General features: G+C 40.4%; 2 protein-coding genes and 1 long non-coding RNA gene across 5 annotated transcripts; 2 read left to right on the top strand and 1 right to left on the bottom strand.

Moving 5' to 3' along the window:
* Positions 1 to 24909: 24909 nt before the first annotated feature.
* Positions 24910 to 35723, top strand: LOC128022662 (nuclear receptor subfamily 1 group D member 1-like). Its single transcript, XM_052610425.1, has 8 exons — positions 24910 to 25447; positions 29661 to 29990; positions 30081 to 30169; positions 30332 to 30476; positions 32897 to 33450; positions 33528 to 33713; positions 34229 to 34439; positions 34605 to 35723. The coding sequence occupies exons 1-8, from the start codon at positions 25423 to 25425 to the stop codon at positions 34799 to 34801; spliced, it is 1737 nt and encodes a 578-aa protein (XP_052466385.1). The 5' UTR covers positions 24910 to 25422; the 3' UTR covers positions 34802 to 35723.
* A 4372-nt stretch (positions 35724 to 40095) lies between these two features.
* Positions 40096 to 59807, top strand: LOC128022674 (protein lifeguard 2). Of its 3 annotated transcripts, none has more exons than XM_052610458.1 (13): positions 40096 to 40234; positions 44754 to 44996; positions 54496 to 54559; positions 54627 to 54703; positions 54792 to 54856; positions 55244 to 55297; positions 55393 to 55443; positions 55575 to 55614; positions 56397 to 56434; positions 56540 to 56627; positions 56784 to 56879; positions 58196 to 58249; positions 58374 to 59807. In XM_052610458.1, the coding sequence occupies exons 2-13, from the start codon at positions 44982 to 44984 to the stop codon at positions 58518 to 58520; spliced, it is 789 nt and encodes a 262-aa protein (XP_052466418.1). In that variant the 5' UTR covers positions 40096 to 40234; positions 44754 to 44981; the 3' UTR covers positions 58521 to 59807. The 3 variants fall into 3 exon arrangements, with proteins under 3 accessions (XP_052466418.1, XP_052466419.1, XP_052466417.1); XM_052610457.1 differs by lacking the exons at positions 40096 to 40234; positions 44754 to 44996 and adding exons at positions 47232 to 47449; positions 52214 to 52305; XM_052610459.1 differs by lacking the exon at positions 40096 to 40234 and having other exon boundaries at positions 44745 to 44996.
* On the bottom strand, positions 41906 to 44499 carry LOC128022678 (uncharacterized). Its single transcript, XR_008185972.1, has 3 exons — positions 43534 to 44499; positions 42850 to 42966; positions 41906 to 42054 (listed from the first exon to the last, which is right to left on the bottom strand). It is a non-coding gene; the product is annotated as an uncharacterized LOC128022678 (long non-coding RNA).
* Positions 59808 to 67532: the final 7725 nt, after the last annotated feature.

Genomic DNA, 67532 nt, shown 5'->3' on the forward strand with positions numbered 1-67532 from the left:
GTCTCAAAACACACACACACAAATCCGAGTGGATTCGCAGTAAATGACGATTTGTACATTCAGACACTCATACATTTTAAACATTCAAAGGTTTTTGTGCACAGTTGTATATCTACAAATTGTTTTTTGCATTTGTGAAATGTATTTTATAAATATATAATTTTATTTTGCGCTTGTGAATTGCTTTTTGTGAATATTTTTTTTGTGTGTACGTGAATTAGGTTTCATGCATGTGAAATTGTCTACGCATGTGTGAATCTTGTTTTTTGCGTGAATTATATTTGAGACTAATCTGCTTCCATACATGTGCACACACACACAGTGTGAGTAAATATATGCATGAAATGAAGTCTTAGCCCACACATACTTTCACAGACAAAAATTACATAAAAACTCTGTGATAGTGATATCAAAGGCGATTTTTCTCCTGGTAGATGAATGAAAGAATTTAATACACATCTAGGCACAGAGTATTTTGAGTGGGGATTTTTTTTTTATATTTATATATTTATTTTATTTGTATTTTATTCATATTTTTATTTTGTTTCATTTTATTTATTTTTTTGCTCAGCAGCATCTGTAGTTATCACAGACTGTGATGAAGGACTTCCACTGTTATTAACATCACAAATATTTTGTAAAAAGCTTTATTTTATTTTATTATTATTTTGCAGAAAACTAGTTAACTGCTGTGTGAGTGTTGAAAATGCCGGAAGAAGGTGAAAGGTTTTACAGATGGAAATTATATGAATTAAAATATGGATAAAATATATACATGAACTCTGAAGGAAACAGCTTGTCTTGAGAAAAAAATGTATGCAATTTTCTTTTTATCTTACCTCAGTATACTGCCTTTTAAAACAGTGTTTATAAGTGCAACGCTGTTTACAGTGGTAACTGGGGAACTTTGGTTACCTGACTGTAACCCTGTTCCCTGAAAAACGTGAACAAGATGCTGCCTTTCAATAACGCATATGAGAATATTCTTTGTTCGACCGGTTGTGAAGCATGTGTGTCAAAGAAGGCAAGAATTGGCTTAAATATCCTCTGTGGATTTTGTGCACTTAAGGGTTTATAAATAGGTTATAAATAGACACACCTTCAGGTTATGCCTTTGCCTGAAGAGACATCCAGGCATGCTTACAGTGCTGCTCTGAGGCACAGCATCTCATTCCAGCTTTTTGAGAGAACAGGGTTACAGTCAAGTAACCACAGATGTTCCCAATCAAGAGCTACTCTTGATGCTGCTTTTCAATAACGCATATGAGAACAAAAATATACCAACCCCACCACACTGGAAGTGTGTGGACCCCACAAGGTTGTGTAGTGTATGCGCACAAACATGAAGAGGTCTCAGACATAATTTTGGGATGTTAACTCAAGGACATGTTTGCCTGGAATAGCATGGACTTCCAAACTCTGGAGTGTATCTGGTGGAATCTGGTAAATTGAATGCGGGTGGACCAGCCAGCTGCACCACACACTTGCTGCAAGGGGACTCCTCTTGCTAAAGCCATAGAGGATGCAACCCCCTGGTTGAATGGGCCCTAACTCCTATGGGCGAAAACTTGACAGTATGCCTCATTTGCTAGAGCAATAGCATCCCTCATCCAATGTGACATTGTTTGTCTAATGGCAGCTGTCCCCCGGTTGCAGACTTCTAGCGTATAAAAAGCTGCTCCCACTTACACCACTGGCTAATGCAGTGGACGTAAATCTGAAAAGCATGCACTGGACACAGTAAGTGAAGTCTTTCTTGCTCTGTGTCTGGTGGGCAACCTCAACCGCATAGCTACACAAATGACTCTTTTTTTTTTTGCAGGAACTCCAGTATAGAAACAACTTGGTAGTGAACTTTGAAAAACGCACCATCTGAGGGCATAACTTCTTCTTATGGAGGTATTTCTTTTTATTGTGGCCTAATGGTTAGAGAGTCAGACTTGTAACAAAAAGGTTTCAGGTTTGAGTCTCAGCTCCAGCATGGATTGTTGGTGGAGGGAGTAAATGACCAGTGCTCTCGTCCAAACCCCCAACTCATCCACAGCAATATGGCTGCCCACTGCTCCATGTGTGTGTTCATTGTGTGTGTGTGTGTGTGTGTGTGTGTGTGTGTTCATTACTGTGTGTATTGTGACATGCGTCCCGAGCGATTTATTTCGCTGGCGCCGATACAGGATGGCTGCCTCCGTGACGAGCTCCGCATATGTTTTTGTGTTTTTGTTAGTTTGTCCTGTCTTTAGTTATATTCCTGCCATCAGTTTCACCAGGGAAGAACTGCTGAACATTCGGCAGAACGCACCACAAGATGTTTTACCGGATTTCAATTATTCAGATGTTTTAGTGAACGTTGTTATCGGAGGAGCGGCGGCGCTGATCAAGCGCTTCAGGACGCGCAGACGAGGGAAGCGAGCGGGAGCGCTCGTCAGACTCAGGAAGCGCGGATTTCGAACGCCGTTGCCTAGCATCCATCTGGCAAATCTCCGCTCTCTACCAAACAAAACGGACGAACTCCTTCTGCTCTCTCGGACAAATAAGGATTTCACACACTCTGCTGCTCTGTGTTTCACGGAAACCTGGCTGAATGACACCATACCGGACAGCGCGCTCCATCTGCCGGGCTTTCAGCTGTTCAGAGCGGATCGTGAATCAGAATCCACTGGGAAATCGCGCGGCGGCGGGACATGCTTTTACATCAATGAACGGTGGTGTACAGATGTAACTGTGTTAAAGAAGACGTGCTGCTCAAATCTCGAAACACTCTTCATTAACTGCAAGCCGTTCTATTCGCCGCGGGAGTTTCACTCGTTCATTCTGGTCAGTGTTTACATCCATCCGCAAGCGCATGTGAGCTCAGCTTTACAGAAACTTGCTGATCAGATCACAGAGACAGAACAACAACACCCTGACTCTGTTTTAATCATTCTCGGGGACTTTAATAAAGCCAATCTGTCCCGTGAACTGCCAAAATACAGACAGCATGTTACATGTCCCACAAGAGACAGTAATATATTGGATCACTGTTACACCACAATAAAGGATGCATTTCACTCTGTTCCACGAGCAGCTTTGGGACGTTCTGATCACCTTCTGGTTCATCTTATACCGTCCTACAGGCAGAAACTAAAATCAGCTAAACCTGTTTCAAGGACTGTAAAAAGATGGACTAATGAAGCAGAGCAGGATTTACAATCTTGTTTTGACCTCACTGATTGGAGTGTTTTTGAAGCTGCTGCCACCGATCTGGATGAACTCACAGAGACCGTAACATCATATATCAGTTTCTGTGAGGATATGTGTATTCCTACAAAGACTCAACTAATTTACAATAATGACAAACCGTGGTTCACTGCAAAACTCAGACAGCTCCGTCAGGCCAAAGAAGATGCTTACGTGAAGGGGGACAATGTCTTGTATAAACAGGCTAAATACACATTGGAAAAGGAGATCAAAGTGGCAAAGAGGAATTATTCTGAAAAAATAAGGACTCAGTTCACTTCCAACGACTCCGCATCAGTGTGGAAAAGTCTAAAGAAGATCACCAATTACAAGACACCACCCCCCAGCACCGTAGAGAATCAACGACTGGCAGACGATCTAAACGAGTTTTACTGCAGGTTTGAAAGAACACCCATCACCTGCCCTGAACGCCTCCCCACACAACCATTCACACCCTTCACAACTCCTGCAACCAGCCCTGAATGCCTCTCCAAACTACCGTTCACACCATTAACAGCTCCTGCAACCCATCCTGAACACCTCTCCAATCAAGCACTCTCACCATTCTCACCTCCTGGATCCCCCCTCTCCCCCACACCTGCAATTCAGATAAGCGAGGATGTGGTGCGCCAGGTCTTCCGGAAGCAGAAAAGGAAAAAAGCACCAGGCCCAGATTGTGTTACACCAGCCTGTCTGAAATCCTGTGCTGACCAGCTGGCCCCCATCTTCACACAGATCTTCAACAGATCGCTGGAGCTGTGCGAAGTCCCTTCATGCCTCAAACGTTCCACCATCATCCCCATCCCTAAGAAACCCAAAATTACAGGACTAAATGACTACAGGCCTGTGGCTCTAACGTCTGTAGTCATGAAGTCATTTGAAAAACTGGTGCTGGCCCACCTGAAGGACATCACTGGACCCTTGCTGGATCCTCTTCAGTTTGCCTACAGAGCAAACAGGTCTGTGGACGATGCAGTAAACATTGGACTGCATTATGTTCTGCAACACCTAGACAGACCGGGGACTTATGTGAGGATCCTGTTTGTGGACTTCAGCTCGGCCTTCAACACGATCATCCCAAACCTCCTCCTGCCCAAACTAAATCAGCTCTCCGTGCCCACCTCCATCTGTCAGTGGATCAACAGCTTCCTGACAGACAGGCAGCAGCTAGTGAGGCTGGGAAAATACACATCCAGCACCCGTACAATCAGCACCGGAGCTCCCCAGGGCTGCGTTCTCTCCCCACTGCTCTTCTCCCTGTACACCAACGATTGCACATCTAAGGACCCCTCTGTCAAGCTCCTGAAGTTTGCAGATGACACCACACTCATCGGCCTCATTCAGGACGGTGACGAGTCTGCTTACAGACAGGAGGTAAAAGAGCTGGCTGTCTGGTGCAGTCTCAACAACCTGGAGCTTAACACGCTCAAAACAGTGGAGATGATCGTGGACTTCAGGAGAAACCCCCCTGCACTCCCCCCACTCACCATCATGAACAGCCCTGTGACTGCAGTGGAGTCATTCAGGTTCCTGGGAACCACCATCTCTCAGGACCTGAAGTGGGACATTCACATTGACTCCATTGTGAAAAAGGCCCAGCAGAGGTTGTACTTTCTCCGCCAGCTGAGGAAGTTTAACCTGCCACAGGAGCTGCTGAAACAGTTCTACTCCACCATCATTGAATCCATCCTCTGCACTTCAGTAACTGTCTGGTTCAGCTCAGCTTCTAAATCTGACCTCAGAAGACTACAGAGGGTAGTCCGGACTGCTGAGCGAATCATCGGTTCAACTCTCCCTTCTATTCAAGAACTGTACTTATCCAGAGTGAGAAAAAGGGCTGTCAAAATCACTCTGGACCCCTCACATCCAGCACACTCCCTCTTTGAACTGTTGCCATCTGGTCGACGCTACAGAGCACTGAGCACTAGAACGACCAGACACAGAACCAGTTTCTTCCCTCAGGCAATCCATCTTATGAACAGCTGACAATAATGGCGAACACACTACACTTTATATTTATATACACACACACTTTATTTATCTAACACACATACTTAGTATACACTTAAATTTTGCACATAATATATATGTACATACATAACTTCACTTTGTAATATACCTGCCTACAATTGTCATTTGTATATTGTCATTCACTGTCTACATATTTGTATTTTTTATTCTTTTATTATGTGTTTTATGTTCTGTCGCTGTCATTCTGTTTTACTGCGGAGCTTCTGTCACGAAAACAAATTCCTCGTATGTGTAAACATACCTGGCAATAAAGCTCATTCTGATTCTGATTCTGATTCTGATTCTGATTCTGATTCTGATTCTGAGCGCTCGTCAGCGTCGCCCTGGCAACACACCGGAATCACCGGCACGAGCTCATCACGGGCTGAGCGGCCGCACCTGCAGCTCATCAAGCAGTGCCTACTTAGGCAGAGGAGGAAGACAGAGTGGTGAGGAATGTCTCCCAACAAGGACGCTAACCCTTTCCTCCTCTGTTACAGAGAGCAGCGTGTGACCGTCAGCCCCACTAAGGAGAGCACAGCACGGGATCCACCACTCAAGACACAGCGAGCACGAGGGACTTGAAGCGCCACAGGAGAGCACCGCCTTCACCAAGAGCACTATTTTATTTAATAAATCCACCCTTCGGGGACTTTTTCTGTCCATCGGTTGTCGTGTAGTTCCTCACCCCGCCACACTGGTGGAGAATGCGGGCAAGAGTGTGAGCTGGACACCGACAACCGACCCCTGAGGAGACCGTTAAAGCCACCCGTTTTTTTTTTTTTTTTTGTTTTCCTTTTTCCCCTGTCATTTGTATCTGCTCTGTTTTCACAGGCGGCCGCTCCTCCCCCGGCATGGACGAACTGCTCAAACACCTCACCGAGGTGAGCATCCGCCAGCAACAAATAGTGGAGCACATGGCCTCACGTCAAGGAGACGCCGAACGTGAGCTCGCCGCCCACCGCACGCCGCTGCCTGACCCCCGTGTCCAAGCCGTCCAGCTGATGCCACGGATGACATCGCATGACGACGTGGAGATGTATCTTCAGATGTTTGAGGCCACCGCAGTCCGGGAGGCGTGGCCAGAGGACGAGTGGGCCCACCTCCTCGCACCGCTGCTGACCGGGGAAGCGCAGCGGGCGTTTTTCACCATGACGGCCGAGAGAAGCCGGAACTATGGAGAGGTGAAGAAGGAGATCCTGGGCCGAGTAGGCCTTTCCCCAATCTGTGCGGCGCAGCAATTCCATGACTGGGAATATCGAGCTCGACAGCCCGCTCGCGCCCAGGCGGCCGAACTATCCCGGCTGGCCCAACATTGGCTGTTGACCGGGGGTCCCTCCGCACACCAGGTAGCTGAGCGTGTAGTGATCGACCGACTCCTCCGCGCCCTTCCCCGCGCGTTGAGGCAGGCGGCTGGCATGAGGAACCCCACCGATCTCGACGGGCTCGTGGAGGCCATTGAGCTGGCGGAGGCCGCCCAACACCGGGAGATGGGGGAGCGAGCGCCGCCTTTTCCCCGAAGGGTGGTCCAGGAGCGACGCTCGCCGGAGGGCACCCAGCGACCCGTGAGCAGGCCTGCGGTTCCCGGCCCCCAGGACGAGCCAATGCCCACCGAGCCGCCGCGTTCCCCAGGACGGACATGGCTAGCAGGCTGTTCAGTCCACGGTCCAGCGCCGAAGGCACCACGGGCCAGGGTGCGCATCAACGGCCGGCCGTTCGTCGCCGTCCTCGACTCGGGCAGCGGGGTAAGCCTGATACAACCGACTGTCCTTCCACCCCGAATAGGTTCCAGGGCCCGACTGGCGATAACGTGCGTGCACGGGGATACCAGGCATGTGCCGGCCCGGAGAGTGACCATCACCGCGACACCTGGTTCCTGGCCCGTCGAAGTGGGAATCTTAAGGAACCTACCGGTACCCGTTCTCCTCGGCCGGGATTGGCCGGGGTTCGATCAGCTCCTCACCTCCAGCACACAGCCTGCTAGCCCGGCCGGGAACCGCCGACGCCGGAGTCCAGCAAGGCGCCCTCGACGAGGCCCCGCGCTGCTGACGTCGGACAGCCCTCGAGGATGTGAGTCCCCCTCCCAAAACTCTAACCTGTTCTTCGATGTCTTCCAGCAGATAGCGGGAGGGGGGACGCTCGCCAAAGAGCAGCGTGGGGACGAGCGCCTCAAGCATTGCTGGTCTCAAGTGCGGGTGGCGGAAGGAGAGGATCTACAACCAGCTCCCCACCCCACACCCCACTTCATCATCCAAAACGGCCTGCTCTATTATGTCGGCCAGCAGAGGGGGGAGGAAAAGACGCTGTTGGTGGTACCGCGGAGCAAAGTCCCGGCGGTCTTGGAACTCGCCCACGCCCACCCGATGGCTGGCCACCTCGGCGCCCAAAACACGGTGCAACGGATACGGGACCCATTCCACTGGCCGGGACTGGAGGCGGATGTCAAGCGGTACTGCCAAGCGTGCCCGACGTGCCAACGGACCTCGCCACATACTTCTCCCCCTAGCCCGCTGATCCCGCTGCCGATCATTGAGGTGCCCTTCGAGCGCATCGGGATGGACCTAGTGGGGCCGCTGCCGAAGTCCGCCCGGGGCCATGAACACATCCTGGTTATCGTGGATTATGCCACCCGCTACCCAGAGGCCATTCCCCTCCGCAAGGCCACCGCCAAAAATATCACACAGGAGCTCTTCCTACTGAGTAGTCGGGTTGGCCTGCCAGCGGAGATCCTGACCGACCAGGGCACCCCTTTCATGTCCCGGATCATGGCTGACCTCTGTAAACTCCTCAAAGTCCGACAGATCCGGACCAGCGTATACCACCCACAAACCGATGGGCTCGTGGAACGCTTTAACCAGACCCTGAAACAGATGCTGCGGCGTGTCGTGGCCGAGGACCGACGCGACTGGGACCAGATGATACCGTATGTGCTGTTCGGGATCCGGGAGGTGCCCCAGGCATCCACCGGCTTCACGCCCTTCGAGCTCCTCTTCGGCCGCCAACCCCGAGGGCTCCTAGATGTCGCCCGGGAAGCCTGGGAACAACAGCCTGCGGTATGTCGGACCACCGTCGAGGACGTCAAGGCCATGAGGGAGCGGATCGACAGGGTCATGCCATTGGTCCGGGAGCATCTGACCAAGGCCCAGCAAGACCAGCAGCGCCTCTTCAATCGGGCTGCCCAACCCCGGGAGTTCCAGCCGGGAGATCACGTCATGGTACTGGTCCCCACCTCAGCCTGTAAGTTCCTGGCCCGCTGGCAGGGCCCGTATACGGTCACCGAACGGGTGGGACCCGTCACCTACAAAGTGCGCCAACCTGGGCGTCGAAGGGAAGAGCAGCTCTATCATATAAACCTGTTGAAGCGCTGGGTGGGGACCGGGCCCCAGCTCTCGGCCCTCGCCGCCACCTCTCCCGTGGTTGTGGACATGGACCCCCACCTCTCCGCAGCCCAGAAGACGGAACTGCAGCACCTGGTCGGTCAGTTCTCGGATGTGTTCTCCCCTCTGCCAGGGCGGACGGCCGTCATCCAGCACGAAATCCGAACACCACCAGGAGTCATCGTCCGGCAGCGGCCCTATCGTGTCCCGGAGGCTCGGCGACACGCAATCAAGACAGAGGTACAGGAGATGTTGAAGCTAGGGGTAATTGAGCCCTCGCGGAGTCCATGGTCCAGCCCCATCGTCATGGTCCCGAAGCCCGACGGCACCCTAAGGTTCTGCAACGACTTCCGCCGCCTAAATGAGGTCTCTGAATTCGATGGCTATCCCATACCCCGCGTCGATGAGCTCCTGGATCGACTAGGAAGGGCCCGGTTCATATCAACTCTCGACCTCACCAAGGGGTATTGGCAAGTCCCCCTGTCCAAGGATGCCAAGCCTAAGACAGCCTTCTCGACCCCCAGTGGCCACTGGCAGTACCGGGTCCTTCCCTTCGGCCTGCACGGGGCCCCCGCCACATTCCAGAGGCTCATGGATGTCCTGCTGAGGCCCCATATGGCCTACGCCGCGGCCTACATCGACGACGTGGTCATACATTCAGAGACCTGGGGGGAACATTTAGAGCGGCTCCGGAGGGTGCTGCTGGACCTCCGCTGGGCGGGGCTCACCGCCAACCCCCGGAAATGTCACCTGGCTCTCTCCGAAGCCAAGTACCTGGGCTTCTGCGTGGGACGTGGCCTCATCCGCCCCCAGGAAAAGAAGGTGACAGCTATCCTCTCGGCACCACGGCCCTCTACCAAGACCCAGGTACGAGCCTTTTTGGGGTTGGCGGGATACTACCGATGTTTTATCCCTAACTTCTCCTCCTTAGCCTCTCCCCTGACAGATCTGACCAGGAAGGGGCAACCGGAGAAGATAGCCTGGAGTCCAGAAGCGGAAGAGGCGTTCCAGCAGGTGAAGTCAGCCCTCACCACGGAGCCAGTCCTGCGAGCCCCCGACTTCAACTGCCCCTTCCTGGTGCAAACCGACGCCTCGGACACCGGGTTGGGAGCCGTTCTCTCCCAGGTCCAGGACGGCGAGGAACACCCGGTGATCTTTATTAGCCGGAAGCTGACCCCGACCGAACAACGGTATGCCGCCGTGGAGAAGGAAGCGCTGGCCGTCAAGTGGGCAGTCCTGGAGCTCCGCTATTACCTCCTCGGACGCCGGTTCACCCTGCTGACAGATCATGCGCCACTGCAGTGGATGGCCCGCGCAAAGGACACCAACCCCAGGGTAACCCGCTGGTTCCTTGCGCTCCAGGACTTCCACTTCACCATACAACATCGGGCGGGGACGGCCAGCTCTCCAGGATAGGGGCAGCTTTTGCAGGTCTGTCAGGCTCCACTCCCCACCCTCCCCATATCTCCCCATTGTACCGCAGGCGCAGGTCGACGCTTAGGGGGGGGGAGTGTGACATGCGTCCCGAGCGCTCGTCAGCGTCGCCCTGGCAACACACCGGAATCACCGGCACGAGCTCATCACGGGCTGAGCGGCCGCACCTGCAGCTCATCAAGCAGTGCCTACTTAGGCAGAGGAGGAAGACAGAGTGGTGAGGAATGTCTCCCAACAAGGACGCTAACCCTTTCCTCCTCTGTTACAGAGAGCAGCGTGTGACCGTCAGCCCCACTAAGGAGAGCACAGCACGGGATCCACCACTCAAGACACAGCGAGCACGAGGGACTTGAAGCGCCACAGGAGAGCACCGCCTTCACCAAGAGCACTATTTTATTTAATAAATCCACCCTTCGGGGACTTTTTCTGTCCATCGGTTGTCGTGTAGTTCCTCACCCCGCCACAGTATGCACTTGGATGAGTTGAATGCAGAGCAAAAATTGCAAAAATGGGTCACCATACTTCACAACATGTCATTTCACTTCTTAGTTGGTCCCTCTTAGGGGCCATATATGGAGGTTCCAGAGCTCAGGCTGGGGATGAAATACTGTCCCCTGCACCTGAGATAGGAGATCTTTCCTAGCCGGAATAACCCATGAGCCACTATGGAGGGATATTCGATCTGAGAAGCACACCCTGGTCGGCCAACAGTAAGAGGCCAGACCCTTGTTGATGGACCATGGCCAGGACTCCCAGGAGCAGAGTGATCGGGGGAAATGTGTAAAGACACAGTCTGGGCCACAAATAGGCCATAATGTCCAGACCCAGGTGAGCTAGAGGAGTCTGAAAGAAGTAGTGGGGACATTGTGCTGTCCACCTCGGCTTCGTAAAATCTTTCCCAAATTTTACTGATTATTTCGAGGTGGAGTTTCCATTCCCTGTTTGTCACAGATTGTCTGGACAGCAAGTCTGCTCTCTCTCTCATATGCCCTGGAATTTAAATAGTCCTGAGGGACACAAGCACAGGCCGCCTTGGCGATTTATGTAAGAGACAACCACAGTGTTGTCCACTTCAAGACAATTGATGTGCCAGTTGAGAAGGTGACCTCTCCAGATCCCTTGGGCTGGATGGCCATCTAAGACCACACCCCAGCCAGTGAGTGAAGTGTCAGTCGTTAACATCTTGCGACTACAACACATGCTTGGAGTGGGACCCAAAATCAGAAACTGGGATCTGAACCATACAAAAAGTATACAAAGCCCCTGGTACGTAACCCTTATCTGTCTCTGGGGATTGGCCTTTGGATGGACAGTAACTTTCTGGCCCAGCTTGCTATTCTTTAGGGCAGTGATCAGCAACAGGGAGCAACAAAACTGTCCTGCTCCCGCAGCCAGATTATTTTGATAGCAGCTGATCTGTCTTTCATGTCATAATAGATCTGTCATGAAAGCAAGCAACAGTTGTCCACAATCAGAGTGGTGTGATTTTGACTAGAGTGAGGAGCTGATTTTTTAAAAGCCGAAGCATCATGGTTTTCAATCGCTCCAAGAGTGCTCCACCACTGCTCCATCACTAGTACAATTCATGCCAACAGTCCATGATATAACAGCATATTTAGCAAGAATTCACATGTGTAACATATTTGATAGAGAAGGATCACTCAGATCAGAAAGAATGTTAAGATATGATGATCTCAATGGACATGAGCGGGAAGTTATAGTTCTCAAGGAATTTGTTTGTTCTTTCTAGATACTGTATATTTTCAGCTGAAAGCATGATTTGAACAAGTAATACAACACTTATTCTCAAGTAATGGCTCCCTCAATAATGCATTCAAACAAATGTAATCTTACAGTGCCACTTCATCTGTATCTGATTTCGAATGAGCAGAAATCTGTAAGAAATTATACATTTTTGGGCCCGATGCTAAACTTACTTGCCAACCCCTGCTTTAGGGTGTTCAGAATGGATTTGACATGTACTGGAGACAGCTGTGCCAGCATTGTGATAGAATCTTAAACAACCCCCAAATATGTTGTCCTCTGCACAGGAGAGAGAATGCTTTTCTTGGCAATGAGTCTCAACCCCAGAGATTCGAGATGAGCTTGCATGGCAACCCAGTGTCAAAGCACAAGCTCTTAAAACTGGGCCAAAATCAGCAAGTCATCCATGTAATTTAAAATGCGGATGCTCTGGAGTCCCAGAGGAGCCAGTGCTGCAAATATTTGTAGATATATGTACAGGCGGCACCAGGTGTCTTCAATATTGAACCTTTTCACAATATTCTAATTTTCTGAGATACTGTATTTGGGATTCTCCTTAGTTGTCAGTTATCATTAGAGTTGTTTGATTCCGATACTAGTATCGGAAATATCACCGATACCACAACAAATTCTGGCATTGGCATCGGCGAGTACATGAACCCATATAACGATCCGATACCATTTTCTTAAACAAGACCTAGTTATGACCGCTAGCTTTGCCTAACTACTGCATGGTTCTTCGAAGAAGAAATTAAAACGCGTTAGCAGAATGTCCGCTGTTTAGCAGTATTTTAGACTGGACTAGGGATGCCACAAGTACTGCCACTTCACTACAAAGTCGGTGCTGAAAATTAAAAAAATTTGATGATACCAGTGTCTCTGTAGTACCGGTAGTAAATTTGAGTATATTCGGTACCCGCAGCTGCGTTCAGTCGCTTCCATGTTAGTTTAAGCGCAGGGCTCCAGACTGTAGCCGAATATATACTAGTATCTGTGAATATTAAACTGCAAAATACTATTTAAATATTACTCCTGCAAATTCTATATCTCTGTGGGTGACGGGCGCAGATGAGTGGGAGCTCGCTGTTTTGTAGTCTCTGCCATGTGTCACTATATGAGGACACGAACGCAAAAACTGTCACTTCATGAGAATTTACCGTTTCATTTGATAAAACTGTCATATCATAAACACAGACCCTCAAAGATCTTCATGGCAACCCATCAAAATAAATGTTCGGTTTAATATGAGTAAATTGACAATATATTAAGCTACTGTTGTAGCCTACAGTAGATTTAGCTATGTCTCTATGTAGTAATAATACGTCTCTATTAATAATAATAATTATGCCTAGACGGCTGCTTGCTTTTTACTTGTATTGTTGTAAAGAGATTATCTGATTAATAAATCCAGGGGCATTGCACAAGATCCCGGGCCCTATGCATAGGCAGTCCTGATATGCCAAATAAAACATTTAATATATTCCAGACTTTTCAAGGGCCCTCTCTTCCTTTGGGGCCCTGGTAATCAGTACTGGTTTTACCCCCAGTCCGTCGCCCCTATATATATAATTTTTTTTTTATATTCCTAGACTTATTTGTTGCAGTTTTTTATACAGTTATATTGTTAAACTAATATACCTTTAAAGTTCTTTTTTTGCTTAAGAAAATAAATAATATTACTGTCAAATTCATGTCAGATAATAAAAATACTGTAATAATTACAGTAGTTCACCATGTAAATAGATGTTTTATTAAGTGATAAGTCCGAAGCACACCATAAAATAATTCTAGCAATTTACAAAGGGCTAGTAGTATATACAGCTGTATACACAGATGCACACCCAGGTATCGGATCAGTACTCGGTATCGGCTGATACCCTGAGCCCAGGTATCAGAATCGGTATCGGGAAGAAAAAAAGGGTATCGGAACATCTCTAGTTATAATCATCAAAATTAAAAGAATTAAACATTTGAAATATATCAGTTTGTGTGTAATGAATGAATATTATATACAAGTTTCACTTTTTGGATGGAATTAGTGAAATAAATCAACTTTTTGATGATATTCTAATTATATGAGCAGCACCTGTATATACAAGGTCTTGACTGTGGATCTGTCTCTTAGGCTCATTTAGTTGTCCTGGTTTCCACTGACATTCAGGGCTGTAGAAGTTCTCTCTAGGTGCTGATCCACCATCTGGGCTGGGCACGTAATGCTATGCATTGTATTAGCAGAATTTAGCAGTAAGAAATTACTCATCATCAATTTTTTTTATATTGACAATGCATTCGTTTTTCAAATTGGTGTGTTTCACCGGGCCATGAAGAAATATAGAGCTGAGTATCATCAGCATAACAGTGAAAACTAACACCAGGTTTCCTGATGATATCTCCCAAGGGTAACATATAAAGCGTACGAACTGATGGCGGTCAAATAAGTATGATTTAAACCATGCTAATGCACTTCCATTAATGCCAATAAAGTTTTCAAGTCTTTGCAAAAGAATGTTGTGATCAGTTGTGTCAAACGCAGCTCTAAGATAAAATAAAACTAATAGAGAGATACACCCACGATGAGATGATAAGAGCAGATCATTTGTAGCTCTAAGGAGAGCAGTCTCAGTACCATGATAAGGTCTAAGTCCTGACTGGAAATCCTCACATATACCATTTTTCTCTAAGAAGGAATATAATTGTGAGGACACCACCTTTTCTAGTATCTTGGAGAGAAAAGGGAGATTCGAGATATAATTAACTAGTTATTTGGGGTCAAGTTGTGTTTTTTTTTTATTTTTATGAGAGGCTTAATAACAGCCAGTTTGAAGGTTTTGGGGACATATCCTAATGACAATGAAGAATTAATAATAGTCAGAAGAGGATCTATGACTTCTGGAAGCACTTCTTTTAGGAGCTTAGATGGTATAGGGTCTAACATACATGCTGTTGGTTTAGATGATTTAACAAGTTTATTCAATTCTTCCTCTCCTATAGTAGAGAATGAGTGGAACTGTTCCTCAGGGGGTCTATAGTGCACTGTCTGATGCAAACTGTAGCTGACGGCTGAATGGTTGCAATTTCATCTCTAATAGTATCGATTTTAGATGTAAAGTAGTTCATAAAGTCATTACTGCTGTGATGTTGGGAAATGTCAACACTTGTTGAGGCTTTATTTTTCGTTAATTTAGCCACTGTATTGAATAAATACCTGGGGTTATGTTTGTTTTCTTCTAAAAGAGAAGAAAAGTAATCGGATCTAGCAGTTTTTAATGCTTTTCTGTAGGATAGGTTACTTCCCCACCAAGCAATACGAAATACCTCTAGTTTTGTTTTTCTCCAGCTGCACTCCATTTTTCAGGCTGCTCTCTTTAGGGTGGGAGTATGCTCATTATACCATGGTGTCAGACTTAACCTTTCTTAAGCGTAAAGGAGCAACTGTATTTAAAGTGCTAGAAAAGAGAGAATCCATAGTTTCTGTTACATCATCAAGTTGTTCTGAGGTTTTGGATATGCTAAGGAATTGGGATACATCAGGAAGATAACTTTAAAATCGGTCTTTTGTGGTAGAAGTGATGGTTCCTCCATACTTGTAACAAGAAGTAGAATTTACAGTTTTAGCTATGTGAAGTTTGCACAAAACTAGTTAAATGATCTGAGATATCATCACCTGGCTGAATAATTTCAACACTATCAACATCAATTCCATATGACCAGTGCTTTAAGTGGGCCGGTACGCACCGGTACTCAGTACCGCCACTTCCAAATATAGCTCTTGAGCGTACCGCCACCTCTCCATGCGCCCAGAACGTGTTTTTAGCGTACCGGTACGCTCATTTGGACATCTGTTTTAATAGAGGTTTTAATATTTTACCTGCACTGCCGATTTTCAGAGCACCCTTCACAATGCAAGCTTCCTAATTCATCCCACCGAGAGCAGTAACTACATTACCCATTCACCCTTAAGTTATACAAGTGAATAGCGCATGTGTCGCTTTTCCCACTGTTAAGTATCAACAACTCAAAGTGGCCGGAGAAGGTGTGTGAAACTCGTTATGAGTGTACACCACAGTCGGTTCGGTTAAAAATCATATACAGTTAACAACACTTAATATGTTCTCTTGGCTTCAGACTCTGAATACTGAAAGAACAAGAACAGAATCAGATGATTCGCTTACTGACACCTCACCAAGTCTGAATGATGTCTCTGCAGGTCAGACTCAAGCTAATGAAGTAATGCAGCTCTTTCAGGTAGGGTGACCAGACGTCCCGAAAAATCCGGGACAGTCCCGAAATCTAAACTGTTGTCCCGACTCCCGAATCTGGCCCTAATTGTCCCGAAAATTATACTAAAGCAAAATCTTGAGTATTTATTGTCTGATAAACATTAAAAACTGTCTGCGGAGGTTGAGTCGTCCTGCAGCCAGCCCCTGCCGGCTGCTCATTGGCTGCAGCATCTTTTTTCTAAGTTCTAAAAAAATACCGTAGGTGGCTAGGCACAAATTTAGATATTCATTTATCTAATTAATCTATAGCCTATGCACAAAGACAATATTATCTTTTTGTCCCCTTTTTGTTTTAAAGCTTGATGAAGAGAGCGCAAGTTGCTGCAGCTGCGAGGAGGACAGTGATGCATGCGTACAGGAGTGATTGACAGTTCGCGGCACGGTGTACAAAAAATACTCCGCTACACAGTTATTTCGTTATTTTCGTTTAAGCTTATTAACGTTAGCGTTACAGAAAGGTCTGATTTACGCAGTTACAACAGTCATTGTTTTTTTGTTTTTTTTACAATGACATTTGAGTTCATGATTTTAATGTTGCTGTTTCTTGTGGCAGACTGAAGAGTAATGACAGACGGTTGATCTTTGAATAAAAATGTGTTTAGTTAAGGTTTGAAATTCATTATCTTTTATTATAGGCTACGAAGTCTAATATCATAAGCCCCCCATCCCATCACCCAAGACCACAGCCCCCCCCCCCCCCCCCCCCGTTAATAAAATAGGCTATAATAGAGTACCGGCACCTCTTCTGGGCCACTTAAAGCACTACATGTGACAGTATTAACCTTAAGTAATCTTGGGGGGTAGACTCATTTAAAATAATGTAATCATCAAGTATTAGCCAGGTTTCTTTCAAACAGAGCACATCTAGATTATGATCAGTGATAATATCATTTACAAAAAGTGTTTTCTTAGGAAGGGATCTGATATTCAATAAGCCAAGCTTTATCATTTGTTTATCCGTATTGCATCTGTTTTTTATTTGTTGAACCTCAATTAAATTGTTAACCTTAACTTGGTTTGAATGCTTTTTTTTATTATTTTCTAGTCCGGGGAACAGACACAGTCTCTATAGTGTGATATCTAGGTGAAAGTCTCTATGTGCTGAGAATTAGCTGACCTCTGTGACGTGAGGCAGCTAGCAGACGGTCGGTTTAGGCCGGCGACACACTGGATGCATGGCGCAAGCGTCTCAGCCGCGTGGCGTGTCGGTTTTTAATTCGGCTCCCATGTTAATAGGTTAGAGCATACAGACCGCCTGCGTGAGGCAAACGCTTGCTTGCTAGAAATAGAACCGACGCCTATTTTTACCGCGACACGCACGCGTGTTGGAAGCTTTTCCAGGCAAAATATAATAGGAAAATGTGTTTAAATGTCATTTTGTACACAAATACATATAAATTCCTGATATTTTGATATTTGAAAGTCTATAGGTTGACATAAATTCAGATATAAATGTAATAAAAAAATAATAATAATAATAATTATCGATTTTCAAATATTGCACCTGTCAAACATAATCTATTTCGCCGTCAATACTTTTGACGGTGTCCTTTATCAGTAGGCGTAGGTGTAGGTGTGTAAAAAAAAAAGTATATATTGTTGTAATGAAGACATGAGCCTGGCCTGTCAACGGTCTCCCTCTACAGCAGCAGTGCTCACGCCACGCAGCCAGTGTGTCACCGGCCTTAGCCAGCCTGACCTGGGCCCCAGTTAGTCAAGTATAAACACTAAGACTTTTTGCCATATTTCTAGAGAGAAGAGTGGCGCCGCCCCAGGAGGGATGAAGATCATCTCTTTTCAACAGGTCAGGTCTGCCCCAAAAGCTTGTCCAATTGTCTATGAAACCTATGTCATTCTGTGGGCACCACTCAGACATCCAGCCATTGAGTGATGACAATCTGCTATGCATCTCATCACCACGGTAAGCAGGGAGGGGACCACTTTCATCAGGTTTGTCAGTGGGTGCATCACTGAGTGGGGAGAACCTGTTTAATGTTTTGATCGGAACAGAAGAGCGGTGTTTTGACCCACGACTACGCTGCCTCACCGTCACCCAATTGCCCTGCTGCAGGGGCTCTGTTGCCGGAACCGAACAATGTACAGGAGTCCCTGAGCTAGACGCATCCAAAGCCGTTTCTAAAGCCCTAACATTCTTACTGTCCTCAATTAAAGTTTGGATGCGTGTCTCTAATTCTGAAATCTTCTCTGTCAGCCTAACTATTTCCCTGCATTTATCAAATGCGAATCACTCATCAGCGACAGAGAAAGATAAACTGTACATGTGACAAGAGGTGCAAATAACAATAGCAGGAGAAGACATTACTCACCGTGCTTGATGAAATATTCTTACCACAGTTTGATGAACTTGTGAAAACTGCAGCGAGAGAGTAGAGAGAGAGAGGAGAGGAGAAAAGAAAAAGAAAACAGTGATAGGCACCAATGGAAATGCTAATGCCAAGCTAAGGATTGCTAATGCACTGCAGATGTGCTGCACTCACGGATTTAGAATAAAATCGAATGATCAAATTAATCAGATTAGATTGATAGATAATTTCAGAAATATGGTGGGAATTAAGTTAGATTTTATCACTTTAAACAACAGAGGGTGATAATAGGATAGAGATTCTACAGAAAAACAAAGCTACATGGAGCTACGATCACACACAAGATAAAATACATATTATCATTCATCATTTGGAGACATATCTTTTTTCTTAAAAAAATTTTAATTCAAAATGAGAGGTTCATTCAGTCATTCATTCATACATTAATTTGGGTCAAATTAATGTTAAAATTAATTTTAAAACTTTTTAATATGTAATACCCCTGAAAAAAAGGCTAGGAAAAACTGGCTTAGTGTTTTTCTTCAGTGAATGTTTATTTACAAAAATGGGCAAGGGTGTTTTAAAATCTCTTCAGAATTTAAAAGCTATGTATTCCAACCTTTAGCAAAATGCAAATAAAACACTCCGAACACTTTAATTTGAAAAGCAACACCCTAGCATCCACCCACAACACCGTAGCATCACAGTTAATTTTGCATGGGCAAACATCAATCAAATTTTCTTCAGAAAATCTAAATCTAGTTTTAGTTTATAGTTCATCACGTGTGTGATTTACGTTTAACTACACGCATTTGGTGAGACATAAAACTTTCAGAAATAAGCCAGTGATGTCATCACAAACCTGCCGTGAACTCATGTCTGTCAACTGCCATTACTGTCACACTACTGCAGTTACTACAGAAGTCTGTAGCCCTGCCAATATGTGCCACGTTGTTCTGATTAAAACAGACATCATAAAAGTTTTAAAACTCCAAATTATTAGAAAAGAGACTGAGAGAGAGAGAGAGAGAGAGAGAGAGAGAGAGCAAAAAAAGAAAAAAGGGAGAAGGAGGAGTTTGAATAATGGAAAAGCAGTTTGATACACATATGGAAACAATTGTACAATTTCTGCTGTTTCTGCCAGGAGCATGAGTTTAAGATCACTACTAGAGAAACGCTGTCCTCTAATCCATTAGTCTATTAAGTACTGCCTCAGGCCTTCTGATCTGTAATAAAGTTAGTTTAAAATACTGTTTTGGTTGTTTTTGTTGTTGTATTACCTTTTACATGTATATGGCTATATGGTCACTCATGTCACACTTAAAAACACAAGTTACTGGAACATAGAAAAAAGTTCTCTTTACACAGATCGCATGAGAAAAATATGAGAGAAATACATTTTCTGTGCTTAAAAGTGTTTTGTACATTTAACTGCTCTCTTAAGGAATATTTACGATAGCCATTTAGTCTGTTCCTGGCATATGTTTACATCGAACCACTGAAAAAAAATCTTTGCGATGATGACTTCTGCAGAACTGCAGTGAAACATTTATTTCCAAGAGTAGGTCAGAAGGTCAGGAAACCATCCAAAATACAGTACAGTACTGTCATAATGAGAAATGACAAGTGACATTTTTTATAATGTACTACCAGACTTTCAAAATTGTGCATGTGTCATTATTTTTATTTTTATTTTTTCCTCTGTTTTGATTTGCCAACCTCATAATAAAAGACTGGAGTCTGTGGTTATGGTCAGACTGTTGCTCTGCTGTATGGCAGCTCACAATTGCTTGCTTGCCTTGTATAGAATCTGTGAACTGAGAGCTGTATCTGATGCCCACAATCCTCAGGCTAGACATGATCAGCAAATTCATTCCTGCTTTTGTGACAAAAATTGCTTTGGTGCAGAAATTGAAAATGTGGAGATGCAATGTGTTTTTATTTTTGCCATAATTACTTACATGATTACTTAATAGTTACACAAATTATGATTCAAGAAAAAAAAAAAAATGCAATGTTGCATTTTGCATAGCTGCTGTTTTTGGAATGTATATTCATCACCTTTTCAGGCAATTCAAACCTGTGATGTGTTTGTATACACATTGACAAAACCTAATTTGCCAGTAATGCTGATTGCATGTGTCGGTCTGTCTGAGTGCACATGTGCTTGTGTTTATAAGAGTGTCTGGATGAACTACGGCATTGAATGCTCCAGGCTCAAGGTATTTTGCAAGTGTGTGTTGGCAGAACTTATGCTGAGTTTCCTAAACACCCCGCTCACTCCTTTACCTACATGCCCATCATAACATGTCCTGACAAAAAAAACCCTTTTCTTCTCTGGATCCCCATTTTCTTCTTTTTTCTCACTTCCTCTCACACAGTTTCCCCTTCACACATGTAGACTCATTTCAATGTATAAACAACTCCTATGCTATATTCTGCACATCACTAGCATCAATGTCCACAATGCTTGTAGATCTTATGGTGACAGGGTGTTCCAGAAAGCAGGTTTAGCAACTAAATTAATCAAATTAACTGTCAAAGTTACAGCTCATATATGATCCTTTAATTCAGTTATAATATAACGCAGCATTGTGGCTGAACCACTTCTACTTCTGCTGCACGAGATGAGAACACATTATTATCATTTTCTGTGTCATGCAAAAGTCTGTTTTTGTGATATATTTCCTTCTTTCTTTACTCCAAGATGTTTGCTCAGTCTAGATGCACTTTTATCTGCACTAATGATGCGTTTCTGTCACGTATCACACATGCGCTACATGACACACTGCATGAAAGGTGATACTCGAAAAGGCATAATAGGGGCACTTTAAACTGTCAGAGTGTGTCTGCCTCCTGAACAATGCTAGGTAGATTGTTCCAGAGTTTGGGCGCTGAACAGGAAAAGGATCTGAAGTTGATTTTGATATTCTAGGTATTATCAAATTGCTTGAGTTTTGAGAACGTAGCGGACGTAGAGGAGTATAATGTAAAAGGAGCTCATTCAAATACTGAGGTGCTAAACCATTGAGGGCTTTATAAGTAATAAGCAATATTTTAAAATCTATACGATGTTTGATAGGGAGCCAGTGCAGTGTGGACAGGACCGGGCTAATATGGTCATACTTCCTGGTTCTAGTAAGAACTCTTGCTGCTGCATTTTGGACTAGCTGTAGTTTGTTTACTAAGCGTGCAGAACAACCACCCAATAAAGCATTACAATAGTCTAACCTTGAAGTCATGAACGCATGGATTGACGTTTCTGCTTTTGACATTGAGAGCATTATGTTGTTGTTGTAATTTATTTATTTTTTTGTCCATGCAGGTCCTTTCATGTTGAAATTCTTCCCTAGACAGAAGGCATTTATTGGACTTACAAGGCCTTATATGTTTCATCATATTTAATAAATTATGATCCATTTTTTAGAAGAACAATTCCTTTCCAAGAAAGTCATTGTTGATGTTATTTTAATTGACTTTGAATTTAAAATAATAATAATAATAATTCTGTTCCTGCCATTCTGTTTGTATGGTATTTCAATTCAAATTCCAACTCCTTAAGCCAATTCTATCTATTGATATAAGGGCGCCCTCGTGTGGTTCATACACTTAGTAAAACTGCAGGTTCTTTGCCAAGACGTTTATTTCATAAAAAAAGTTAGAAAAAATATATAAATTCAATCAAATTAGTAAAAAGTAATAATATAATAATCAGCTACCTGCAGTGAATATGAACATGCCTCCAAATCCTCAAAAAATTACTATAACAGAGTAAAAATGTTCTTTAGAATCAGTTTTAAATTTGAAATACCTGTGCAAAAGAAAAAAAGAAAAAAAGAAAAAAGAAAAAAAAAGAGCTATAAAATTCAGGTAAAAAGATTTTTTTTAAAAAGCAGTAGAAATACAAATCCAGAGGAATGAGAGACAGAAGGAAGCCCAAGCAAACATCAGCAGCTGAAGCAAACAGGTTATTATGACATCACTGCATATTCAAAGGCCATAGTGAAATAACAGATGTCAGACTAACATCAAATGTGACTATTGCGATAGTCATATATATATATATATAATTACTGAAATATATACAAACAAATGGATCACTGTCCATTGATGATAAGTGTGATGATCATCAATAAATGTTTCAAAACAAACAACAAAATGAACACTGGCACATCGTTTAAATTAAAATGACAAATCAAATGAATCAGCTTTGAGAATACTAATTCAACAACAGCAAAGAGGAAGAAAAGATCTTCAGACACTGAATATGAATTGATATGAATGCAATAATGACTAAGAGACAGTAGACACAGTCAGCTGAGTAAACAAGGGATGGTTCATTGTGTCCACAGCTCTTGTTCAACGATTGAGCATCAAGTCACCAGAAATCGTGCATGATCTTAATCAAGCGCAAGTAAATTATTTTAGCTAGGAGATTTACAAAAATACTGAGGCCTTTAACATATATGTCTACATATAAAGAAATACAGTAGTTAATAATATTATTGGGCACTTCCTGTGATCCTATGTTAATGGACACTTTAAAATTAAACTTTGAGTCCACAGCTCTTTCTAATTAATTTTTTTCCCCTTTTTTAGAATAAAAAACTAATAATTATAATAATAATTATTATTATTATTATTATCATTATTAATATTTCTAGTATTATATTAATTATTAAATAAATTAGAATAGGAAGTTCACAAGCTAGAAAAAGGCACTCTTAATTGTTTTTATATATATATATATATATATATATATATATATATATATATATATATATATATATATATATATATATATATATATATATATATATATATTTGTTTGACTAATGCAATGCAGCAGATAATATGAATGAGTAGAATGCCAGAGATGTTGGATCAAGCCTGCAGGTGGCACATCAGTATTAAAAAAAAACCCTCCTTCATCTGATTACAGTCCAGTTCTTAAAAGAAGTCTTCATGCTGCTTGCGCACTGAAACAAACAAGGGACCATTACTTACACATCTGAGAAGTTAGACATGTTTTGTTACACTGTTAATAGCCTCTGTAAAATATGAGGAATAATCTTTAATCCTTTACCTCTTTTTAAATGTGTACCACAATAAAAAAAAAAATACATTCATAATTTTTTATTACATAAACACTTCGATGCTAATTCTTTTTTATTTAATAAGTGCCCTTATCTTCTATGCACATACATACCTTTAAATCATGTTTTTGTTGTTGTTACTGTTTTAACAGGCTTTTAAAATAGTTCTTTAAAACCTTTACAGAGGAATTAACATATTTTTATCTCTGTAATGATTTATGAATGTACCAAATGGAAAAGGGAAATGGCTCTTAAGTAAATGTGTAAGCCAATTGCATGCTTTTAATGTAAATTGCCTTTCTTTTTTGGAAATGTATTTTGTTATATAAACACTTTAAAACCTATATTTTCAACTACATTTTTTTCTTTTTAATCAATTTGAACTAATTCAACAATTTTGGAGTTTCAGACAGTATTTGCTATTTTTCAACATGCACCTGTTCAATGAAACCAAACCCAACTGGTTATCTAAACCTTTCAGTTTGGATGTTATTGCTGTTTTCCCCCTTCTTCTCTTGCATTAGTCCTCTGACGTGTTCTTCAAGTGTAAAAGCTAGTAACGGTCTGTACTCTGTCCTGTCACCTTCTGCTTCAGGTTCTTCAGTATGCAGCAGTGAAACCTATGTTTAGACTCTTATACAGAATATCATCCACTCCTGGAAAACACTGCCTTATAAACAACAGTTAGGAGGCTGGTGAAATCTTTCAAGCTTTAATCTACTTTAGAACAGGGCTATGTTATAGGAAAATGTGTCATAAGGGTGGCATGGTGTATGTTAAAAAATTAATGTCACATGTTAAACTTACACTGTTCAAAAGTCTGTGGCCAGTAAAATATAGAATTTTTGTGAAAGAAGTCTCTCTTTGTATTGTAAAATATCATTTGCATTTTCTATTGTAATATACTGTACATTTATTCCTGTGATCTGCAGCTGTATTTTCAGCATCATTCCTCCAGTCTTCAGTGTCACATGATCTTCAGAAATCTTTCTAATATGCTGATTTCCTCATTTCATGGGGGGCAGGTACATTTCTCCAATAATGGTGTAACATGCTTTTGTAACCCGTCAATGTTTAGTTAGGATTTTTTTTTTTTTTTTTTAAGGTTGTTCAATCAGATATGGGTCTCTAATTTAGGCAGATGACCTACATCCAAACCAGCGTGATGCAGGACAAAAACGTGAGATCCTCAGGATGTGAGTTTGAGAACAGACAGCCCCTGTGCTCTGTTCAGACGGGCAAGCCCTCGATGGCTCCAAGCCTATCAGCCGTGCGTGCTGTAGAGAGGAGGACGCTCTGGTCTGGAGGGAAGTAAACAGCAGTCACGGTGCGCTCCTCCTCCTCTGCATGTGCTTCCCCACGGCTACTCCCCCCCATCAGAGCGCTGCTCATTTGCATGAAATGTGTGTCAGTAGGACACAGCTCACATGCAGCGCGCGCATGCAGCAGGCATTCCTACAGCAACCGAGTCCACGCGCAGTCCTCTGCCACTGAGAGCAGCTCTACTACAGCAGCGTGACTGGGACGGGAGGAAAGAGGGCGTGTGAACACTGTCCTTGCCATACAAAAACACAAACTATTTAAAGGGCAAAGAAAGGAGGGGGAAATAGCAGGGAAAAAAAGCTCGCTCACATTTTTAAGACACCTGAAAACGTGTTCGGTGTTTATTTGTGTGACGCTTAAACTAGTTCAGCAGCTCTAGCTTGGAGAAAGATGTTTTGAAGGAAAGCGCAACTGTAATGTGCACGATACAGTGACATCGTTCAAAGAGTGAAGACAGCAGGCACAGTGCCCTGTTTACCTGAAGGACATCTGACATTAGAGTTTCTCGAGACATTTCCTAACAGACTTCTTGAAGTTCTCACCTGCGTGGACACGACACGACCCAGATACCGGCATTCCTTCATCAGCATCAGGAACCATGGACACCATGGACAGCAGTCCAGGTGAGTTATAGACAATATATCTCCTATATACATTCATTCATGTAGGTCAATTATTTGCACGGCTATTGGTAATATTTTTTGCCAGATTTGTCATTTATTTTAATATCTTGTTTTACTTTAGAAAAATGGTGAAACGAATATACTGGTATTGAGGCTAGATGTAAAATAAATACATGTTTGACTGTTAAGATTTGTAATTAAATTGCATTATACTTATAATATATATATATATATATATATATATATATATATATATATATATATATATATATATATTATAAGTATAATGCAATTTAATTATATATATATATATATATATATATATATATATATATATATATATATATATATATATATATATATATGGTGTTTTGTAGTTGTTGTTGTTTTTGACTATATGTCGAGCCTGCCTAACTGACTGCCAGTGTTTTGGCAAATGTTTCCGGTCTCGCGTTTCCCGTAAACAAAGTCACGTGCAGGTCGCTCTGCTCGCGCGCTCTTCCCAGTTGACTGTACATCATGACGCATCATCCTAATCGTGAGTGGATTCACGGCGTGTCCTCCGGCACAGCGACTTGGTGCTAAAAATAGAGTTGCAATCATAAAAAAGAAAATAAGCTATCGAGCCTAATTCTTCTCCGTTTCGTTTGTAATTTAGCATCCGTCTCCAGTAGGAGGGTGGGTAACATCCAAACTCAACCTTGGCTACTGTCAAGGTTTGTTTTTGTTTTTTTCGATCGGGTAACTTGTGCTCATACTGTGATTCATTAACCAAGTCACGCTCGTGCGCCGGTGACTGACTGTCATTATAAATAAGCGGTCCTCCTTTATGTTCACTCGAACACGTGCATGTCAATAACTGCTCGTGAGCATTTGAGAAGATAACGATCATTCATCCCGAAAGGAAACTTAGTCGGTAATACAACATTTAGCTAGGCCTACACAGCACAGCAGGCAATAAACCCTTGTTTTGTTTACAAGCATCACATGGCCTTTCCTTATGAGACAAGAATAAATTTTTAGATGGCTAATCTCAAGTTATTTATTATAAAGTCATAAAAAAGTTATCTTAGACATTTGTATTTTTAATAAGTCGAAATGTAGAGTATCCAACATATATAAGCGATTATAATAAGCTTTGGCATTAAATATAATAATGATACTACTTGTAGGCTATATTGATATTCCAGGCTACAATTTGCTGTAGCTAAGGTTTAAATCCTCAGTATGTCATAACACTTAAATCTAAAATATCAAGATCTCTGGAAACATGGTGTTGTCAACGTCCTATCCTGCAAGTTTTTGTGTGACTTTGGTGCCAGAGACTTCTTAGAAAGCTCTCAGTTTGCCACCTGCACGTTTTGCATGTCATTAGGCACGGTGACGCCAGGGCACAGTGGTATTCGTACAGGCAGACTTTCACTTTCACTGTCACGAGGATCAACTTCAAACTCCACGTGCCACGCGTGATTTCCCAGGCACACACCCCCTCCTTGCGTGTGCTTTTGTTCCGGCAGCTTGTGTGTCATCCAGCCTCTGAAGGGAGGGAGGCTGGTCACTGGGTCAAAGTCAAAGAGGCACAGATCTGAGCTCAGCTCTTTCTTCTCTGCCTGCACGATCTCTGTTAAACTCATTATAACAAGCACACTTTCATGTGATAGAAGATGACACTTTTAAGGCTTTAAATGGCTTATATGCACTATATAAAAGTATTTTTTCTAAGCTGCAAATGAAAGATTACTGGATTCACACACGTGCATTACCCCAGTACAACATCTGATAGTGTTCCTTAATTCTGATGCATTATGAACATTTTATTATTCCTTTAAGGGATGACGTTAAAACAAATTATCTATATTAAAAGGTGAATGATAATATTTTTACTTGTAATTTTGTACTTCATTTAGCACCTCAATAACAACATTAACATAGAGTTTTCAATTTGGATAACTTAGTTTCACCTAAACATCCACACAGCAACTATAACCCATGAAGGTTATAAATAAATGTATGAGAAAAAAACGTTTTGAAGATGAGTTGGCATTTGTATTGCCCTTTACTGTATGTAATACATATAATGAATGTATTCACATTTAGGGCAAGTAAGACTGCACATTCTGTAGGTGATACAAATTACTACTATATAGCCTATTATATGTCACCACCAGCAGTTATTATAACAACATAATATACCATAAAATACAGAATACTATACAGAACTACATGCATAGAAATGTAAGTTTATACTATTGTGATTTACGTAAAATGACCTTGCATAGGCTTATCAAGTAAACACAGCTACTCATGCCTACATTTATCAGTTGTTATCACTATTGCTTTCAAATAGATTTGTTTTCCCTCATGACAGATTCAACAACTTCAGGCATAAACAAATCAATAAACTGTTCATTTATTCATTATTTCCCTCCCTCACTCACATTACACCCAAGGAAATGTTTCGTGTGCCATGGTATTCAGGGAATTTGTTCATGCGCATCCCATAAAATGCCACAATGGTCGTGAAACGCTGTTAAGTTAGGGTGGAACTGAATTGGGTAGTATAGGTATGTAGTTATCTATATTTCAAGCAGTTTGTGAGGCATCACGTTCTATAAACAAGTGAGACGAGGTTAAAAGAGATGAGGCAAAAACAAAAGCACGTATGTCGAGTAAACGTGACCGTGCACGTTCATGCATGCACTCCAGTTTCCGGCGACTCGAGAATTATAAACACGTCTTGGTTACTGTTTTTAAGCCCTCTTCAAACGTGAGCAGCAGGCTGGCAGTCTCTCTCTCTCTCTCTCTCTCTCTCTCTCTCTCTCTCTCTCTCTCTCTCTCTCTCTCTCTCTCTCTCTCTCTCTCTCTCTCTCTCTCTCTCGCACTGCGGCTGTTCTAGCCACGGGACTGCGGAAAGAGGCTTGTATTTTCGGGGCGTTCACTGTGTCAGGAGAGCATGTGAGTCAGCGGTCAGGTGGCTGGCAGCTCTGGAGGAGCGAGCACGAGCAGCGCGTGTGGTGGGGCTGTGGAAGTTCTCATTTCCGTCTTAACGAATCGCAAACAAATTGTTCTTTTGAGTCGGTTCTTTTTAATGATTCGGGTTAACGTGCCCGGGAATGTTTAGCGTACTATAAGAAAGCACTATACCTATGAAACCTACACGATGCACACACTAAGGAGTATTTAACTATCATAGAACTTGTAAAATTCAGCATGCATTTCTTTTAACACTTTTTGGATACGCATATCAAACGGATCGAATCATTGAATTGAACCGACTCCTAAAATAAATCCGATACCCCAACGTTGCACTTGCACACGTGAGTCAGTCTGGCTCATCCTGACTCATTTCTCACGTTTGAGCTTTCACTGGCGCGGTCTGAAACATGTGATTCATGAAGAAGGATGAGATATGACAGACTGAGAGTAGCAGAGCATTCAAACGTGAGACATTTTCGAGTTTACACAGAAATCAGTGGTTTCTGAGCATCATACTGTTCTGGTGGGGATAAAATCTGTTTAGACATCCTCTATGAAACAGTTTACAAGTTCCCATTCAGTTAATACTAGACCTTTAAATAGATCAAACTCTGCATTGCATATTTGATCAAGATATAAAGATCTTTGCACAAAAGCCTCAACTAAATGACATATCTGTGGAATTCTGCAGAATGGATTTAAAGATGCACAAATTGCAAAACTGGGACGCGACCATACATTCATATTGGTGTTTGAAATTATCACGATATTTAATAAACAAATGTGTAAGGTCCATGGTATAAAAAGAGAGTTGTAAATTAACAGATTCAGCAGTAATTCTACTGATTATTCACAGGCCTATAAATAAGCACATGGAGATATTCTATTATGACAACTCTCAGGGTTGTTTAGTGTGTTTATGCATAATGTTAGTATCGGGTATTGGCATTCTAGACTTGTTACTGGCGTTACATATGCAGATATCTGTGAGTATGTAGCTGTGCTGTTTAAATAGCATACATTTAATTACCCGTAGCAGATCTAGACAGGTGGAGCTGAGGGAGGTGGATGATTTCTGAAGCAGACTGTGTAAATGTTGGGCAAGCAATCTCATCGGCTGCTGATGTAGTGAATAATTTAATTACTATCAGATTTCAATTAAGGATCTATCAGTCTGCACCATCTGGAGTTTCACCAACTTGCCCTCATGTAATATTCTTTTCCGTCACACACACAGGTGGAGGAGTGATTCTCTATGCAGGCTCAACAGGAAGTGCAAGCCCCAGCCCAGGAAGCCCATCCAGTGGGTACCAGTCCCAGTCCCCAGCTTCTCAACCCTCGTCCCCGGAGGAGGTCTCATTCACTGAGCTCGGTGCTCTTAAAAAACATCCAGCTGGAAGCAATTTCAGTTCTACAGGGGGCAACAAACTGGTGTTCCAATTTCCTGAAGTAAGCAGCGCTACCACTGTTAACCCCATTACACCGACTGTAACATCATCAGGGCAAAACAGCTATTCTCACCCAATGGTTGGCAGGCGACCAAGTGGGTTCACGGGTACTTTTACCAGTGAGTATTATCAGAGTCGTTTTTGATATTGTCTCAAATTCCGTGACCATCAACCACTGCTAATGTATTGCTGCAAAATTGTGTTACTAGAAACAGGAGGTATGGTGTTGCTCTGCAAAGTATGTGGGGATGTTGCATCAGGATTTCACTATGGTGTTCATGCATGTGAGGGATGCAAGGTAAGGACACACATACACACAATTCTCATAAAATACCCTCAAAATGCATAATTGATGTGTTCAGTGTCGGTCTGAAACTGAAGGCAACATTCCCATGTGCCTGATCTTTTACACACACCTACAGAAACACACACATTCACTCGGATCGTGTGTTATCCTCAGGGTTTCTTCCGCCGCAGTATCCAGCAGAACATCCATTATAAGATGTGTGTGAAGAATGAAAGCTGTCTGATCATGAGGATGAACCGCAACCGCTGTCAGCACTGCCGATTTAAGAAGTGCCTCTCTGTCGGCATGTCCAGAGATGGTAGGAGCTTTAAGCATTCTGTTATGAACAATAAACAACATTATTATTCTTGATAGGACTCAATTATTTGCAGTGTTTGCTAGGGGCATTATCAGTCTTGCTACACATACTTGTTGTTAGGAATGCTGACAATCACCTAGCTATGTCCTAGTAATCTCCCAGTACACCCTAGTAACGGCATTTTTCTAAACAATCATACCAGAATTGGACTGGTTGGCCTTAAGCCAGTAGGAACCCACTTAACATCCACATGCAAAACCCCAGCAACTGCTCAGCAACATGATAAAAATGCTCAGTATCAATTAGCAACTGCATAATGCAAAGTTTCACTTTAGACAATAGACAGTGAACTTTTTTTTCCTGCAATATTTGGCTAATGTGACCTCACTACTACAGTCTATTTTAAACCTGCATTCTATTCTCCTTTATATTTCCTCAACCCTACATCCAGCATCTGTTCTGTACTGTTCGCACCTATAGCTTACACCCTGTTCTGACAGGTTCCTTTCACCGCTGATTTATTAGTCTGGGCTCTCCGAAATCCCACAAGTCATCACTCACTGTAAAAACTGCAGCAAATCAGCTTAATTTGGGGAATTGGGAACACAAATGGCCTGAGCACCTAGTATGCTGCAGTTTAATGTGTTTCCAGGTCTTCGTTTGCTGTAATGCAGGATTAATTAAGATCCAAATGCTAGATGGGATTTAATAAAGTTTTTTGTAGATGTAACCCAGAAGCTAAGAGCCCTTTATTTCAATTGAATGCAGTTTATAAACATATTAGAATATCTTTTTGATTCGTCCTCTAGCACACTTTGCCCATACAGGACAGTGTTGCCTCTGGGGAGCTTTGTAAACTGGGCTGATAATAAATCATATTTTCTGGGGCTAGTGTACATATTTAGGTGACCTAAAAAGCAGAAAAGTAAAGTGATATGCACCATCATATTTCAGCATCACATGATTGTACTTGACCTTGTTTTACTCTTTCCCTGCTCACACACAATGTAATTACACTAATTTCCAATTAATTTAGAATATTATGAATATATAAATATTTTTCAGGGTAGTGTATTGTTGTGGTGCCCTTGCGTAGCTAATACTGTATGTCGCTTCCTAAATGATAGATGCTATTTTATATTTCACTTATCACCTGAAACCTTGACGTGTCCTCTTACACTGCTCCATGCCTTCACGTGATGGTGCTATATGACACCTGTAAACACGAAAAGCCCTCAAATTATTGTTATATTACAGACCAAAAAGACCTAGTTTTGCATTAGTGCTCATCTTAACCTGACGGCACCTCACATTGCTCAACACTTTGTGCTCCATCATCATATCACAATCCTCTGCCCTACAACGTTTCACCATTTAAGTATACCAATGCCTTCTCCTCTCTGCTCTTTACACCCTTAACCTGCTAAGCCTTTAACTCGTGACTGTATCTGTTTCACCTGCTGTCATTTACTCCATCACTCACTCCCTCAATGACATCACCTCTGCTCCGGGTGACCCACTGACCCACTTCCCAACGGGACAGAGACACAGCGAGAGAGAGAGAGAGAGAGAGAGAGAGAGAGAGAGAGAGAGAGAGAGAGAGAGGGATGGGGGAGGGGTATTATACAGTAGTGGGATCTATAAATAGCTCTGAGAGGTAGAGTAGGGGGAGATTGGATGGAGGTAGAACAGAAGCTTTGCATGTGAGCCGTAACCTAATATGAAAGCTTTGTGGTCACTGTGATGCAATCTTACTTCATGTTTATTATAAAAACGGATTGCTGATTTGTCAATACAGCAGCCCTGCTGTTGTAAATATAGTAAAACCATCTACCGAATGTATAAATGTGAGGTAGTTAACTAAAACAAGAACCTCTCACTGCTGTGTGCTGTTTGCTATTGCATAGCATCCATCGAGGAAAACTGTTAATCTTAGGCCAAAAGTTTGCTTCCCTTTTAAACATCCCTGTCTATGTGACATTATTTTCGTCATCAGCACTGATGTCCATGCACACTGTCCACACATTTGGGGTTAGGTGCTTTGCTCGTAGATGTTGATGCAGGAAGAGAACACTGTACTTTCACTCCCCCAACTAGTTGATTAGATTAACCCACGGCCTTTCGTGTTACAAGTCCGACTCAAACCAATAAGCCACAAATGCCCCCTGTTTGGGCTAAAATAAGTTTTTAATGTCTCATTTGTATTTAATGGACATTTAATAAATCGGTAAGGCAATCAGCATTTTGCTATTGTCAATAAAACTACTTCACCACACGTCTAATAATTCCTTTTAGCCGTTATTATATTCACAATACAGCACAGCCTCTCATACCACATTGAATTATTGTAAAGCTGCAAGACAATGGCAACCTTTGTATTTTATACTATATAGTAACATTTATAACCTAATTTCTTTCAGCTGTGCGATTTGGACGCATCCCAAAGCGCGAGAAACAACGCCTACTGGACGAAATGCAGAGTTACATGAACAGCCTTAATGAATCATCTTCCATGGACATCAACTGTACTACACCCACTGAGACTCCTCCCAGCCCTGAAGATGGCCAGGCAGAAGAGGCCATTGGTGCTATCTCGCAAGCTTATCGCAATATCTTTGTGAACGGGGAGAAGTTGTTAGTAAAGATTAATAATGAAAACAACAACCCTTCTTCCTTCCGTCATAATCCGATACAAGAGTCCGGCTACAGCCAGACTCACTCTCAGCCAAGCATCTCACCCCAACATCATTCCATCCATTCCACATCAAGCTGTCTATCCCGATCCAGATGCCCGGTCGCCAACCACGACAACAAACCAAAAACACAAGTTGTGGACAACAGTCAGTATAACTTCCCACAGTCCTCAAGTCCCAACCTGGGAACTACACCTTCTCAAAGCTGTCCATTGAAGCAAAACAATTATTCCACTCAAACATCTTGTCCTTGGAGACTGAGCCCTGGTGCTAAAGTTCTGGTAGGTTTTTTTCTTCTCCTTCTTTTGATGGCATATGATTTGGCCTTAATTAAATGTCTCTTTCTGTATTTCTCTAGGCATGTCCTCTCAATGCGTGTCCCGTCTCCCCAGCCAGTCACTCCAGTCAGCAGGTTTGGGAGAGTTTTTCCCAGTGCTTCACTCCAGCTGTTAAAGAAGTGGTTGAGTTTGCCAAGAGCATTCCAGGATTTCAGGCCCTGAGTCAACATGATCAGGTCATGCTGCTGAAGGCAGGAACCTTTCAGGTGAGAAGCGTCAGTGTCTTTCCTCCAATCAGTTTTGATCAGACTGTCCAAGACTACACGCAAATGCTTAAAACTGAACAAACACATTGAGATGGTTTCTTCCATGACTTTATATGGCCGGGGTGTCAAATTCAGTGCTTTAGCTCTAAACCTAAATATACTGTACACACCTGAACCAGCTGATCAGGGACTTTAGGATTACTAGACACCTCCAGGCAGGTGTTTTGGAGATTGTTGGAGCTACAATTTGCAATTTGGTTCAGTTGAATAGTCAAAAAAAGATTTGAATTTCACACACAAATGGTGTTACGGATGAATATTTACAGACTGTGCAAGACTCTAGACCAATATCAGTACAAAGTAGTTGTTCTTTATTATTACTCTGTAATTAAAGTCTGAAAGCAAAATATGTGCAGTGCTTCTATATTAATGACCAATGCCTTTGTGAGTTATTGTCAGATCTTGAACTGTTTATTTAATGTTGTTTTTCGAACCCTTTCTTTGGTTCATTGCAGGTTCTAATGGTGAGGTTCTGCTCGCTGTTTGATGCCAAGGAGCGTACCCTAACTTTCCTGAATGGTCAGACCTACCCATTGGCGTCCCTGCGAGTGCTAGGCATGTGTGGCCTTCTGGATGCCATGTTTGAGTTCAGCGAGAAGCTGGGGAACATGGGTCTGGAGGCCGATGAGATGGCCCTCTTCATGGCTGTGGTGCTAGTTTCTGCAGGTACCTTGGATTGCCAGTGATTGAGATAATTACCATATGCAAGCAATATTAATAAAGTATGTTTAGATACAGTAGTTTACTGTGTAGACAGACTGCGAGGCAGTTTGAAACAGCTGTAATGTTTAGGTCCACTAAATGTTTCCTCATTATTTTGCTCTCTATCAGATCGTTCAGGTATCTCAGATGTGGGGGCCGTAGAGCAGCTCCAGGAGGATTTGATCGGCGCTCTTCGTGCTCTCATCACTCGGCGAAGGCCAGAGGACAGCTCACTCTTCCCCAAACTCCTGCTTCGTCTGCCTGACCTCCGTACCCTCAACAACCAGCACTCGGAGAAACTCCTAGCCTTCCATATCGACCCCTGAGAACAGAAAGAGACAACTACCAAACCTACCCAAGTCTACACATTGATAACAAGTGGTCAACAATAGATTCAGGGTGCTCTTCTTGTACAAATAAGCCATGTATAATTCAGGAGAAACATCTGATTTTTGACTTGCATTTACACAAACACCTCCTCCATCACAAGTTAAAGCTTTTACGATGTAACGGAAGAAGTACATATGTATGGAGCAGATGCTGGACAATTGGACTTTTCAGAGAAGTTTTCAAGAAATTGAAAATCAAAAGAAGATGAAGAATATGTTTTTCTTTCTACAATGGACGATTGAAGAGATCATGAGGTGATGACTGTTTTTATAACTAGCATTAATCTGGGCTCACAGTGGAAGATCAGTATCGGTATAAAGGATAGGGACATCACTCCAGATGCTATGCATTTATCATCGTATCGTTCAACACACTGGTCCAACCTTTCAGATAAACTTCTCATATTAAATCGACAGCTATTTTAATTCAATAATTTCATTTAATACATTCTTATATCACTTTGTGGACCTTTGTAAATATTGCTCATGTCAGGCACTCAAAACCTTGGTTGTAAAAACATGTATTATAATTGAAATATATGATAGTTTCTTATAACTCTATAAGACTGTAATATGTATTCTGGTGTGGTTATGTCATGACAATACCACGGACAATGTGTTGTCAAATGAAGAAAGGACTGCTCATGGTGTATTTAAAGTGTTACAACAGCTCTGCATGGACACGGTTCATCTTCTGAAGAGTGTCTTGTATCGATGAGTGGGTTAGCAGCAAAGGGGACTTTGACATTTCTACACAATTTATTTCATGTGTATCTAAATGTATATTTGGAAAATATATCATGTTTATCTTTTTCCATAGATATTGGAGATTATGTGATATTAAAAGATTACATTATAAGTTTTGCATATGCTTTATATACATATATATTGCATCCCAAGCACGGCACGTTCCTTTGCACGTGGAATGCTGAGGGGGCACAACGGTATCCTAGCAACAGGCAAATGGACCCAGCATCGTATGGAGCTGATGTGTGGTATACGCCGAGATCCTCACCTTCATTTAAATAATGGCTTCAGGGTCCTTTCTTTCCTTTCATAGTTTAATATGAAGATTAAATCACAATGCTGCCTTTTTTTTCTTTACAGTAAAGTATTGTAGCACAGAATAACCAGTTTAGCCTTCACATAAAATGCTGGAAGAATAAGCTGCTCTTGGTAGAATATAGATGAGGCAACAGAAATAAAACAAACCTCTCACAGCTGTGGAATGAGAGGAAAGAACAGAGAGAAACTCACATTTTGCCCTCTTCCCTTTGCTCTGCATAGTTTAGGTTTAAAAGAAGAAGGGAGAAAAGATTAACATTACTCTCCCTGCCTCGTGTGGTCTTAACAACTTAACAAGGCCAGAACCTCATGATCCTTAAGATTTATAGAAATTATATATGAAGAAGTATATATAATGTATATAAATCAATGATTCCAGATTTTACAGCTATATAGTGCATGATCAATACATCAATAATGTTTGGATATGGCATTATATACATCAGATCTGCCCTCTTGATGTTTCTTTGTCATATTAGATTTAAATGAACAGTAACACTAATGTCATTAGCTTTACAATTTTTTCAATACCCCTATATTCTAATTTAGCACTTATATATAATTTTTTTAAAATCTAAATGCAAAATCACAAAAGGTGAAAGAAAACTCTAAATTAATAGCATACACGACAAATGGGTTTAGGCCTTTAAATAATTTGGTTCAGAGAATGGGGTTTAGTATCGTAGCAACTGTGAAAAATAGTAAAAAAAAAATATATATTAATAATAGTTCTGAATACCTTCTACAGTTCCTTGTTCAGTTAAAAAAAGAAAGAAATAGAAAACACTGCAACTTGCACGTGATGAAACCAAATGAAATGCTGTAGCTCTGAGATTGAATATAAGAGACTGAATAATGGCATTGACGATACCACGAATGCTTAGTGGAAGTCACATGATTTACTACACTGTAATCTGGAACCATCTATCCACACTCCAATAGGGTATAACCAAACGTTTTTAATCAATAATGAAACTTTTAATGTTTCTGACCTTAGTCAAAGAAGAGTACAGGTGCATCTCAATAAATTAGAATGTTGTGGAAAAGTTCATTTCAGTAATTCAACTCAAATTGTGAAACTGGTGATTTAAATAAATTCAGTGCACACATACTGAAGGAGTTTAAGTCTTTGGTTCTTTTAATTGTGTTGATTTTGGTTCACATTTAACAAAAACCCACCAATTCACATCTCAACAAATTAGAATACTTCATTAGACCAATAAAAAATAAAATAAAAAAAGTGAATTGTTTGCCTTCTGGAAAGTATGTTAGTTTACTGTACATGTACTCAATACTTGGTAGGGGCTCCTTGTGCTTTAATTACTGTCTCAGTTCAGCGTGGCATGGAGGTGATCAGTTTGTGGCACTGCTGAGGTGGAAGCACAGGTTTCTTTGACAGTGGTCTTCAGCTCATCTGCATTGTCTGGTCTCTTGTTTCTCATCTTCCTCTTGAGAATAGCTTCAGTCCATTCCTTGTGAAGTTCACTCAAATTCTTGAATCGATTTTTCTTGACCATCCTCATACGGCTGCGGTTCTCTCGGTTTGTTGTGCATCTTTTTCTTCCTCACTTCTTCCATCCACTCAACTCTCTGTTAACATGCTTGGATACAGCACTCAGTGAACAGCCAGCTTCTTTGGCAATGAGTGTTTGTGTCTTACCCTCCTTGTGAAGGGTGTCGATGATTGTTTTCTGGACAACTGTCAGATCAGCAGTCTTCCCCATGATTGTGGAGCCCAGTAAACCAAACTGAGAGACCATTTTGAAGGCTCAGGAAACCTTTGCTGGTGTTTTGAGTTGATTAACTGATTGAAATGTCACCATATTCTAATTTGTTGAGAGAGAATTGGTGGGTTTATGTTACATTTGAGCCAAAATAATCACAATTAAAAGAACCAAAGACTTAATCTAATCCAGTCTGTGTGCATTTAATTTATTTAATACACGAGTTTCACAATTTGAGTTGAATTACTGAAATAAATGAACTTTTCCATATATTATACATATATTATATACATTTATATATATACACACACACACTCTCTATCTATCTATCTATACTCTGTTATTCTCCTTCTACCAATTTACTGAATATTAAAAACAATATAAAATACTTTCACAAATATTTATTCGTAATATTTGCAGAAAATAAAATATTTGACCCAAGATGGGCTAATCACATGTTTACTAGCAACTAGTAATAATATATATTTTATTTCTTGCAATACCACAAATTCAAATGATTTAATATTAGATTATCCATAGAACAATATCAGCTGTCTGTACTGTTCTGGTTGTGGAGGTCATGAGCGGACTGACAGACATCCCAGTTTGTCCCATTATAGCTGGTAGATGTGACTACATTAAAGCTTTCTAACAATCTCAGACTATTTTATTAATCTAGTTAACAGTAACATAAAACATATCCTACTCCAACAGAACAAAGTTACAATAAATCAGGTCCATTTATTATCATTACACTCAAACCTGGAGAAATGAACTGCATCTACACACATGGTAATACTGATATAAAAAAAGATACATGAAACAAATATTGATTTTACTGTGCCATATTAAATTCATGTAAACAGTTACATTAATGACATTATTATTATTATTTTTAATCAAGCCTTTAAAAATAATTGTATAATGTACCCAGTATAAACTCCATGTTAAAATCCAACAATAGCAAGAGCAACACTGGACATTTCCCCAAATACATAAAAATGAAATAAATAAACTGCATTGCTGCTAGCTAACTCAAATCTGTGTTTAGTTTCAGTTGTTTGGAATAAGCTGATGCATGGACCGAAAGCTACAGCAGCAGTGAAGTTACACAGATGCTTGAGAGCACATTCACCTCCAAGCTGACGGCTGTTATTTAGAGTTATTAACAAGTCATATCAGTCTATAACAATGTATAAAATATATGAATAAAATACAAATGTTCAAAATATAGATTTTTATATATTTACTAAACATATTTTACATTTCCATCTCACCCCAACTTCCTGTTTCTACTAGAAATGTCTGAACAGAAAAATAAAACCCTGTGCTAGTCAATGCAAAAGTTATGGACAGAAACCAGGCCATAACAAAGAGAAGAGCTCCCTCTACTGGCAGAAGTAACATGTTAGATGAGACGGACTCTTCTGAGATGTTTCTCTCCCTCGACAGAATAAATAAACACGAATCGTACGATATCACTGACATGGAGGCTTCCAGGCACTCTAGAAATAAACCTCTAAACCTTGGACTTTCTTAACAGACAGCTGATTAGCACTTAGATATTACAAAACTGTTTCAAAAGCTGACTGTCACATGATCCACAGCCGGCTAATGCTTCGCTAATGAATATTACAGTCATATTGTTAATAGCCTACATAAAATTGTTGTTGAGCTTAAACCTCATTATTGTTCACATATGGTCAGATAAACTGTCTATATAATTGCTTTTAAGCAATATTTTATAGTAGCCTATGAAACTCGAAACAATCGATGAAAAAGCTAAAATGTAAAAATGCAACATAGCTACGCTCAAAGAAAAGTCCATGATAATAAGATGGAAATCCTAATATGGATTTTCACAGGTGTTTTGACTGTATTTTGTATTTTTATGTAAAATTACACATTGCATTGTGTTGTGTTTTAGGATTAAAGGAAATGTACAGAAATACTTTCCAACAGAAATTGTAAAGAATCTTTTAATAAAAAAAATTAAATTTTACACCAAATTAATAGTATTGGTTGGTGTCAGCTATTCATTACTAGAGGTGTTTTTCTTATATCAACAAGTAAACTAATACACTTTGATAACTTCTAACTTTTGTTTACTGGGGGAAAGAAATACATTTTGATGGGGAAGATAGTATTGTGTGTATGTGTGTGTGTTTGTGTGTGTGTGTGTGTGTGTGTGTTTCTTCTCTCTCTTTTTTAATGCTGTTTATAATATTTTACAAAAAACAATGTGTTAGTTTCACCATCTGGAGAGCCCTTGATAACCAGCAGAGGGCACTCCATCCCTTAAACTCTGTCACAGTCTTGGACTTCATTTCCCATAATCCTGAGCGCCGGACTCATCAGCCCTCATTGTTTGCACCTGTGTCTCATTAACCCTGTCTGCTCACACTATATGTATATATACATGTCTTGTTTTTTTTCTGCCCCTGTGTCTCTTGTTATTATTTGGATCGTTTTGCTGGTTTATGACTTATGCCTGTGTTTGGATCCCGATGGTGGATTACCCTCTGAATAAACACAGTGTTTGGATCCTCAGCCTTCGTGTCTCACTGCGGTTCGTGACAGGGTATTTGTTTTTTCAAGCCTGTTTCAGAACTGTGAACATATCATAACTGATTTTCATGAAAATATGTATTGAATACATTTTATTTGACACATATCATGTATTAAATACATTATAAATTAATACATTTTTAAAAAATAGCACACATTTCTAAAAAAAAAAGAAAAGAAATACCCATAGAACACTCAGTTTGCACTCTAAAAATGGCTGGGTTAAAAATAACCCAATTGGCAACCCAGCACTGGGTAAATATTGGACAGAACACATGCTGGGTTAAAGTAACCCAGCATGCTGGTTTACACATTTTAACCCAGCATGCTGGGTTATTGAGAAAACCCAAGATAGAGTCATTTTTACCATTTGTGGGTTTGCATTTTTATGATTCTGGGTTATTCTTGCTGGGTTATTCTCATAATTTCACTTTTGCTTAACAAAGCAATCATGGATTAATAAATAGTGAAGAATACAGGTTATTTAGACTGTTAAAAAATATTTTTAATGCCATCTGACATTCAAAAATTTGTACCAATGACAAACAACATGGAATTTTCCCTTTTTTTGTTTCCAGCAAATGCAAAATAAATAAATAAAAATCACAGAAATACAGTTGCAATAAATAAGAAAATTATTTCTGAATGACCTGTGTCTAGCTGTTTAACTATTACATTTTGAGATTTTTAGCTATTTAAATACACAGTGAAATGACATTGACAATTAACATTCTTTAAATTTAAATGTAAAATCATTTAAAGATGTCCTTAAATTTATATCAAGTATATAAAGACTACTACGTAGGTAGATGTGCACTACTTAGGGTAGTTCAACATATAGTTCACTCAAAAATGAAAATTCTGTCATGTTATGTTATGTCGTTACAAACCCATAAGCCCTTCGTTCATCTTCAGAACACAAGTTAAGATATTTTCGTTGATATTCGAGAGCTTTCAGACCAGGGTGAATAATTAGTGACAATTTTAATTTTTGGGTGAACTATTGTCAAACACTTAAGCTCTGAAGCATAGATCTACACCTGAGAGCAGTGTAGTCTGCTATAGAGCCTGTCTATGGAAGGACAATTTTCAAAAGGAATTGCTAATCATATTTTCAATTGCGTTTTCCACATGTGACAAATTGTGACAATCCAAACACAATTGCAAATCTTGAACAAAAACACTGTTTCAAAAACACTGAACAAAAATTACGGTTTCAGTTTTCATGAATGCACAGTGACTGCCAAATTTCAAATGGAAAAACAAAGTCAGTTTGTAGCTGTATTTTCCATGTATTATGAGTAATAAGCCTGTCATATTGATCAAATACTGCATCATAGCAGCTTTACAGTATTAAATAGGAAAATAGTGTGTAATAATGCAAAGGGACAAAAGTAAACACTCAGTTTTCAGTTAAAGTCAATTCGTCATTGATTCAGTGATGTATCGTCCCTCTGTACAATCAAGTGAATGATATCGCTTGATATTAATTGTCCCCAACTAAAGAAAAACAAGGAACCAAAACTCCATCGGTGACAGAATGGAGAAAAAACCTTGGGAGAAACCAGGCTCAGTTGGGGGGCCAGTTCTCCTCTGACCAGACGAAACCAGTAGTTCAATTCCAGGCTGCAGCAAAGTCAGATTGTGCAGAAGAATCATCTGTTTCCTGTGGTCTTGTCCTGGTGCTCCTCTGAGACAAGGTCTTTACAGGGGATCTGTATCTGGGCTCTAGTTGTCCTGGTCTCCGCTGTCTTTCAGGGATGTAGAGGTCCTTTCTAGATGATGATCTCCATCTGGTCTGGATACGTACTGGATACGGGTGGCTACGGTGACCTTGGAATAAGAGAGAAACAGACTAATGTTAGCATAGATGCAACATAAGAACAAGTACATGAGGTTTTATGAATTACCATGTCTGTTTTTTCACTGTGTCGCACATGTTACCTGCCAAAACTCAAATGGAATCTTTAGCATCTGAATTTCCAATGCCTCACATTGAAAACTGTCAATTTTTGTCAGAGGTGGGACCATACTATGGAGAGTGTTTGTATTGGGAGGTGACGTCACTCAAAGACAACTGTGCAAAATGCTTTGAACAATGGAGGTTAAGGCACTACTAAAGGCAGCTGCCACTCCGAGAGATGTGTGATAAAGAACAGACAGTGAAACCCGGATCTTCCTATATTCTTGGCACCTCACACAATAAATAATTCTGTCATTTTTACCCCAAATGCAGCTACTATCCCCTGCTAACCGTTAGAGCCACATGGTACTATTGGTCAATATTCACCATTAACCAAATGCTTTTCACCGGAGGAATAAAATATAGGGTAAGCTGCAGCTAGGTAAATAAGAGTAGAACTGCAATGTTGTTAGCTGACGTGCATCAGATTGCAAACAGTGAGAGATTTGGGGTAAAAACTACAAAATATCTCCCAATACAAACACGCCCCATAGTATAGTCCCACCCTTGACACAAATTGACAGCTTTCTGTGTAAGGCATCTGAAATACAAATGCTTTTCAATTGAGTTTGGACTATTTCACAATGTATGCGTCCACATGTGGAAAAATACAATTAAATATACAATTTGCAATTCCTTTTGAAAATAGTGCAGCATATCCTTACCTGTCCATTGATTATGATCAATGCCTGAGAGATCTGCTGACATTTTTAAATCGCCATGACAATTGGATGGGGTTTTGTGGACTCTGCTCAGTTAAGGAATTCCATGTTTGTTCCAACCTTTAAAATAAAGTTTAAAAAAAGAAAAAATACAAATTGTTTTAATAACAGTGATTCAGTTCAATTAACTGTGTGAAGTTAACCATGAAATTGACCCATCATGATTATGAGTTAAATTCACCTATGAGTTGGTCTACAGAAGCAGAATTTGCTCTAGTGATTGGCTGAAAGGTGTGCTTTCAAACTGTCTAATCAATGGGATGTTCCAGTCATTATAAATCACAGTTTTATGTTAATATGCTGGCTATATCAAACACACACAGTCACTGGCACAGATAAGGGAGATCACACTGCATGCGCACACAGACATTTCTATGACAAGTCACGTAGGTAAAACAGTCCATATATAAACACTTATAGGTGTACCAAAGTGATAAGGACAAGTCAAAAACACGATCTGGAAAATTAATATATGATGTTTACGCTCATAAATTAGGTACATTCTGGTGCAGCTTTAACTATAGCACGAAATAAAAATATATGTGCGTTTAAGTTACGTGAGGGTTAACGTTAGTTGATTATCACAGACAAACAATTATGTAAAATGTATAATAAACACGAACTTACCGTTAGACGCCTCAATAAGACTGCACTCGACGAGTTTTTCTCTCACAAATGTATCCATGCGCTTTTCTGACAGGAAAAAAACACATTTTGAATTATAATTTGTATGTAAAAAGACTTTATAAACCACAAAAGCATCAAATCACTTCACTAACGCGGCCAGCGTCACTCGCTGTGCGTGCGCGCACTTTGAAATGCCCTGAGACGTCGATTCTTTTCCGGGAATCACTTTGTTCGAGAATTACTGAACCGGTTTACTTGAACTGGGTCGTCGGTTCTTTTAGACCTGCGGTCCGACTATATTGTACGTAATTTGTATGATTTAAATGTCGATATGGACAACTGCGGGCGTTTACATTAGAGCAGAAAGTCGTATTCACTTTTTGAACTCATTTGACTCACTTAAATATCAAATTCGCTTTTCAGTGTCAGAAACTACTTTTTCCTCTATTTTCACAGGTATTCGCATATTTCAGCCATCAGTCACTGTCTGAAACTTAATAAAACTTTATTAATCTGTCGTCTCAGATACCTTAACACGATTATGCGAGTCGCGTAACGTAGGTTGGCCGTTTGAGGTAAACAGTTCATCATTTAACGTAAATAATGTTGGCCTGTAGACGTTTAACAGTATTGTTGCTGCAAAAAAAAAGTTATAATTCTGCCAACTTAAAATAATTATTATTGAAAACATTAAATAAACTTACCTTAAAACAGTAGAAAGCCGTGGCTTTGCCCCGTTGTTCTTCCAAAGTGACAGTTGGGGAGCGATTTAAACATCTTCAAGGCGCGTTAAATAACCCAGCGCTGGCCTGAAACAACCCAGCGACGCAACCCAGCAGGTTTAACCCAACACCTGGTAAATTGAAACTACCCAAAAGTGTTTAAAAAGAAATTAAATAACCCAACAAAATGACCCAACAGACTCAACCCAGCATTTTGGGTTAAAAAATAACCCAGCCGTTTTTAGAGTGTGTAACAGCAATGCTAGGACTCCATTAGTGTCAGTATTTGTGTGATTGTTGTTTATTACCAACTGCACACTTTTTCTTCTCAAATGATGTCCTCTTCATATGTATTTATGTAGCATCATCTTTATCCTTTAGGCCGGGGTCTATCCATCATAATGTGCTTCTTTATTCTACATAACTCTAAATAGAGCAAATCTATTTTCTAATCGAAAGGTTGCATAGATTAAGCAAAAGCCCAACTTTGTGTTTAAGGTGGTATTTTCCCGCTCAATCCCATCATGCCACTGGACCGTTGCTGGACTGAACTGCTAAAGCCCTGTGTGGAGGAGGGACTGATGGGAATGAAAGAGGGATTAGCCTGAATAGACACTGTAAGACAAGAGTAAATCTGTACTGCAGACTGACCCACATCCAGCACCACATCATATTGTCTGCCAGCAGTGGGAAAAGAAAGAAAGAAAGAAAGAAAGAAAGAAAGAAATGACACAGAAAAAGGTAAGGTATCGTTTTACTGATTACTCGAATAGAACAGAAATAAAGAGACTTTCTTCAAACATTGAGTGGCATTAAAACTGAGCAAAAGATTTCATGTTCTTAAAACAACATTTGAGAAGCAGCGTAGTAAAACCTCTGAAGACAGAGGCATATTTCTATAAGGAGATTATTCAGACTATTTATAGCTTACCAGTTTCATTCATTCTCTAAATAAAACAATTAAAAATAAAATGTATCTGACGATCTTAAATCTTGCAGTCACGTATTAAATCTAAATGATGGGTTCAGTATCCGGTGGTTTATTTTGCACAGGTCTGTTCATGTCTGAACTGGATTTGGATCATATCTATGAGTTTATAAACAACACTGCAGATATATGTAGCGCCCCCTACCCTATTCCTTGATGGGTGGAGCACCGGGTTCTAATAATGTGTCTCTCGACTAAGTTAATTTACTTCCTGTTTTTCCCCCTGATCACCCTTCTTAAATGAAGATGTTAAGTGATTATTTTTCTGCAACACTATTATATGAAATCACAAAAAAAAAATAAGGTCTTGTCAATTAACAAGTGATTTTATTTAACAAAGAACATATGAAATAATGAAATATTGTAAAAAATAAATAAATGTATTTAAATAAATGGAATTCAATAAAAGATAAACAAATAAAAAGAATTAAATGAAATTCTTAAATGCCTGGTGTGTATTTCCTTTCACACCAAAATCACCTTTTATCCTCTTAGATCAGAAATCCCAATATAATACTCAAATATCAATATTCAAATTTTGTATCTGAAAAAAACCCAGTAATATAGTCCCCTTTGGATCTATAATACAATCTCAAAATCAAAATGGAAAATACAATCAGAGAAAATCAAAGAGCAAATTAAATGAAAAATATGTATTGTGGGCCCACACTCACAGCTTTAAAAAACCCAACCTGTTGCAGGCCTGTGTCGTTGCTTGAGAACGGTGTGGCCGTGAAAACCAACAAATGGCCTCTTCGCTCCAAAGAGCTAAATAAACAAACAAATGTACCTGAGTCTTCCCGTTTCGACACGCCGATCCACCGATCACGTTAGACACTCCGTATTCGTCTCCAGTCTCACCAGCTGTCCGCTGAATGATTATGAATCCCGCGATGCCAGAGGAATTCTAAACCACGAGGGGATTTAGAACGCTATCTGGTTCCTCGTAATGTACTCGTCTTCCTCGGAACGATTTATGAACTGAGATGCCGCGAGTAGATTTTACTCGACGTAAAAAAAGAAAAAAGAGATTACAGTGCACATAGCAGCAGTAACATAAGTCCGTTTAAACTCTTAGTCAAAGTATAACAAATCAAACAAATTACAGAAACGTTCTTTAACACTTTCTGTATACTAAATATACTCTTTGACCACTTAGTCAGCAGTTTTTTGGGTATATTTTCTCTCGAAATCACCAGAGACAAAATGCGACATCTCTTTCCGATCTGCCTCAATCTCTCGCTCCCCTCTCTCCCAATCGAAATGATCAATACCCACACATAGGCGGGAGCAAGTAAACTAATGTCCAATCACAAATAAAAAACATACATGCTGATCAAACCCACATGTTGAGACATGTACACCTCACATAAACTTGACTGTAATCTACATAACATTAATTCAAATGAAATTGCGGCACACATAAATATCCACATACCGTTTATGACAGTTTAACCCTTGAAAGTCAGAAACATTTACATATTAAAAATTAAACATTTAGGAGATAATAAAAACCCTAGCTGGGCTACACTCTCCCCCTCCTAATGTTCTCATGTCCCCATGAGTTTCTCTGTCCCCTACATATTCAATAGAGCTTTGGGTTTGTAGTCAGTACACCAACTAGCACATAAACTACATTTAGCTAAGGGATGACACCATACTGTGCTACATGAACTTTGTCTGGAAGGACTTTGGACAGTTACCACCATACCCCTATATGCTAGTGTTAAGGGCCTATCTGTGGATTTCCCCAGTTCATCATAACTTAGTTTCTTCACAGGTTTCACTTCTCTCCTGGGACGGGGTTCTCTTCTCTCACTTTCCTCTACTCTTGAGGTACTTCTGAACGGATTGCCTCCACCCACAAATCCTAGACCTCCAATACATTCAGAAGCTGTTAAAGCAGTACTCCCCTCTTCATGCTCTGTATGTTCTTCTGTCATTTCCAAATGAGTAGGGCTTTGAGTAGCTCTGTATGTTACAGTGTTTTTATCCGATGCCAATGAAGAAATTAGCATTCTGTCAAATGATGGCTTTTTTTGAACTGGATAATATTCATCCATGCTATTTTCACTGTCAGACGCTATTACTTCAGACTCAATATCTTTCCCTCTCATGTCTTTGTCTTTCATCTGGTGTTTCTGGGTTTTTTGTTCAGTTTTGGACCTTGTTACCCGTTGTGCCGGAACTTCACTTCTTGGATTAGGTAAGTTTACTCTCACACTTTCTCCTATAGGTAGCAAATGATCCCTGTGTAATGTTCTTATACCTCCAGTACCCGCTTCTGGTTTCAGTCTGTAAACCGGCAAGTTTGGCAATTTCTCCTGAACAATATAAGGGAGGGAATTCCAGCGATCCACTAACTTATGCTTCCCAGTTAATGCAAGATTCTTGATAAGTACTCGATCTCCCTTCTCCAGAATCTGATGTTTTACTCTACGATCATAGAGCCTTTTATTTCTCTGCTGTGTCTTCAGAGAATTTTCCACTGCTAGCTGGTATGCATGTTGTAAATCTTTTTTCACACCTTCAACATACTGGTGATGTTTCAGACCACTTTCACCTTCCGATGAAGTCCCAAATTGTATGTCCACAGGAAGCCGAGCCTCTCTCCCAAACAGCAGATAATACGGGGAGTACCCAGTTGTTTCATTTTTAGTACAGTTATACACGTGTACTAATTGGCTAATACTCTGACTCCATTTGCTTTTCTTGGCCGGATCTAGCGTTCCCAGCATAGAAAGAAGAGTGCGGTTAAACCGCTCAGGCTGTGGGTCTCCCTGAGGATGGTAAGGGGATGTTCTGGACTTACGAATTCCCAAGATTCCCAGCAACTCTTTGATAAGCTTGCTCTCAAAATCACGACCTTGGTCGGAATGAATGCGGGCAGGCAGACCATAATGCACAAAAAACTTCTCAACTAAAATTTTAGCTACAGTTATTGCTTTTTGGTCTTTTGCTGGATACGCTTGGGCATAGCGAGTGAAATGATCGGTCATTACCAGAACATTGCAAATCCCTTTAGAGTCTGGTTCAATGGAAAGGAAGTCGATGCAAATTAGGTCCATTGGTCCACTACTGGTGATATGATTCAGGTAAGCAGATCTTTGGGGTAATGTTTTCCTTGCAATGCATCGTCCACAATTTTTTACGTACTGCTCCACTTCTGTATTCATACGTGGCCAATAGAAACGATTTCTACACAGCTCTGTGGTCTTCTCAATTCCAAGATGGCCAGACTCATCATGAAGAGAATGCAATACTTGAAATCTGTATTCTTTCGGGAGAACTAACTGTTGAATCTCCTTTCCGCAGGGGCTCTTAATGACTCTATACAATAGATTGTGGCGAATCGTTAATTTGTCTCCTTGTTGTCTCAACAGAGATTCAGGAAGCGTTGAGTTCTTAGCAGCTGTGAGCACTTTCCCTTTTTTGACTTCCTGTCTCACCGGTCCAATGATGGAATCCTGCTCTTGAGCAATTTGCAAGTCTAAATTGGACAACTGCGTCTTATGCTCCAGTTCCAACTGTATAGGGCAGACATATGCATGAGGAATACTTTCTGAAGGAATCCCTAACTGATCTACTAGCCTTCTGCAAGATTCTTCATCAGATGTAGTATCTGCAAGCTGACAGATAGCCTTCACACCTGACCTTGGGATGTCAATCCATTCAGTTGGCACATCTGTGGACATAGGATATCTTGACAAGATGTCAGCATCTATGTTGTGTCGACCCGGTTTGTACTGGAGATCAAAATCGTAAGTAGCTAGGGCAGCCAACCACCTATGACCCGTGGCATTTAGTTTAGCACTTGTTAGCACGTAAGTCAAGGGATTGTTATCAGTCTTAACCGTGAATTTTGCGCCGTACAAATAATCATGAAATTTGTCAACTATTGCCCATTTTAATGCTAGAAACTCCAATTGGTGTATCGGGTAATGCTGTTCAGCTGTACTCAATTTTCGGCTTGCATATGCAACTGGCCTTAACCCTTCTGGGTATTCTTGGTTCAGCACAGCACCCAGTCCACTCAAACTTGCATCCACATGTAATATGTACGGCTTAATGGGATCTGCATAGGCAAGTACTGGAGCATGTGTGAGGCAATGAATGATGTGATGGAAAGCATCTGTGCAAGCCTTATCCCACCTTTCACCAAATGGCTCAGATTCTTGGTAGTATTTTCCATTTGGGGTCATTTTGCGTTGACCCTTTGCAGGAGGATACCCTTTAGTTAACTCAGTCAATGGTCTTACTATCGCAGAGTAGTTCTTGATAAATCTACGGTAAAACCCGCAAAATCCGAGAAAAGATCTCAAAGACTTCAAATCAATGGGCATTTTCCAGTTAATGACAGCCTTCACCTTTTCAGGATCTGGAGATACTCCTGCTGCAGATACAACGTGCCCCACATAATTGACTTTCGGCTGACAGAATTGACACTTGTCAATGGACACTTTTAGACCATACTCTTGTAGTCTATCCAGCACTTTCAACAGCCTCTCTTCATGTTCTTCTAACGTCCGTCCAAAGACAATAATATCATCCAAGTACACGATAACTTGGAGGAGATTCATGTCTCCAACAGCCTTTTCCATTAGGCGTTGAAAAGTGGCTGGAGCCCCAGTCACACCCTGTGGCATACGTTCAAATTGGTAGAAGCCCAGAGGACAGATGAACGCAGTCTTTTCTTTGTCCTCCTTAGCCATCTCAATCTGGTAATATCCACTGCGTAAGTCTAAGACAGAAAACCACTTACTCCCTGACAAACAATCTAAAGCGTCCTCTATCCTAGGGGTTGTGTATTGGTCAGGGATGGTTCTGGCATTTAATGTCCGATAGTCAATACACATTCGGATGGCTCCATTCTTTTTCCGGGCAATGACTATTGGGGAAGCATACGGACTTTTGGATTCAGTTATAATCCCGGCTGCCAGTAGATCTTTCAAATGCCGCCTAACATCATCGATGTCCGCTGGTGCAATTCTTCTCGATCGCTCGCGAAAGGGTCTACAATCATTTAGTCGTATGGTATGTTTTACGTCTTTAGCTCTCCCTACATCCCATTCAGTCACAGAAAACACCATTCCTCGCTCCGACAGCTTATCTCTTAACCTTGCTTTCCAATTGGCTGGAACTGGCGAGTCACCAAACTTAAAGATTTTTGGGTCTAATCTTTTGGCCCCAGTCTGAACTCCTTGCGCTACTATGACAGTGTCAGTGGGAAATACTTTGGCTATCACCGTTCCCATGGGTATGGTAATATCTTGGGAGGTGTCATTGCACACCAGTAGTTTGAAACTATCTACATTCATGTCAGAAGAATGAAGAACAGTAGGTGGAACCAGAATTCCAGCTGGAAGGTGGCTATCCTTGGATGCTTCAAGAAGAAAAATGTCTTTCCTCAGTTGTTTCTCCATTTCTACCTTGCACACTGCATACCGCTCACCTCTTGATGGTATGGTTAACCCTCCTGGTCCAGTCCACAATATTTGTCCCTCATCTGATTCTGTGACCTCCACTTTCCCTTTGATCTGGGCCTCAGGTAGTTTAAACAATTCTGATTGGATTCTCAAGGAGTAAGCATTATTTGACACACTAGAGGCTGGATTGAGTGCAGTCAGTCGCTGGAAGAAGTTTGCATTCGTTCCAATGATAACTGGAACCTGCTGAGTTCCTGGCGGTTCTGGGCAAACCAATGCCAAGATGGAAACGGTCTCTGCTTCACCAGTGAGTATAGCAGGAAAGGAGACATCTACTACTATGTAGCCCTTATAAGGATAACTCGATTCACTAAGTCCCCAAATAGACAATCCAGTAAGTGGTTGAATAGGAACTGGGGATAAGTATTTGGAATACCATTGTTCGAAGACAATAGTGACTTGCGATCCACTATCAAGAAGGGCTGTGCATGGGCATCCATTCACCTTCACAGGAATGTTAGAAACAGGACCCACTAGTCCTCTGGGGAGAGTGTTTGCTTCATTGCTGGTCATTTCAGTCTGATCAAATGAACAATTAAAACTATTGGCACAAACAGTGTTTCCAGTATATCGACTTTTATCAGATTTAGCTTGCCGGAGAGAGCGCACCAGTTTTTGTATCACTAGCGTGGTATTTTCTGGAGCTTTGCATTTGGTCGCAATGTGCCCATCCTCTCCGCAGCGGTAGCAGAAAAAATCTTCTCGATTCTTTGAGGATCTTGCCTGATTTCTAAACTGGACTGGCTTCGGATTCGATACGTCCTGTGGTGACTGTGTAGTAGAGCTCACATTCATCACTGAGAGTTGGTCTTGTAACTTCTGAACCTGCTTTTTTAACAGTTGCACCTCAGACTCTTCCTGAACGTCAACCCTTTTCTTAACATGTTGGTCTCTAGACTCCACTCTCAATGATGCAACGGGTTTCTTCTCAGAATCGCCTTCAACTCTGGACCTTAACTCCTGTATTTCTTCACGTAATTGTTCCACCACAGAAGAGCTAAATTTGTCATCAGTCTTCAGATGAATCGGCTTTACTGAGGTTCTGATCTTATGACGGGTAGCTTCATTCTCCTCTGCTTCCTTAATTTCGTTCAGTAATGCTAAGAAATTAGGTGGTTGTTCTTTCCTTTCCCTGAGTCTCAGCTGCAGCAGCATAAGGTCTGCTTCCACAGCTCCACGGATCAATTGTTCAATCCTCACACGGTCCATCAACTGTGGTGCCAATCCTCCTCTTTGGACCACTTTAGTTAAAGATTTCTCTAATCGTCTCAGAAAATCGGACAATGCCTCTCCTGATGATTGTCGAAGAAGACGGAAAGCAAAGTAAAGATCCTCTCCAGATTCAAATGTCCCAAACGTATTCTCCAAAGCATCCAGATACTGCAATGCACTAGCATCAGGACTTGAAAATCTGACAGCCTTAACAATATCCAATGCTGGTCCTTTTAAACATTCCATTATTCTTCTTCTTTTTTCTCTTTCAGAACATTCACACTCTACAGTCATCAACCTGGCTTGTTCCATCCAGTTTTCCAAACTTTCCTCTCCTGTGGGAGTGGGAACAGTACCAGAAAAGGTACGCAATCGGCGATAAGCACTAGCATCAGTCGATGGTTTAGCGGTTTTCTCCAATAATTCACCCACGGCACGTATGATAGATTCAGGAGAACTAGTTTTAGGGCCCGACTGAGTGAATAGAGCTTGCAAGTCAGACATAGATTTTCCCTCTTCACTTAAGAACATGGACAGTTTCTTTGAGAATTCTGAAACGGGACCCTCAGCTGAAGCCACTACTACCTTCCATGCTTCTTCTCCTGGAGCAGGCATTAATTCTGGTGGAACTCGATTTGGATCAATGACTTCTCGGCATTCACAGAGCACCAAAATAGTACTAGAACTTGGTCCTGATCTTGAGTCTCTCACACGAACTCTGCCAAAAGCTTTTACAGTCTGCAGTGTCTCTTCTATAAACATCACATTAGTCTGAGCAGGCACCCCTATTAACAGTATGCCATGATTCTCCTCAATGTCCTTTTCCTTACACCATTTGGAAAATTCAGCCAGCAAAATTGGGTCTTGTGTAAAAGCCATGCTTGGAGCTCTGATTAGTGATGGTCAATTCACTAAAATAAACTTAACACTCAATTCAGTTCTTGTTTTTTAGAGTCAGCTGATGACAGGAAGTAAGAAATCCCGGACGAGCCCCCATAAATATGTAGCGCCCCCTACCCTATTCCTTGATGGGTGGAGCACCGGGTTCTAATAATGTGTCTCTCGACTAAGTTAATTTACTTCCTGTTTTTCCCCCTGATCACCCTTCTTAAATGAAGATGTTAAGTGATTATTTTTCTGCAACACTATTATATGAAATCACAAAAAAAAAATAAGGTCTTGTCAATTAACAAGTGATTTTATTTAACAAAGAACATATGAAATAATGAAATATTGTAAAAAATAAATAAATGTATTTAAATAAATGGAATTCAATAAAAGATAAACAAATAAAAAGAATTAAATGAAATTCTTAAATGCCTGGTGTGTATTTCCTTTCACACCAAAATCACCTTTTATCCTCTTAGATCAGAAATCCCAATATAATACTCAAATATCAATATTCAAATTTTGTATCTGAAAAAAACCCAGTAATATAGTCCCCTTTGGATCTATAATACAATCTCAAAATCAAAATGGAAAATACAATCAGAGAAAATCAAAGAGCAAATTAAATGAAAAATATGTATTGTGGGCCCACACTCACAGCTTTAAAAAACCCAACCTGTTGCAGGCCTGTGTCGTTGCTTGAGAACGGTGTGGCCGTGAAAACCAACAAATGGCCTCTTCGCTCCAAAGAGCTAAATAAACAAACAAATGTACCTGAGTCTTCCCGTTTCGACACGCCGATCCACCGATCACGTTAGACACTCCGTATTCGTCTCCAGTCTCACCAGCTGTCCGCTGAATGATTATGAATCCCGCGATGCCAGAGGAATTCTAAACCACGAGGGGATTTAGAACGCTATCTGGTTCCTCGTAATGTACTCGTCTTCCTCGGAACGATTTATGAACTGAGATGCCGCGAGTAGATTTTACTCGACGTAAAAAAAGAAAAAAGAGATTACAGTGCACATAGCAGCAGTAACATAAGTCCGTTTAAACTCTTAGTCAAAGTATAACAAATCAAACAAATTACAGAAACGTTCTTTAACACTTTCTGTATACTAAATATACTCTTTGACCACTTAGTCAGCAGTTTTTTGGGTATATTTTCTCTCGAAATCACCAGAGACAAAATGCGACATCTCTTTCCGATCTGCCTCAATCTCTCGCTCCCCTCTCTCCCAATCGAAATGATCAATACCCACACATAGGCGGGAGCAAGTAAACTAATGTCCAATCACAAATAAAAAACATACATGCTGATCAAACCCACATGTTGAGACATGTACACCTCACATAAACTTGACTGTAATCTACATAACATTAATTCAAATGAAATTGCGGCACACATAAATATCCACATACCGTTTATGACAGTTTAACCCTTGAAAGTCAGAAACATTTACATATTAAAAATTAAACATTTAGGAGATAATAAAAACCCTAGCTGGGCTACATATACAAACATTATATCCAAGATTTCTTTCAAATATGTTAACCAAAGAGGAGAGTTTGCTAATTTAAATGAAATGATTATTTCATTGATCGCACATTGTTGGCCTCTATATCACATGCGTTTAATATTTTCTCCATATGTTTGTATTCACAGGTCGCAGCGACAGTCCAAACTGTTGAAGCAAACATGCCTCCAAGCTATGAAGAGGCAAACGCAGGTATTCGGCCTTTTGTCAGATATATAACATTTTCTTGTATTTATTTGATGTGATCTTCTCTTTGCAGGATGTCCTGGTTACTACTATGGTGAAGGAACCTTTTCCTGGGATGACATGTATATAAGACAAGTTTTTATACGAAAGGTAGCAATTAAAATAGTTTAAACTTAATTAAGTGAAGTAGATAGGACTATCAAATCAAAATGCAGCTCTTACGCTTATATTCTTGCAGGTTTATTCGATTCTGATGCTGCAGCTGTTTTCAACAGTAGCAGTTATTGCTCTCTTCACGTTCTGGTGAGCAACTGATTCTTGATCTAAAACTCTTATGTGACAGTCAGTGTCTCATTACTGAATTACACTATCAGTCAAACGTTTGAGGACAGGACTGTTTTTATCACTGATAATAATCAGAGACTGGAGTAATGGCAATTCAGATTTGCATCACAGCAATAATGACATTTTACATTATATTCAAACATAAAGCAGTTCTTTTAATTTGTAATATTTAACAATATTACTCTTTTTCACTGTATTTATTTTTGATCAAATAAATGAGCCTCAGTGAGCAGAAGAGACCACTTTCAAAAGCATTTACAAAATGGTTTATGTTATGAATCAGTTATGTGTATATTATATTTCATACGGACTATTTAACTCTTGAGCCGTTTCTGTCTGCTTCAGTGCTCCAGTGAGGATGTACATTCAGACACATCCTGTTTTATACTCCGTGTCCAAGTACGTGAAACTACAGGTTGATCAGTAATAAAATGTTTACTGCTTTATAAAGTTCATCGCTGGATCTGTAACTCAGGCTGTGTCTGTGTTTGCAGTCTTCTGTTTCTCCTCACATATATCTCACTGGCTTGCTGCGGTGATGTGAGGTAAGTCAGTACACTGTTAATCCAGTAAACTGCAGTTGTGCTAATGTACTGGTTATACACTCTTCTGGAAAATAATTAGGAAAACATTAGAATATAATATTGGGATCTATTTTTTCTTTTCTGTATTGCAGGAGGCAGTTTCCATGGAATCTTATTCTTCTTATAATCTTTGTGAGTATCAGTTTAAAGATACATTAGAGGAATTGTTCACCTAAAAATGAAAATTTGCTTTAAATTTACTCACCTTCTGGTCTTCATCAGATTTGTAGAAATGTAGCATTGCATCATTTGAGTCCGAGCAGCTGCTAAAAACATCACAGTAATCCAGAAGTAATCCACATCAGTTAACATCTGGAGAAGTAAAAAACTAATCTAGCATTAAAACGTGTTTAACTTCAAATCATTGGTCTTGGCCAAAATAAGAGTTCATAATCCATTCGAATTCTTTCTCCAGTGAAAACCTCCATCGCCTGTTGTCCTCTTACATCAAAATCCACACACATATTTGTTTAAACACTCATCTTTTCACTTCACAACCCATTATCTGTTTTTATCAGCTGTTTGGACTCTAATTCTGACGGCACCCATTCACTGCAGAGCATCCATTGATGAGACATGATGCAGTGCTACATTTTCCCAAATCTGTTCTGATGAACAACAAAAAGAAAGAAAGATTCAAGCATATTTTTCCCCCCAAGCATATCATAATTTTTTTTAAAGACATTTATTTTAATATTAAAAAGTCATCCACTTTGAATTCCAAAACAGTCCATCACCACAAGATAAATGCATGTCAGCCTTTGGTCTTAATTCATTTATAGTATTTTAGAAATTTTGGAGTCAGTCTTTATTAATTTCATACATGCATTGAAATTTACATTTGATTAATATCATGAAAATAATATGAATACATTTACAAATGTTCTCCCCCCCCCACCCCTTGTCAAACACAGACTCTGAGCATGGCTTGCATGTTGGGCTTTATCTCTAGGTAATGACACATCTGTTGTGTGTGCATGCTTTCTCAAACATGATCTCTTAAATCCCAGAAGATGTGTTTCATTTCTGTAATGGTACCTTTTCCTGCTTCTGCCAGTTTCTACAACACCAAGTCTGTCGTGCTGTGCATTGGCATCACTGCCACAGTGTGTCTGTGTGTCACCATCTTCAGCTTTCAGAGCAAGGTGAGCAAATACCAGAAAAGATATTCCAATTAGAAATATTAATAAGCTTTTTAATGAACATCAGTGTGATTTATCATAGTGCTGTTGATACAATGATATATACACATCGTAAAATACAATAATATTCCAATTCTAAAGTGTTATTTGTCTCTCTAGATTGACATCACCTCTTTCCAAGGTCTTCTCTTCATTCTGTGTACGGTCATGTTTTTCTGTGCTATTGTCATGGGATTTGTGGTTCCCTTTGGCTATGTAAGTATCCAAAAATATAAGTAAATAAAAGAAAAAAGAGAAAACCAGACTTGAAAATTTGAATGAGTGTTAAAAGCTTAAAGATTGAAGCAGTTTTTAAAGAAGTTATAAAAGCTCAACATTGAAAGATTTTAAGGTCCTACGGTTAACTACAAACCATTAACTACACCCTTTGCCTCAATAAACTCCTAACTGCTGCTTATTATACTGCAGGACTGTTGAATACTTGAATCTGATTGGTTGACAAACATGTGCAAAAGAAATGGTGTGTAATTATTTTCAGGAAAACAGACGGCAAACGTAGTTCAAGGCAGTTCTTGACAGCATTAGGAGTCCATATCACTTCACCAAATGATTTCAGTTATTTCAAAGTTCCTTACAGCCTAAAACAGCAAAAGATCACAAACAAAAACCACAACAAAACTGACCAAGCAAATAACAACAGGATAAAAATGACAAATTATTTCCAAGTTGTTGCCAAGACACATTTTATTAGTTATTTATTATTACAGAAAACACATACTCTCTTTCTCCCGCTTTCTCTCCCTTACAAACCCACACACACACAGTATAGACACACACACAGTATACACACACACACACAAATGGAAAGAGCTCTCTCTGGTTCTATCAGTAAAATATTTCAATAACCTCAAAGCTACATGTCATTCCTTATGAGCAAAATACTACGCACTGTTCATGGACTTACATCTTCACTATTAGTAAAGACGCTGCTGCTGAACACTGTTGAGAGACACACAAACTCACACACGACTAATCTCTGTCTCTCTCTAAAAACGTCATTATTAGTAGCTATACTATTGTTGCTAAGGTCTAGGGCCGGATTTACCTCTTGTGAAGAAAATAAATAAATTAAAAAAATAATAATAATTGTGTCTTCCTTATTAATACACAATGGCCTGGTCCTCAAGACGTTGTAGAGAGAGAGAGAGAGAGAGAGAGAGAGAGAGAGATTAAGCATGTATGAATTATTGGAGTTATTTGTGCATCTCTTAACAGTGTTCGGCAGCAATATCTACTCTACTAATAGATGAAGAGACGAATCTCTAAGTTTAACTGCTTCAAAAACTGTAACGTTACCATCTTGCTACTGAGAAATGTCATGTAGTTTTTCAGCTGCAGAACCATTTTGCTGATAAATTTGCTGACGAGTTTCTGTTTATGTCTCTGCGTTTGTGTGCGAGTACGTGACTGAACTGTATGTGTGTGCCTTAAAAAAAAAAAAAAGAAAAAAAACAACTTCAAAAGTCCAAATATAGACTGTAGTCTCTTTCAAACGGCTTTGTCTTTGAAAGGTTCCCTGGTTACATGCGGTCTATGCCAGCATAGGAGCTGTGGTCTTCACTATGGTGAGAAGGAGATTATTCAAGAATGGATTATGGTTTTAAATGATGATTATTTATCATGTGATAAAGATGATATAAGGTCGACTGACCTGTGTCTCTTTCTCTTCTTTCACTTCTTCTGTCCCAGTTTCTCGCCTTTGATACACAGCTGTTGATGGGGACCAAGCAATACGCAATGAGTCCTGAAGAATATATCTTTGCAACACTCAGTCTCTACCTGGATATTGTTTACTTGTTCACATTCCTGCTTCAGTTGTTTGGTAATGGGAGATAATGTGCCATGGATTTGTTGTAATATTGTCTGTCATGTACAATATTGATGGCTACTGTTCTGCAACCTCAATGTTTTTAGAACAACACATTGCCTTTTATTTAGAGTTAGTTTGAAAGAAAATCAACTCTGTAAGAATGTTTTCTCAAGTACTGAAATATGCACTTCATGAGTTATTCAAAGGTCAAAGTCAAAAACTTTTCATGTGACTAAATCAATCTGACTATATGCTGCACCAAAACGTACAAGGATGTTATGCAGTCATTAACTGTTAAAATTAAGGGTAAAAAAACATATATATATAATAATATATATACAATATTCTAAAACTCTGTCATATAAACATTTGATTATCACAAATTGTTATTGTGAGATCATTCATTTTGCAATGCATTGTAGTTGTCACTTTGACATCCTAACCTTTTAGATAATAGCTTTTGAAGAGTTACTTTAAAAAAAAAAAAAAAAGTAAAATGACGGGTTCTCGTTACCTTGCTAATATGGGAAAGCCAAAAAGAATGGACAAAAGAAGAATGAAATATGAATGTCAGTACACCAGTTTAATCACAACGTGTAGTGCTGTAGTGTGATGTTATTATAAAATATTAAAAATAAATAAATGCACAGTGCCAGGGGTCTTGTGTATGTGTTGTGTATGTTTGGATTTCAGAAATCTGAATGCTCATGATACAGTATATGGTCAATATCACATAAGCAGCAGAGCAGTATGTCTCTATATCAGCACGTCAATGATTGAGCTGTACTGTAGGCACCATGCTCCTGGGATTTCACAACTTGCTTTTCTTATCTCTCCTTTACTGAAATTTAGAGGGTGACCGATTGATCAGTTTTGCAGGTAACTGGTTCCAGAATCAAGTCATTGAAGGTGATTCTGAAATTAGTGAGAATGCACCAGACTTAATGCTTTTTATTTTAGTCATGGTTATCACTGTCAGTCATTGCAATTTTGAGAGTTAAATTCTGCATTTATATGCGGATGTCTCTTAGCAGCTTAAAAAACAAAACTGTTATTCAAATTCTGGATTATATCTAGAAAATGTAAAGAAGATGTTATATTTGATCAAGTATGTGGAGGAATGCATGTGTTTGTATGTTTCACAGCCTGTCATTCTTCATCAAGGAAAATGACACTTCGCTTCATGCTGCCAATCACCTTTCACTGTACCTGTCTTAGTACCTGTATTTTCTCTGTATCAGCCGCTTTTTGCTTGTTTTGTTGACTCTAGCCATTTTTTTCCACATAAAAAATAAATAAATCACAAAATTGAAGGTATGTTGTTATGAAGGTTAAAACAGCATTATATTGTTGATTCATAGTTTGAAAATATTTATCTAACAGTATGGCCTGAATGGGAGAGTCACCCTCAAAAACTGGGAGAACCTAAAACAAAAACATAAGTTAAAGGCAAATTTGTATATTTCTACACACGTTATTATTCAGCTACATACCAGATAACTAAAGTAATGGACATTAATTGTTGATTAGTGAGCAAATTACTGAGGTGAAATTGGAGACAACAGGCAGTTTAATACTGAATCCTTGGTCGTGCACATCCACCATGTTTGTAGTTTTTCAATGCTTTTTATTTGTGTTTGTTGTTCTGAACCAAATCCTTCACCAAAGTGCAATGGATTGTGGGCAATATTAGCCATTAGAGTGTGCACTGATCACACTTCAAAAATCTACCTGAAATAGTAAATCATACTATTGTCAACATGCTATGTCACCTTTTATTTATATAGCACTTTAAACAACATTCGTTTGGAAAACAGTGTCTCAATAATGCAAAATGATAGTTAAAGGTAGTTCATCATTGAATTCAGTGATGTCATCTCTGTTCAGTTAAATAGTGTCTGTACATTCATTTGCAATCAAGTCAACGATATCCCTGTAGATGAAGTTACCCCAACTAAGCAAGCCAGAGGCGACAGCGGCAAGGAACCGAAACTCCATCGGTGACAGAATGGAGAAAAAAACCTTGGGAGAAACCAGGCTCAGTTGGGGGTCAGTTCTCCTCTGACCAGACGAAACCAGTAGTTCAATTCCAGGCTGCAGCAAAGTCAGATTGTGCAGAAGAATCATCTGTTTCCTGTGGTCTTGTCCTGGTGCTCCTCTGAGACAAGGTCTTTACAGGGGATCTGTATCTGGGGCTCTAGTTGTCCTGGTCTCCGTTGTCTTTCAGGGCAGTAGAGGTCCTTTCTAGGTGCTGATCCACCATCTGGTCTGGATACGTACTGGATCCGGGTGACTGCAGTGACCCTCTGATCTGGATACAGACTGGATCTGGTGGCCACGATGACCTCGGAACAAGAGAGAAACAGACAAATATTAGCGTAGATGCCATTCTTCTAATGATGTAGAAAGTACGGTGTTATGTGAAGTGTTTCCGGTTCCAGTTTACCTAATTAATGCAGCCTAAAAATCCTTTAACGGATTTGGATATTAAAAGTATATTAGTATGTTATGTGTATGCCAGGTTAAAGAGATGGGTCTTTAATCTAGATTTAAACTTCAAGAGTGTGTCTGCCTCCCGCACAATGTTAGGTAGGTTATTCCAGAGTTTAGGTGCCAAATAGGAAAAGGATCTGCCGCTCGCAGTTGATTTTGATATTCTAAGTATTATCAAATTGAGTTTTGAGAACGTAGCGGACGTAGAGGAGTATAATGTAAAAGGAGCTCATTCAAATTCTGAGGTGCTAAACCATTCAGGGCTTTATAAGTAATAAGCAATATTTTAAAATCTATACGATGTTTGATAGGGAGCCAGTGCAGTGTTGACAGGACCGGGCTAATATGGTCATACTTCCTGGTTCTAGTAAGAACTCTTGCTGCTGCATTTTGGACTAGCTCCAGTTTGTTTACTAAGCATGCAGAACAACCACCCAATAAAGCATTACAATAATCTAACCTTGAAGTCATAAATGCATGGATTAACATTTCTGCATTTGACATTGAGAGCATAGGCCATAATTTAGATATATTTTTGAGATGGAAAAATGCAGTTTTACAAATGCTAGAAATGTGGCTTTCTAAGGAAAGATTGCGATCTAATAGCACACCTAGGTTCCTAACTGATGACGAAGAATTGACAGAGCAACCATCAAGTCTTAGACAGTGTTCTAGGTTATTCCAAGCAGAGTTTTTAGGTCCTAAAAATTAACACCTCTGTTTTTTTCTGAATTTAGCAGTAAGAAATTACTCGTCATCCAATTTTTTACATCGACTATGCATTCCATTAGTTTTTCAAATTGGTGTGTTTCACCAGGCCGCGAAGAAATATAGAACTGAGTATCATCAGCATAACAGTGAAAGCTAACACCAGGTTTCCTGACGATATCTCCCAAAGGTAACATATAAAGCGTGAAGAGTAGCGGCCCTAGAACTGAGCCTTGAGGTACTCCATACTGCACTTGTGATCGATATGATAAATCTTCATTCACTGCTACGAACTGATGGCGGTCATATAAATATGATTTAAACCATGCTAATGCACTTCCACTGATGCCAACAAAGTGTTCAAGTCTATGTAAAAGAATGCTGTGTTCAATTGTGTCAAAGCAGCACTAAGATCCAATAAAACTAATAGAGAGATACACCCACGATCAGATGATAAGAGCAGATCATTTGTAACTCTAAGGAGAGCAGTCTCAGTACTATGATACGGTCTAAATCCTGACTGGAAATCCTCACATATACCATTTTCTCTAAGAAGGAATATAATTGTGAGGATACCACTTTCTTAGTATCTTGGACAGAAAAGGGAGATTAGAGATTGGTCTATAATTAACTAGTTATTTGGGGTCAAGTTGTGGTTTTTTGATGAGAGGCTTAATAACAGCCAGTTTGAAGGTTTTGGGGACATATCCTAATGAAAATGAGGAATTAATAATAGTCAGAAGAGGATCTATGACTTCTGGAAGCACCTCTTTTAGGAGCTTAGATGGTATAGGGTCTTACACACATGTTGTTGGTTTAGATGATTTAACAAGTTTATACAATTCTTCCTCTCCTATAGTAGAGAATGAGTGGAACTGTTCCTCAGGGGGTCTATAGTGCACTGTCTGATGCGATACTGTAACTGACAGCTGAATGGTTGCAGTTTATCTCTAATAGTATCGATTTTAGAAGTAAAGTTGTTCATAAAGTCATTACTGCTGTGGTGTTGGGAAATGTCAACACTTGTTGAGGCTTTATTTTTTGTTAATTTAGCCACTGTATTGAATAAATACCTGGGGTTATGTTTGTTTTCTTCTAAAAGAGAAGAAAAGTAATCAGATCTAGCAGTTTTTAATGCTTTTCTGTAGGATATGTTACTTTCACGCCAGGCAATACGAAATACCTCTAGTTTTGTTTTCCTCCAGCTGCGCTCCATTTTTCGGGCTGCTCTCTTTAGGGTGCGAGTATGCTCATTATACCATGGTGTCAAACTGTTTTCCTTAACCTTCCTTAAGCGTAAAGGAGCAACTGCATTTAAAGTGCTAGAAAAGTGAGAGTCCATAGTTTCTGTTACATCATCAATTTTTTCTGAGGTTTTGGATATGCTTAGGAATTTGGATACATCAGGAAGATAACTTAAAAAGCAGTCTTTTGTGGTAGAAGTGATGGTTCTTCCATACTTGTAACAAGAAGTAGAATTTACAATTTTGGCTATATGAAGTTTGCACAGAACTAAATAATGATCTGAGATATCATCACTTGGCTGAATAATTTCAACACTATCAACATCAATTCAATGTGACAGTATTAAATCTAGCTATCTAGATATGATTCGGGACACACTTTTTCCGATCTCACATAACATTTAGAATAAATACAGTAGCATGAACATTGGGATGCAGGGCCTGTCATTATTTACTCAACCCCATGTGATTCCAGTCGACTTTGATTAATTTTCCAAATCACTAATTAAATTATTTAGAAAATCCCAAGGTCTGAACCTTAAAAACATGCTTTTGACTTGTGTGAAGCAAACCTGTCCTCAAAGCACAAAATTGTCCCTATACATTTAATTTATAAGTCAACGCTTGTGTTTTAGGTACTGGCACCATCCTCCTTCAGGTGATGCCAGTCTGGACCACCCTGTTTTTACAGAGATTTAACACACTTCAGATCCTTTACTCTACCTCAGTTCTTTGTAGTTAACATTGGTTCATCTCCATTACTTTTGACTGTGTATACAGATCACAACTAATTCATTTTCTTGTCAAGAATGTGTAACCATAACCAACGACCTGTGCAATGGTCATTAATTGTTCAAAATATAACTTAAATATAAAACATAAAAAGAGTTCTGAAAATATAATTGCAGAAGCCTTGTCTAGAACATAACCTGTTAGATTTTTTTATGTACTATACTATATAAACTTGTGGTTTATATTTAAGTTTTTTTTGGGGGGGTGGGGGAAACATGATGTTAGCTATCACTGTAATGATGATGATACTTAGCTCTATATTTCTTTGTGGCCCAATGAAACACCAATTCGCAAAATTAAGAGAATGCATAACTGAAACACCATTTCATTCATTCATGACCTTAAGGTTAGATTATTGTAATGCTTTTTTGGGTGGTTGCTTTGCGTGCTTAATAAACAAACTCCAGCTGGTCCAAAATGCAGCAGCAAGAGTTCTTTCTAGAACCAAGACGTATGACCATATTAGCCCGGTTCTGTCAACTCTGCACTGGCTCCCTATTAAACATTGTATACATTTTAAAATCTGGCTAATTACTTATAAAGCCCTGAATGGTTTAGCTCCTCAATACATGAGCGTGCTCATATCGCATTATAGTCCTTCATGTCCACTGCAATCTCAAAACTCTGGCCCTTTGATAATACCTAGATCAAAGTCAACTGCGGGCGTCAGATCCTTTTCCTATTTAGTGCCCAAACTCTGGAATAATCTACCTAGAGTTGTTCGGGAGGCAGACACACTGTCAATTTAAATCTAGATTAAAGAACCATCTCTTTAACCTGCCATACACATAATACACAATCACTTTTCTATAATTCAAATCCATTAAAGGATTGTTAGGCTGCATTTATTTGGTCAACCGGAACAAGGAGCACTCATAACACCCAACGTACTTATTACTTGTTACGTAAGAAGAATGGCATCTACAATAATATTACTCTGTTTGATTCTTATTCCGAGGTCACAGTAGCCACCAGATCCAATATGTTTCCATATCACACGGTGGATCAGCACCTAGAGCAGGGATCCTCAGATCTGGCCCACAAGATCCACTTTCCTGCAGAATTTAGCTCTAACCCTAATCAAACCAACTGAGCATGCTAATCAGTATCTTCAGGATCATTAGAAAATCACAGCTAGGTGAGCTTGATCAGAGTTGGAGCGAAACTCAACCAAAAGAGACAACCTTTACATTCCTGAATGTTGTAGTGTTGTCTGCCGGTTCTCAGAAGAATCACACTCAGTCAGGGATTTTTCTCTCAGAAGAAAATACTTTATTTTAAGCAAAATAAAGTAAGAGTCCTTCCAAGGAGATCTCCCGAATGTTATTTGGTATCTACTTATATACACTATATGGGGCGGTTCCACATAGTCAAACTCTTCCTTATGATTACAACTTTAATACCTCCCTAGAGAGGAGAGGCCCTCTGCTTGATTTATTCCAAAAAAAGGCCCTGTATGTATGTCTGACCATATGTTTCTCATCAGTTTTGTACATTCCAGCACGTAGGCAACTTTCTATTACCTATAGAATATAATAGAATAATACTAGCAGAAAAAAATGGCTAGATTCACATTGATTATATACTTGATTAATTAAAACTAATTTAATTAATTAACTTACTAATTAAAATCTTCCACAATGTCAGCGGAGACCGTGTCACCTAGATAAACCCTAGAGATAGATTCCCTGTAAAGACCTTATTGGCCAATGGAACAAGACCAGTAGAACCAGACCAGCCCTCTGCTCAATATGACATGTGTTGTAGCCTGGAATTTAACATGCCATGTTGGTTTCCTCTGGCCAGAGGAGAACTGGACCCCCTGACTGAGCCTGCTTTCTTGTAATAGATGTGACGAGTAAAGTAAGAAGAACATGGAGGCAGCAGGCTACAACCAAACGTTTAGGGGTTTATTTTCCACAGAACGGGGTTACAAAAGTTAACAGATGTTAACCCGACTGAGGTAAACCAGAATAATCATAAAGAGAAAAGACAAAAAACAAAAGAAACAAACCAAAAAGGAAATACCATAAACCTAAGTCACTGCAAATGCCTATCCAATATTAGCAGAGGTCTAGGGACTACAGGACATGTTCTATCACAGAACACAACTAACTCATACAAACACAATTAAAAAACTTATACATTGGTGGCCAGCACCAATTAACACAAAAAGGGGGATACACAGACACATAATGGCCATTATACGTAACAAACAAATGTGAAATCAAATATACACACGAGCCCTTCAAATAATGCAATCAAAATCACTTCACTTTATAAATGTCTTTCCTAAACATAAATAAAAGGCACAAATCAATACAATAGTCCTTGGAGTCCCCCCCCCAGGGTAAAAACCGGGATGGTTGCGCCCGATCGTTGGCTGGAACCATACATATACGTCCGAAGTTTCCACCCGGACCCCTTTTTACTGCACACCAGCCACAGCACACGGGTCTCAGTGGCAACAAACACACAAACAAAGAGACTGGTAAGAATAAACTCAGCAAACTAAACGTTAAAGCGTATGTGCACTTAACTCCAAACGCAAGTTTAAATAAAGTTTATTTAATCCAAATTAATTTTGTTATTGTGTGTTCTTTACTGCTAAATTGATTCTATTAAATAAAAAGATAAACTAACCTGACCTAGATTCACCACTATCCACCACACACTCCCCAACTTCTAGTTTCACTCCGGCAGGAGGGAAAGGAAGTCAGCCATCACATTATCTTGACCTGGGATATGCCGGATGGAGAATCGGATCAAATACCAGCGGTTTATTCTGGCGTTTGAGTCTTTCATACGGTTCATCCATTGTAGTGCTCTGTGGTCCGTCTCAAGCACAGACTCGCGTCCAAGCAGATAATACCAGAGAGTATCAAGGGCCCATTTTACTCCCAAACATTCCTTTTCCACAGTGGAGTACCGAACCTCCCTGGGGAACAACTTGCGGCTGATGTACGCTACCGGATGTCGATCTTCTGGCGTCCCCTGGAGAAGAACTGCTCCTACTCCCGTACCTGAGGCATCAGTTTCAAGTATAAAGGGTTTATCAAAATTAGGACAACGCAAGACTGGCCCTTGACACAGAGCATTCTTAATATCCTGAAAAGCCTGCTCTGCTTTCTCAGTCCACAGGATCTGGTTTGGACAGTTCTTTCACGTTAAATCTGTAAGCACAGCTGCCCTCACAGAAAAGTTGGGTACAAACCTTCTGTACCAATTTGCCATCCCAAGAAAGGATCTTATCTAAGTCTTCGTCTGAGGTATTGGGCAACTCTCTATTGCCTGGATCCTTTGAACTTGAGGTTTAATAACGGATCTAATATGACCAGTGTTTGAATAACAGCGTTTAAAAGAACGGCGTTAGGTAGGTTAGGTTTTTTCAGTAACGGGGTAATCTAACTAATTACTTTTCCCGTCGTTACAATGCCGTTACCATTACTGAAAGTTAAATGCGGTGCGTTACTATGCATTGATTTAATAAACTATGCAATCCGAACGCACCACTGGTTCACACACAGTGATTGTGGAGGTGGGTTAAAAACGAGATAAGCGATTATGATTGGCTAAGGCAGAGTCATGTGTTTCATGGTAGCCAATCAGAGCCAGTGTTTTAACACACATGCCGGCACACGCAACAGCTGCGCCAAACACACGCACACACACACACGCAACAGCTACACAGAGATTCGCAGCAGCAGCAGAAATGACGAGACGTCAGGAACAATCCGATGAAAAGTTGGCATTTTCAAGGTGGAGATATATGCGCTACTTCAAATTCATTGTGGTCAAACA

This window comes from Carassius gibelio, chromosome A11 (assembly GCF_023724105.1).
Source record: "Carassius gibelio isolate Cgi1373 ecotype wild population from Czech Republic chromosome A11, carGib1.2-hapl.c, whole genome shotgun sequence".
Classification (NCBI taxonomy): domain Eukaryota; kingdom Metazoa; phylum Chordata; class Actinopteri; order Cypriniformes; family Cyprinidae; genus Carassius; species Carassius gibelio.

Bases quoted from the DNA above. Each gene is read 5' to 3' on its own strand.
- LOC128022662 (XM_052610425.1), top strand. From the start codon at position 25,423: ATGGACACCATGGACAGCAGTCCAG. The intron at 30,170-30,331 runs GTAAGGACACAC...TGTTATCCTCAG, and splicing joins ATGCATGTGAGGGATGCAAG to GGTTTCTTCCGCCGCAGTAT. The intron at 33,714-34,228 runs GTGAGAAGCGTC...GGTTCATTGCAG, and splicing joins TGAAGGCAGGAACCTTTCAG to GTTCTAATGGTGAGGTTCTG.
- LOC128022674 (XM_052610457.1), top strand. From the start codon at position 47,305: ATGCTATTTTCACTGTCAGACGCTATTACTTCAGACTCAATATCTTTC. The intron at 56,435-56,539 runs GTAATGACACAT...TGCTTCTGCCAG, and splicing joins ATGTTGGGCTTTATCTCTAG to TTTCTACAACACCAAGTCTG. The intron at 58,250-58,373 runs GTGAGAAGGAGA...CTTCTGTCCCAG, and splicing joins GAGCTGTGGTCTTCACTATG to TTTCTCGCCTTTGATACACA.